The sequence below is a fragment of the Theobroma cacao genome, chromosome 1, assembly GCF_053813885.1.
Source record: "Theobroma cacao isolate CCN51 chromosome 1, ASM5381388v1, whole genome shotgun sequence".
Taxonomy (NCBI): Eukaryota; Viridiplantae; Streptophyta; class Magnoliopsida; order Malvales; family Malvaceae; genus Theobroma; species Theobroma cacao.
In genome coordinates this window covers 26,670,259-26,742,347 of record NC_142639.1, presented here as the reverse complement: position 1 = coordinate 26,742,347, position 72,089 = coordinate 26,670,259, and positions in this window count along the sequence as shown.

The following is a 72,089-nucleotide window of genomic DNA, read 5'->3' as shown; positions in this document are numbered from 1 at the left end:
TCCGTTGAAAGGAAAAGTCCTTTCATAGTCACCCATGCCTTCGAAAGCCTTATTACTCGATTTAAATAGTTCTATAGTCTCATTATTGATTTTAAGTTGAATTTTCTTATATTTTTGGTTTAAAAAGATTATAATTGAATGTTTACCTCGAGAAACGTGATGTTAAAACCCTCCGTGGAAAGGAAAAGTGCATTTATAGTCACCAATGCCTTCGAAAGCCTTATTACTCGATTTAAATAGTTTTATAGTCTCATTATTGATTTTAAGTTGAATTTTCTTATATTTTTGGTTAAAAAAGATTATAATTGAATGTTTACCTCGAGAAACGTGATGTTAAAACCCTCCGTGGAAAGGAAAAGTGCATTTATAGTCACCAATGCCTTCGAAAGCCTTATTACTCGATTTAAATAGTTTTATAGTCTCATTATTGATTTTAAGTTGAATTTTCTTACATGTTTGGTTAAAAAAGATTATAATTGAATGTTTACCTCGAGAAACGTGAGCTTAAAACCCTCCGTTGAAAGGAAAAGTCCATTTCTAGTCACCGATACCTTCGAAAGCCTTGTTACTCGATTTAAATAGTTTTATAGTCTTATTATTGATTTTAAGTTGAATTTTCTTACATGTGTGGTTAAAAAAGATTATAATTGAATGTTTACCTCGAGAAACCTGAGCTTAAAACCCTCCGTTGAAAGGAAAAGTCCATTTCTAGTCACCGATACCTTCGAAAGCCTTGTTACTCGATTTAAATAGTTTTATAGTCTTATTATTGATTTTAAGTTGAATTTTCTTACATTTTTGGTTAAAAAAGATTATAATTGAATGTTTACCTCGAGAAACGTGAGGTTAAAACCCTACGTGGAAAGAAAAAGTCCATTTTTAGTCACCAATGCCTTCGAAAGCCTTATTACTCGATTTTAATAGTTTTATAGTCTCATTATTGATTTTAAGTTGAATTTTGTTACATTTTTGGTTAAAAAAGATTATAATTGATTGTTTACCTCGAGAAACATGACCTTAAAACCCTCCGTTGAAAGGAAAAGTCCTTTTATAGTCACCCATGTCTTCGAAAGCCTTATTACTCGATTTAAATAGTTTTATAGTCTCATTATTGATTTTAAGTTGAATTTTCTTATATTTTTGGTTAAAAAAGATTATAATTGAATGTTTACCTCGAGAAACGTGAGGTTAAAACCCTCCGTGGAAAGAAAAAATCCATTTATGGTCACCAATGCCTTCGAAAGCCTTATTACTCGATTTAAATAGTTTTATAGTCTCATTATTGATTTTAAGTTGAATTTTCTTACATTTTTGGTTAAAAAAGATTATAATTGAATTTTTACCTCGAGAAACGTGACCTTAAAACCCTCCGTTGAAAGGAAAAGTCCTTTTATAGTCACCCATGCCTTCGAAAGCCTTATTACTCGATTTAAATAGTTTTATAGTCTCATTATTGATTTTAAGTTGAATTTTCTTACATTTTTGGTTAAAAAAGATTATAATTGAATGTTTACCTCGAGAAACGTGAGGTTAAAACCGTCCGTGGAAAGGAAAAATCCATTCATGGTCACCAATGCCTTCGAAAGCCTTATTACTCGATTTAAATAGTTTTATAGTCTCATTATTGCTTTTAAGTTGAATTTTCTTATATTTTTGGCTTAAAAAGATTATAATTGAATGTTTACCTCGAGAAACGTGAGGTTAGAAGCCTTCGTTGAAAGGAAAAGTCCTTTTATGGTCACCCATGCCTTCGAAAGCCTTATTACTCGATTTAAATTTTTTTATAGTCTCATTATTGATTTTAAGTTGAATTTTCTTACATTTTTGGTTAAAAAAGATTATAATTGAATGTTTACCCCAAGAAACGTGAGCTTAAAAGCCTCCGTTGAAAGGAAAAGTCTATTTCTAGTCACCGATACCTTCGAAAGCCTTGTTACTCGATTTAAATAGTTTTATAGTCTCATTATTGCTTTTAAGTTGAATTTTCTTATATTTTTGGTTTAAAAAGATTATAATTGAATGTTTACCTCGAGAAACGTGAGGTTAAAACCCTCCGTGGAAAGGAAAAGTCCATTTATAGTCGCCAATGCCTTCGAAAGCCTTATTACTCGATTTAAATAGTTTTATAGTCCCATTATTGATTTTAAGTTGAATTTTGTTACATTTTTTGTTAAAAAAGATTATAATTGAATGTTTACCTCGAGAAACGTGACCTTAAAACCCTCCGTTGAAAGCAAAAGTCCTTTCATACTCACCCATGCCTTCGAAAGCCTTATTACTCGATTTAAATAGTTTTATAGTCTCATTATTGATTTTAAGTTGAATTTTCTTATATTTTTGGTTAAAAAAGATTATAATTGAATGTTTACCTCAAGAAACGTGATGTTAAAACCCTCCGTGGAAAGGAAAAGTGCATTTATAGTCACCAATGCCTTCGAAAGCCTTATTATTCGATTTAAATAGTTTTATTGTCTCATTATTGATTTTAAGTTGAATTTTCTTACATGTTTGGTTAAAAAAGATTATAATTGAATGTTTACCTCGAGAAACGTGACCTTAAAACCCTCCGTGGAAAGAAAAAGTCCATTTATAGTCACCAATGCCTTCGAAAGCCTTATTACTCGATTTAAATAGTTTTATAGTCTCATTATTGATTTTAAGTTCAATTTTCTTACATTTTTGGTTAAAAAAGATTATAATTGAATGTTTGCCTCGAGAAACGTGAGGTTAAAACCCTCCGTTGAGAGGAAAAGTCCTTTTATAGTCACCCATGCCTTCGAAAGCCTTATTACTCGAATTATATAATTTTATAATCTCATTATTGATTTTAAGTTGAATTTTCTTATATTTTTTATGAAGAAAGATTATAATTGAATGTTTACCTCGAGAAACGTGACCTTAAAACCCTCCGTGAAAAGAAAAAGTCCATTTATAGTCACCAATGCCTTCGAAAGCCTTATTACTCGATTTAAATAGTTTTATAGTCTCATTATTGATTTTACGTTGAATTTTGTTACATTTTTGGTTAAAAAAGATTATAATTGAATATTTACCTCGAGAAACGTGACCTTAAAACCCTCCGTTGAAAGGAAATGTCCTTTTATAGTCACCCATGCCTTCGAAAGCCTTATTACTCGATTTAAATAATTTTATAGTCTCACTATTGATTTTAAGTTAAATTTTGTTACATTTTTGGTTAAAAAAGATTATAATTGAATTTTTACCTCGAGAAACGTGACCTTAAAACCCTCCGTTGAAAGGGAAAGTCCATTTTATAGTCACCAATGCCTTCGAAAGCCTTATTAGTCGATTTAAATAGTTTTATAGTCTCATTATTGATTTTAAGTTGAATTTTCTTATATTTTTGGTTAAAAAAGATTATAATTGAATGTTTACCTCGAGAAACGTGAGGTTAAAACCCTCCGTGGAAAGAAAAAATCCATTTACGGTCACCAATGCCTTCGAAAGCCTTATTACTCGATTTAAATAGTTTTATAGTCTCATTATTGATTTTAAGTTGAATTTTCTTACATTTTTGGTTAAAAAAGATTATAATTGAATTTTTACCTCGAGAAACGTGACCTTAAAACCCTCCGTTGAAAGGAAAAGTCCTTTCATAGTCACCCATGCCTTCGAAAGCCTTATTACTCGATTTAAATAGTTTTATAGTCTTATTATTGATTTTAAGTTGAATTTTCTTACATTTTTGGTTAAAAAAGATTATAATTGAATGTTTACCTCGAGAAACGTGAGGTTAAAACCCTCCGTGGAAAGGAAAAGTCCATTTATAGTCACCAATGCCTTCGAAAGCCTTATTACTCGATTTAAATAGTTTTATAGTCTCATTATTGATTTTAAGTTGAATTTTCTTACATTTTTGGTTAAAAAAGATTATAATTGAATGTTTACCTCGAGAAACGTGAGCTTAAAAGCCTCCGTTGAAAGGAAAAGTCCATTTCTAGTCACCGATACCTTCGAAAGCCTTGTTACTCGATTTAAATAGTTTTATAGTCTTATTATTGATTTTAAGTTGAATTTTCTTACATGTTTGGTTAAAAAAGGTTATAATTGAATGTTTACCTCGAGAAACCTGAGCTTAAAACCCTCCGTTGAAAGGAAAAGTCCATTTCTAGTCACCGATACCTTCGAAAGCCTTGTTACTCGATTTAAATAGTTTTATAGTCTTATTATTGATTTTAAGTTGAATTTTCTTACATTTTTGGTTAAAAAAGATTATAATTGAATGTTTACCTCGAGAAACGTGAGGTTAAAACCCTACGTGGAAAGAAAAAGTCCATTTTTAGTCACCAATGCCTTCGAAAGCCTTATTACTCGATTTAAATAGTTTTATAGTCTCATTATTGATTTTTAGTTGAATTTTGTTACATTTTTGGTTAAAAAAGATTATAATTGATTGTTTACCTCGAGAAACGTGACCTTAAAACCCTCCGTTGAAAGGAAAAGTCCTTTTATAGTCACCAATGCCTTCGAAAGCCTTATTACTCGATTTAAATAGTTTTATAGTCCCATTATTGATTTTAAGTTGAATTTTGTTACATTTTTTGATAAAAAATATTATAATTGAATGTTTACCTCGAGAAACGTGACCTTAAAACCCTCCGTTGAAAGGAAAAGTCCTTTCATAGTCACCCATGCCTTCGAAAGCCTTATTACTCGATTTAAATAGTTTTATAGTCTCATTATTGATTTTAAGTTGAATTTTCTTATATTTTTGGTTAAAAAAGATTATAATTGAATGTTTAACTCGAGAAACGTGATGTTAAAACCCTCCGTGGAAAGGAAAAGTGCATTTATAGTCACCAATGCCTTCGAAAGCCTTATTACTCGATTTAAATAGTTTTATAGTCTCATTATTGATTTTAAGTTGAATTTTCTTACATGTTTGGTTAAAAAAGATTATAATTGAATGTTTACCTCGAGAAACGTGAGCTTAAAACCCTCCGTTGAAAGGAAAAGTCCATTTCTAGTCACCGATACCTTCGAAAGCCTTGTTACTCGATTTAAATAGTTTTATAGTCTTATTATTGATTTTAAGTTGAATTTGCTTACATTTTTGGTTAAAAAAGATTATAATTGAATGTTTACCTCGAGAAACGTGAAGTTAAAACCCTCCGTGGAAAGAAAAAGTCCATTTTTAGTCACCAATGCCTTCGAAAGCCTTATTACTCGATTTAAATAGTTTTATAGTCTCATTATTACTTTTAAGTTGAATTTTCTTATATTTTTGGTTAAAAAAGATTATAATTGAATGTTTACCTCGAGAAACGTGAGGTTAAAACCCTTCGTTGAAAGGAAAAGTCCTTTTATGGTCACCCATGCCTTCGAAAGCCTTATTACTCGATTTAAATAGTTTTATAGTCTCATTATTGATTTTAAGTTGAATTTTCTTACATTTTTGGTTAAAAAAGATTATAATTGAATGTTTACCTCGAGAAACGTGAGGTTAAAACCCTCCGTGGAAAGAAAAAATCCATTTATGGTCACCAATGCCTTCGAAAGCCTTATTACTCGATTTAAATAGTTTTATAGTCTCATTATTGATTTTAAGTTGAATTTTCTTACATTTTTGGTTAAAAAAGATTATAATTGAATTTTTACCTCGAGAAACGTGACCTTAAAACCCTCCGTTGAAAGGAAAAGTCCTTTTATAGTCACCCATGCCTTCGAAAGCCTTATTACTCGATTTAAATAGTTTTATAGTCTCATTATTGATTTTAAGTTGAATTTTCTTACATTTTTGGTTAAAAAAGATTATAATTGAATGTTTACCTCGAGAAACGTGAGGTTAAAACCGTCCGTGGAAAGGAAAAATCCATTTATGGTCACCAATGCCTTCGAAAGCCTCATTACTCGATTTAAATAGTTTTATAGTCTCATTATTGCTTTTAAGTTGAATTTTCTTATATTTTTGGTTTAAAAAGATTATAATTGAATGTTTACCTCGAGAAACGTGAGGTTAGAAGCCTTCGTTGAAAGGAAAAGTCCTTTTATGGTCACCCATGCCTTCGAAAGCCTTATTACTCGATTTAAATTTTTTTATAGTCTCATTATTGATTTTAAGTTGAATTTTCTTACATTTTTGGTTAAAAAAGATTATAATTGAATGTTTACCCCGAGAAACGTGAGCTTAAAAGCCTCCGTTGAAAGGAAAAGTCCATTTCTAGTCACCGATACCTTCGAAAGCCTTGTTACTCGATTTAAATAGTTTTATAGTCTTATTATTGATTTTAAGTTGAATTTTCTTACATGTGTGGTTAAAAAAGATTATAATTGAATGTTTACCTCGAGAAACCTGAGCTTAAAACCCTCCGTTGAAAGGAAAAGTCCATTTCTAGTCACCGATACCTTCGAAAGCCTTGTTACTCGATTTAAATAGTTTTATAGTCTTATTATTGATTTTAAGTTGAATTTGCTTACATTTTTGGTTAAAAAAGATTATAATTGAATGTTTACCTCGAGAAACGTGAGGTTAAAACCCTCCGTGGCAAGAAAAAGTCCCTTTTTAGTCACCAATGCCTTCGAAAGCCTTATTACTCGATTTAAATAGTTTTATAGTCTCATTATTGCTTTTAAGTCGAATTTTCTTATATTTTTGGTTAAAAAAGATTATAATTGAATGTTTACCTCGAGAAACGTGAGGTTAAAACCCTTCGTTGAAAGGAAAAGTCCTTTTATGGTCACCCATGCCTTCGAAAGCCTTATTACTCGAATTAAATAGTTTTATAGTCTCATTATTGATTTTAAGTTGAATTTTCTTACATTTTTGGTTAAAAAAGATTATAATTGAATGTTTACCTCGAGAAACGTGAGCTTAAAAGCCTCCGTTGAAAGGATAAGTCCATTTCTAGTCACCGATACCTTCGAAAGCCTTGTTACTCGATTTAAATAGTTTTATAGTCTCATTATTGATTTTAAGTTGAATTTTGTTACATTTTTGGTTAAAAAAGATTATAATTGATTGTTTACCTCGAGAAACGTGACCTTAAAACCCTCCGTTGAAAGGAAAAGTCCTTTTATAGTCACCAATGCCTTCGAAAGCCTTATTACTCGATTTAAATAGTTTTATAGTCCCATTATTGATTTTAAGTTGAATTTTGTTACATTTTTTGTTAAAAAAGATTATAATTGAATGTTTACCTCGAGAAACGTGACCTTAAAACCCTCCGTTGAAAGGAAAAGTCCTTTCATAGTCACCCATGCCTTCGAAAGCCTTATTACTCGATTTAAATAGTTCTATAGTCTCATTATTGATTTTAAGTTGAATTTTCTTATATTTTTGGTTTAAAAAGATTATAATTGAATGTTTACCTCGAGAAACGTGATGTTAAAACCCTCCGTGGAAAGGAAAAGTGCATTTATAGTCACCAATGCCTTCGAAAGCCTTATTACTCGATTTAAATAGTTTTATAGTCTCATTATTGATTTTAAGTTGAATTTTCTTATATTTTTGGTTAAAAAAGATTATAATTGAATGTTTACCTCGAGAAACGTGATGTTAAAACCCTCCGTGGAAAGGAAAAGTGCATTTATAGTCACCAATGCCTTCGAAAGCCTTATTACTCGATTTAAATAGTTTTATAGTCTCATTATTGATTTTAAGTTGAATTTTCTTACATGTTTGGTTAAAAAAGATTATAATTGAATGTTTACCTCGAGAAACGTGAGCTTAAAACCCTCCGTTGAAAGGAAAAGTCCATTTCTAGTCACCGATACCTTCGAAAGCCTTGTTAGTCGATTTAAATAGTTTTATAGTCTTATTATTGATTTTAAGTTGAATTTTCTTACATGTGTGGTTAAAAAAGATTATAATTGAATGTTTACCTCGAGAAACCTGAGCTTAAAACCCTCCGTTGAAAGGAAAAGTCCATTTCTAGTCACCGATACCTTCGAAAGCCTTGTTACTCGATTTAAATAGTTTTATAGTCTTATTATTGATTTTAAGTTGAATTTTCTTACATTTTTGGTTAAAAAAGATTATAATTGAATGTTTACCTCGAGAAACGTGAGGTTAAAACCGTCCGTGGAAAGGAAAAATCCATTTATGGTCACCAATGCCTTCGAAAGCCTCATTACTCGATTTAAATAGTTTTATAGTCTCATTATTGCTTTTAAGTTGAATTTTCTTATATTTTTGGTTTAAAAAGATTATAATTGAATGTTTACCTCGAGAAACGTGAGGTTAGAAGCCTTCGTTGAAAGGAAAAGTCCTTTTATGGTCACCCATGCCTTCGAAAGCCTTATTACTCGATTTAAATTTTTTTATAGTCTCATTATTGATTTTAAGTTGAATTTTCTTACATTTTTGGTTAAAAAAGATTATAATTGAATGTTTACCCCGAGAAACGTGAGGTTAAAAGCCTCCGTTGAAAGGAAAAGTCTATTTCTAGTCACCGATACCTTCGAAAGCCTTGTTACTCGATTTAAATAGTTTTATAGTCTCATTATTGCTTTTAAGTTGAATTTTCTTATATTTTTGGTTTAAAAAGATTATAATTGAATGTTTACCTCGAGAAACGTGAGGTTAAAACCCTCCGTGGAAAGGAAAAGTCCATTTATAGTCGCCAATGCCTTCGAAAGCCTTATTACTCGATTTAAATAGTTTTATAGTCCCATTATTGATTTTAAGTTGAATTTTGTTACATTTTTTGTTAAAAAAGATTATAATTGAATGTTTACCTCGAGAAACGTGACCTTAAAACCCTCCGTTGAAAGCAAAAGTCCTTTCATACTCACCCATGCCTTCGAAAGCCTTATTACTCGATTTAAATAGTTTTATAGTCTCATTATTGATTTTAAGTTGAATTTTCTTATATTTTTGGTTAAAAAAGATTATAATTGAATGTTTACCTCAAGAAACGTGATGTTAAAACCCTCCGTGGAAAGGAAAAGTGCATTTATAGTCACCAATGCCTTCGAAAGCCTTATTATTCGATTTAAATAGTTTTATTGTCTCATTATTGATTTTAAGTTGAATTTTCTTACATGTTTGGTTAAAAAAGATTATAATTGAATGTTTACCTCGAGAAACGTGACCTTAAAACCCTCCGTGGAAAGAAAAAGTCCATTTATAGTCACCAATGCCTTCGAAAGCCTTATTACTCGATTTAAATAGTTTTATAGTCTCATTATTGATTTTAAGTTCAATTTTCTTACATTTTTGGTTAAAAAAGATTATAATTGAATGTTTGCCTCGAGAAACGTGAGGTTAAAACCCTCCGTTGAGAGGAAAAGTCCTTTTATAGTCACCCATGCCTTCGAAAGCCTTATTACTCGAATTATATAATTTTATAATCTCATTATTGATTTTAAGTTGAATTTTCTTATATTTTTTATGAAGAAAGATTATAATTGAATGTTTACCTCGAGAAACGTGACCTTAAAACCCTCCGTGAAAAGAAAAAGTCCATTTATAGTCACCAATGCCTTCGAAAGCCTTATTACTCGATTTAAATAGTTTTATAGTCTCATTATTGATTTTACGTTGAATTTTGTTACATTTTTGGTTAAAAAAGATTATAATTGAATATTTACCTCGAGAAACGTGACCTTAAAACCCTCCGTTGAAAGGAAATGTCCTTTTATAGTCACCCATGCCTTCGAAAGCCTTATTACTCGATTTAAATAATTTTATAGTCTCACTATTGATTTTAAGTTAAATTTTGTTACATTTTTGGTTAAAAAAGATTATAATTGAATTTTTACCTCGAGAAACGTGACCTTAAAACCCTCCGTTGAAAGGGAAAGTCCATTTTATAGTCACCAATGCCTTCGAAAGCCTTATTAGTCGATTTAAATAGTTTTATAGTCTCATTATTGATTTTAAGTTGAATTTTCTTATATTTTTGGTTAAAAAAGATTATAATTGAATGTTTACCTCGAGAAACGTGAGGTTAAAACCCTCCGTGGAAAGAAAAAATCCATTTACGGTCACCAATGCCTTCGAAAGCCTTATTACTCGATTTAAATAGTTTTATAGTCTCATTATTGATTTTAAGTTGAATTTTCTTACATTTTTGGTTAAAAAAGATTATAATTGAATTTTTACCTCGAGAAACGTGACCTTAAAACCCTCCGTTGAAAGGAAAAGTCCTTTCATAGTCACCCATGCCTTCGAAAGCCTTATTACTCGATTTAAATAGTTTTATAGTCTTATTATTGATTTTAAGTTGAATTTTCTTACATTTTTGGTTAAAAAAGATTATAATTGAATGTTTACCTCGAGAAACGTGAGGTTAAAACCCTCCGTGGAAAGGAAAAGTCCATTTATAGTCACCAATGCCTTCGAAAGCCTTATTACTCGATTTAAATAGTTTTATAGTCTCATTATTGATTTTAAGTTGAATTTTCTTACATTTTTGGTTAAAAAAGATTATAATTGAATGTTTACCTTGAGAAACGTGAGCTTAAAAGCCTCCGTTGAAAGGAAAAGTCCATTTCTAGTCACCGATACCTTCGAAAGCCTTGTTACTCGATTTAAATAGTTTTATAGTCTTATTATTGATTTTAAGTTGAATTTTCTTACATGTTTGGTTAAAAAAGATTATAATTGAATGTTTACCTCGAGAAACCTGAGCTTAAAACCCTCCGTTGAAAGGAAAAGTCCATTTCTAGTCACCGATACCTTCGAAAGCCTTGTTACTCGATTTAAATAGTTTTATAGTCTTATTATTGATTTTAAGTTGAATTTTCTTACATTTTTGGTTAAAAAAGATTATAATTGAATGTTTACCTCGAGAAACGTGAGGTTAAAACCCTACGTGGAAAGAAAAAGTCCATTTTTAGTCACCAATGCCTTCGAAAGCCTTATTACTCGATTTTAATAGTTTTATAGTCTCATTATTGATTTTAAGTTGAATTTTGTTACATTTTTGGTTAAAAAAGATTATAATTGATTGTTTACCTCGAGAAACATGACCTTAAAACCCTCCGTTGAAAGGAAAAGTCCTTTTATAGTCACCCATATCTTCGAAAGCCTTATTACTCGATTTAAATAGTTTTATAGTCTCATTATTGATTTTAAGTTGAATTTTCTTATATTTTTGGTTAAAAAAGATTATAATTGAATGTTTACCTCGAGAAACGTGAGGTTAAAACCCTCCGTGGAAAGAAAAAATCCATTTATGGTCACCAATGCCTTCGAAAGCCTTATTACTCGATTTAAATAGTTTTATAGTCTCATTATTGATTTTAAGTTGAATTTTCTTACATTTTTGGTTAAAAAAGATTATAATTGAATTTTTACCTCGAGAAACGTGACCTTAAAACCCTCCGTTGAAAGGAAAAGTCCTTTTATAGTCACCCATGCCTTCGAAAGCCTTATTACTCGATTTAAATAGTTTTATAGTCTCATTATTGATTTTAAGTTGAATTTTCTTACATTTTTGGTTAAAAAAGATTATAATTGAATGTTTACCTCGAGAAACGTGAGGTTAAAACCGTCCGTGGAAAGGAAAAATCCATTCATGGTCACCAATGCCTTCGAAAGCCTTATTACTCGATTTAAATAGTTTTATAGTCTCATTATTGCTTTTAAGTTGAATTTTCTTATATTTTTGGCTTAAAAAGATTATAATTGAATATTTACCTCGAGAAACGTGAGGTTAGAAGCCTTCGTTGAAAGGAAAAGTCCTTTTATGGTCACCCATGCCTTCGAAAGCCTTATTACTCGATTTAAATTTTTTTATAGTCTCATTATTGATTTTAAGTTGAATTTTCTTACATTTTTGGTTAAAAAAGATTATAATTGAATGTTTACCCCGAGAAACGTGAGCTTAAAAGCCTCCGTTGAAAGGAAAAGTCTATTTCTAGTCACCGATACCTTCAAAAGCCTTGTTACTCGATTTAAATAGTTTTATAGTCTCATTATTGCTTTTAAGTTGAATTTTCTTATATTTTTGGTTTAAAAAGATTATAATTGAATGTTTACCTCGAGAAACGTGAGGTTAAAACCCTCCGTGGAAAGGAAAAGTCCATTTATAGTCGCCAATGCCTTCGAAAGCCTTATTACTCGATTTAAATAGTTTTATAGTCCCATTATTGATTTTAAGTTGAATTTTGTTACATTTTTTGTTAAAAAAGATTATAATTAAATGTTTACCTCGAGAAACGTGACCTTAAAACCCTCCGTTGAAAGCAAAAGTCCTTTCATACTCACCCATGCCTTCGAAAGCCTTATTACTCGATTTAAATAGTTTTATAGTCTCATTATTGATTTTAAGTTGAATTTTCTTATATTTTTGGTTAAAAAAGATTATAATTGAATGTTTACCTCAAGAAACGTGATGTTAAAACCCTCCGTGGAAAGGAAAAGTGCATTTATAGTCACCAATGCCTTCGAAAGCCTTATTATTCGATTTAAATAGTTTTATTGTCTCATTATTGATTTTAAGTTGAATTTTCTTACATGTTTGGTTAAAAAAGATTATAATTGAATGTTTACCTCGAGAAACGTGACCTTAAAACCCTCCGTGGAAAGAAAAAGTCCATTTATAGTCACCAATGCCTTCGAAAGCCTTATTACTCGATTTAAATAGTTTTATAGTCTCATTATTGATTTTAAGTTCAATTTTCTTACATTTTTGGTTAAAAAAGATTATAATTGAATGTTTGCCTCGAGAAACGTGAGGTTAAAACCCTCCGTTGAGAGGAAAAGTCCTTTTATAGTCACCCATGCCTTCGAAAGCCTTATTACTCGAATTATATAATTTTATAATCTCATTATTGATTTTAAGTTGAATTTTCTTATATTTTTTATGAAGAAAGATTATAATTGAATGTTTACCTCGAGAAACGTGACCTTAAAACCCTCCGTGAAAAGAAAAAGTCCATTTATAGTCACCAATGCCTTCGAAAGCCTTATTACTCGATTTAAATAGTTTTATAGTCTCATTATTGATTTTACGTTGAATTTTGTTACATTTTTGGTTAAAAAAGATTATAATTGAATATTTACCTCGAGAAACGTGACCTTAAAACCCTCCGTTGAAAGGAAATGTCCTTTTATAGTCACCCATGCCTTCGAAAGCCTTATTACTCGATTTAAATAATTTTATAGTCTCACTATTGATTTTAAGTTAAATTTTGTTACATTTTTGGTTAAAAAAGATTATAATTGAATTTTTACCTCGAGAAACGTGACCTTAAAACCCTCCGTTGAAAGGGAAAGTCCATTTTATAGTCACCAATGCCTTCGAAAGCCTTATTACTCGATTTAAATAGTTTTATAGTCTCATTATTGATTTTAAGTTGAATTTTCTTATATTTTTGGTTAAAAAAGATTATAATTGAATGTTTACCTCGAGAAACGTGAGGTTAAAACCCTCCGTGGAAAGAAAAAATCCATTTATGGTCACCAATGCCTTCGAAAGCCTTATTACTCGATTTAAATAGTTTTATAGTCTCATTATTGATTTTAAGTTGAATTTTCTTACATTTTTGGTTAAAAAAGATTATAATTGAATTTTTACCTCGAGAAACGTGACCTTAAAACCCTCCGTTGAAAGGAAAAGTCCTTTCATAGTCACCCATGCCTTCGAAAGCCTTATTACTCGATTTAAATAGTTTTATAGTCTTATTATTGATTTTAAGTTGAATTTTCTTACATTTTTGGTTAAAAAAGATTATAATTGAATGTTTACCTCGAGAAACGTGAGGTTAAAACCCTCCGTGGAAAGGAAAAGTCCATTTATAGTCACCAATGCCTTCGAAAGCCTTATTACTCGATTTAAATAGTTTTATAGTCTCATTATTGATTTTAAGTTGAATTTTCTTACATTTTTGGTTAAAAAAGATTATAATTGAATGTTTACCTCGAGAAACGTGAGCTTAAAAGCCTCCGTTGAAAGGAAAAGTCCATTTCTAGTCACCGATACCTTCGAAAGCCTTGTTACTCGATTTAAATTGTTTTATAGTCTCATTATTAATTTTAAGTTGAATTTTCTTATATTTTTGGTTTAAAAAGATTATAATTGAATGTTTACCTCGAGAAACGTGAGGTTAAAACCCTCCGTGGAAAGGAAAAGTCCATTTATAGTCACCAATGCCTTCGAAAGCCTTATTACTCGATTTAAATAGTTTTATAGTCCCATTATTGATTTTAAGTTGAATTTTGTTACATTTTTTGTTAAAAAAGATTATAATTGAATGTTTACCTCGAGAAACGTGACCTTAAAACCCTCCGTTGAAAGGAAAAGTCCTTTTATAGTCACCCATGCCTTCGAAAGCCCTATTACTCGATTTAAATAATTTTATAGTACCATTATTGATTTTAAGTTGAATTTTGTTACATTTTTGGTTAAAAAAGATTATAATTGAATGTTTACCTCGAGAAACGTGACCTTAAAACCCTCCGTTGAAAGGAAAAGTCCTTTTACAGTCACCCATGCCTTCAAAAGCCTTATTACTCGATTTAAATAGTTTTATAGTCTCATTATTGATTTTAAGTTGAATTTTCTTACATTTTTGGTTAAAAAAGATTATAATCGAATGTTTACCTCGAGAAACGTGACCTTAAAACCCTCCGTTGAAAGGAAAAGTCCTTTTATAGTCATTCATGCCTTCGAAAGCCTTATTACTCGATTTAAATAATTTTATAGTCTCATTATTGATTTTAAGTTGAATTTTCTTATATTTTTGGTTAAAAAAGATTATAATTGAATTTTTACCTCGAGAAACGTGACCTTAAAACCCTCCGTTGAAAGGAAAAGTCCTTTTATAGTCACCCATGCCTTCGAAAGCCTTATTACTCGATTTAAATAGTTTTATAGTCTTATTATTGATTTTAAGTTGAATTTTCTTACATTTTTGGTTAAAAAAGATTATAATTGAATGTTTACCTCGAGAAACGTGAGGTTAAAACCCTCCGTGGAAAGGAAAAGTCCATTTATAGTCACCAATGCCTTCGAAAGCCTTATTACTCGATTTAAATAGTTTTATAGTCCCATTTTTGATTTTAAGTTGAATTTGCTTACATTTTTGGTTAAAAAAGATTATAATTGAATGTTTACCTCGAGAAACGTGAGCTTAAAAGCCTCCGTTGAAAGGAAAAGTCCTTTTATAGTCACCCATGCCTTCGAAAGCCCTATTACTCGATTTAAATAATTTTATAGTACCATTATTGATTTTAAGTTGAATTTTGTTACATTTTTGGTTAAAAAAGATTATAATTGAATGTTTACCTCGAGAAACGTGACCTTAAAACCCTCCGTTGAAAGGAAAAGTCCTTTTATAGTCACCCATGCCTTCAAAAGCCTTATTACTCGATTTAAATAGTTTTATAGTCTCATTATTGATTTTAAGTTGAATTTTCTTACATTTTTGGTTAAAAAAGATTATAATCGAATGTTTACCTCGAGAAACGTGACCTTAAAACCCTCCGTTGAAAGGAAAAGTCCTTTCATAGTCACCCATGCCTTTGAAAGCCTTATTACTCGATTTAAATAGTTTTATAGTCTCATTATTGATTTTAAGTTGAATTTTCTTATATTTTTGGTTCAAAAAGATTATAATTAAATGTTGACCTCGAGAAACGTGATGTTAAAACCCTCCGTGGAAAGGAAAAGTGCATTTATAGTCACCAATGCCTTCGAAAGCCTTATTACTCGATTTAAATAGTTTTATAGTCTCATTATTGATTTTAAGTTGAATTTTCTTGCATGTTTGGTTAAAAAAGATTATAATTGAATGTTTACCTCGAGAAACGTGAGCTTAAAACCCTCCGTTGAAAGAAAAAGTCCATTTCTAGTCACCGATACCTTCGAAAGCCTTGTTACTCGATTTAAATAGTTTTATAGTCTTATTATTGATTTTAAGTTGAATTTTCTTACATGTTTGGTTAAAAAAGATTATAATTGAATGTTTACCTCGAGAAACCTGAGCTTAAAACCCTCCGTTGAAAGGAAAAGTCCATTTCTAGTCACCGATACCTTCGAAAGCCTTGTTACTCGATTTAAATAGTTTTATAGTCTTATTATTGATTTTAAGTTCAATTTTCTTACATTTTTGGTTAAAAAAGATTATAATTGAATGTTTACCTCGAGAAACGTGAGGTTAAAACCCTCCGTGGAAAGAAAAAGTCCTTTTATGGTCACCCATGCCTTCGAAAGCCTTATTACTCGATTTAAATAGTTTTATAGTCTCATTATTGATTTTAAGTTGAATTTTCTTACATTTTTGGTTAAAAAAGATTATAATTGAATGTTTACCTCGAGAAACGTGAGGTTAAAACCCTCCGTGGAAAGGAAAAGTCCATTTATAGTCACCAATGCCTTCGAAAGCCTTATTACTCGAGTTAAATAGTTTTATAGTCTCATTATTGATTTTAAGTTGAATTTTGTTACATTTTTTGTTAAAAAAGATTATAATTGAATGTTTACCTCGAGAAACGTGAGCTTAAAACCCTCCGTTGAAAGGAAAAGTCCATTTCTAGTCACCAATGCCTTCGAAAGCCTTATTACTCGATTTAAATAGTTTTATAGTCTCATTATTGATTTTAAGTTGAATTTTCTTGCATGTTTGGTTAAAAAAGATTATAATTGAATGTTTACCTCGAGAAACGTGAGCTTAAAACCCTCCGTTGAAAGGAAAAGTCCTTTTATAGTCACCGATACCTTCGAAAGCCTTGTTACTCGATTTAAATAGTTTTATAGTCTTATTATTGATTTTAAGTTGAATTTTCTTACATGTTTGGTTAAAAAAGATTATAATTGAATGTTTACCTCGAGAAACGTGAGCTTAAAACCCTCCGTTGAAAGGAAAAGTCCATTTCTAGTCACCGATACCTTCGAAAGCCTTGTTACTCGATTTAAATAGTTTTATAGTCTTATTATTGATTTTAAGTTGAATTTTCTTACATTTTTGGTTAAAAAAGATTATAATTGAATGTTTACCTCTAGAAACGTGAGGTTAAAACCGTCCGTGGAAAGAAAAAATCCATTTATGGTCACCAATGCCTTCGAAAGCCTTATTACTCGATTTAAATAGTTTTATAGTCTCATTATTGCTTTTAAGTTGAATTTTCTTATATTTTTCGTTAAAAAAGATTATAATTGAATGTTTACCTCGAGAAACGTGAGGTTAAAACCCTTCGTTGAAAGGAAAAGTCCTTTTATGGTCACCCATGCCTTCGAAAGCCTTATTACTCGATTTAAATAGTTTTATAGTCTCATTATTGATTTTAAGTTGAATTTTCTTACATTTTTGGTTAAAAAAGATTATAATTGAATGTTTACCTCGAGAAACGTGAGGTTAAAACCGTCCGTGGAAAGAAAAAATTCATTTATGGTCACCAATGCCTTCGAAAGCCTTATTACTCGATTTAAATAGTTTTATAGTCTCATTATTGCTTTTAAGTTGAATTTTCTTATATTTTTCGTTAAAAAAGATTATAATTGAATGTTTACCTCGAGAAACGTGAGGTTAAAACCCTTCGTTGAAAGGAAAAGTCCTTTTATGATCACCCATGCCTTCAAAAGCCTTATTACTCGATTTAAATAGTTTTATAGTCTCATTATTGATTTTAAGTTGAATTTTCTTACATTTTTGGTTAAAAAAGATTATAATTAAATTTTTACCTCGAGAAACGTGACCTTAAAACCCTCCGTTGAAAGGAAAAGTCCTTTTATAGTCACCCATGCCTTCGAAAGCCTTATTACTCGATTTAAATAGTTTTATAGTCTCATTATTGATTTTAAGTTGAATTTTCTTACATTTTTGGTTAAAAAAGATTATAATTGAATGTTCACCTCGAGAAACGTGAGGTTAAAACCGTCCGTGGAAAGAAAAAATCCTTTTATGGTCACCAATGCCTTCGAAAGCCTTATTACTCGATTTAAATAGTTTTATAGTCTCATTATTGCTTTTAAGTTGAATTTTCTTATATTTTTTGTTAAAAAAGATTATAATTGAATGTTTACCTCGAGAAACGTGAGGTTAAAACCCTTCGTTCAAAGGAAAACTCCTTTTATGGTCACCCATGCCTTCAAAAGCCTTATTACTCGATTTAAATAGTTTGATAGTCTCATTATTGATTTTAAGTTGAATTTCCTTACATTTTTGGTTAAAAAAGATTATAATTGAATGTTTACCTCGAGAAACCTGAGCTTAAAACCCTCCGTTGAAAGGAAAAGTCCATTTCTAGTCACCGATACCTTCGAAAGCCTCGTTACTCGATTTAAATAGTTTTATAGTCTTATTATTGATTTTAAGTTGAATTTTCTTACATTTTTCGTTAAAAAAGATTATAATTGAATGTTTACCTCGAGAAACGTGAGGTTAAAACCCTCCGTGGAAAGAAAAAGTCCATTTATAGTCACCAATGCCTTCGAAAGCCTTATTACTCGATTTAAATAGTTTTATAGTCTCATTATTGATTTTAAGTTGAATTTTGTTACATTTTTGGTTAAAAAAGATTATAATTGAATGTTTACCTCGAGAAACGTGACCTTAAAACCCTCCGTTGAAAGGAAAAGTCCTTTTATAGTCACCCATGCCTTCGAAAGCCTTATTACTCGATTTAAATAGTTTTATAGTCTCATTATTGATTTTAAGTTGAATTTCCTTACATTTTTGGTTAAAAAAGATTATAATTGAATGTTTACCTCGAGAAACGTGAGGTTAAAACCCTTCGTTGAAAGGAAAAGTCCTTTTATGGTCACCCATGCCTTCGAAAGCCTTATTACTCGATTTAAATAGTTTTATAGTCTCATTATTGATTTTAAGTTGAATTTTCTTACATTTTTGGTTAAAAAAGATTATAATTGAATGTTTACCTCGAGAAACGTGAGCTTAAAAGCCTCCGTTGAAAGGAAAAGTCCATTTCTAGTCACCGATACCTTCAAAGCCTTGTTACTCGATTTAAATAATTTTATAGTCTCATTATTAATTTTAAGTTGAATTTTCTTATATTTATGGTTTAAAAAGGTTATAATTGAATGTTTACCTCGAGAAACGTGAGGTTAAAACCCTCCATGGAAAGGAAAAGTTCATTTATAGTGACCAATGCCTTCGAAAGCCTTATTACTCGATTTAAATAGTTTTATAGTCCCATTATTGATTTTAAGTTGAATTTTGTTACATTTTTGGTTAAAAAAGATTATAATTGAATGTTTACCTCGAGAAACGTGAGGTTAAAACCCTCCGTGGAAAGGAAAAGTCCTTTTATAGTCACCCATGCCTTCGAAAGCCTTATTACTCGATTTAAATAGTTTTATAGTCTCATTATTGATTTTAAGTTGAAGTTCCTTACATTTTTGGTTAAAAAAGATTATAATTGAATGTTTACCTCGAGAAACGTGAGCTTAAAAGCCTCCGTTGAAAGGAAAAGTCCATTTCTAGTCACCGATACCTTCGAAAGCCTTGTTACTCAATTTAAATAGTTTTATAGTCTCATTATTAATTTTAAGTTGAATTTTCTTATATTTTTGGTTTAAAAAGATTATAATTGAATGTTTACCTCCATAAACGTGATGTTAAAACCCTCCGTGGAAAGGAAAAGTGCATTTATAGTCACAAATGCCTTTGAAAGCCTTATTACTCGATTTAAATAGTTTTATAGTCTCATTATTGATTTTAAGTTGAATTTTCTTACAGGTTTGGTTAAAAAAGATTATAATTGAATGTTTACCTCGAGAAACGTGAGCTTAAAACCCTCCGTTGAAAGGAAAAGTCCATTTCTAGTCACCGATACCTTCGAAAGCCTTGTTACTCGATTTAAATAGTTTTATAGTCTTATTATTGATTTTAAGTTGAATTTTCTTACATTTTTGGTTAAAAAAGATTATAATTGAATGTTTACCTCGAGAAACGTGAGGTTAAAACCCTCCATGGAAAGGAAAAGTCCATTTATAGTCACCAATGCCTTCGAAAGCCTTATTACTCGATTTAAATAGTTTTATAGTCTCATTATTGATTTTAAGTTGAATTTTGTTACATTTTTTGTTAAAAAAGATTATAATTGAATGTTTACCTCGAGAAACGTGAGCATAAAACCCTCCGTTGAAAGGAAAAGTCCTTTTATAGTCACCCATGCCTTCGAAAGCCCTATTACTCGATTTAAATAGTTTATAGTCTCATTATTGATTTTAAGTTAAATTTTGATACATTTTTGGTTAAAAAAGATTATATTTGAATTTTTACCTCGAGAAACGTGACCTTAAAACCCTCCGTTGAAAGGGAAAGTCCATTTTATAGTCACCAATGCCTTCGAAAGCCTTATTACTCGATTTAAATAGTTTTATAGTCTCATTATTGATTTTAAGTTGAATTTTGTTACATTTTTTCTTAAAAAAGATTATAATTGAATGTTTACCTCGAGAAACGTGAGCTTAAAACCCTCCGTTGAAAGGAAAAGTCCATTTCTAGTCACCGATACCTTCGAAAGCCTTGTTACTCGATTTAAATAGTTTTATAGTCTTATTATTGATTTTAAGTTGAATTTTCTTACATTTTTGGTTAAAAAAGATTATAATTGAATGTTTACCTCGAGAAACGTGAGGTTCAAATCCTCCGTGGAAAGGAAAAGTCCATTTATAGTCAACAATGCCTTCGAAAGCCTTATTACTCGATTTAAATAGTTTTATAGTCTCATTATTGATTTTAAGTTGAATTTTGTTACATTTTTTGTTAAAAAAGATTATAATTGAATGTTTACCTCGAGAAACGTGACCTTAAAACCCTCCGTTGAAAGGAAAAGTCCTTTTATAGTCACCCATGCCTTCGAAAGCCCTATTACTCGATTTAAATAGTTTTATAGTCTCATTATTGATTTTAAGTTGAGTTTTCTTACATTTTTGGATAAAAAAGATTATAATTGAATGTTTACCTCGAGAAACGTGAGGTTAAAACCTTCGTTGAAAGGAAAAGTCCATTTATAGTCACCAATGCCTTCGAAAGCCTTATTACTCGATTTAAATAGTTTTATAGTCCCATTATTGATTTTAAGTTGAATTTTGTTACCTTTTTTGTTAAAAAAGATTATAATTGAATGTTTACCTCGAGAAACGTGACCTTAAAACCCTCCGTTGAAAGGAAAAGTCCTTTTATAGTCACCCATGCCTTCGAAAGCCTTATTACTCGATTTAAATAGTTTTATAGTCTCATTATTGATTTTAAGTTGAATTTTCTTACATTTTTTGATAAAAAAGATTATAATTAAAAGTTTACCTTGAGAAACGTGAGGTTAAAACCCTCCGTTGAAAGGAAAAGTCCATTTCTAGTCACCGATACCTTCGAAAGCCTTGTTACTCGATTTAAATAGTTTTATAGTCTTATTATTGATTTTAAGTTGAATTTTCTTACATGTTTGGTTAAAAAAGATTATAATTGAATGTTTACCTCCATAAACGTGATGTTAAAACCCTCCGTGGAAAGGAAAAGTGCATTTATAGTCACAAATGCCTTCGAAAGCCTTATTACTCGATTTAAATAGTTTTATAGTCTCATTATTGATTTTAAGTTGAATTTTCTTACAGGTTTGGTTAAAAAAGATTATAATTGAATGTTTACCTCAAGAAACGTGAGCTTAAAACCCTCCGTTGAAAGGAAAAGTCCATTTCTAGTCACCGATACCTTCGAAAGCCTTGTTACTCGATTTAAATAGTTTTATAGTCTTATTATTGATTTTAAGTTGAATTTTCTTACATTTTTGGTTAAAAAAGATTATAATTGAATGTTTACCTCGAGAAACGTGAGGTTAAAACCCTCCATGGAAAGGAAAAGTCCATTTATAGTCACCAATGCCTTCGAAAGCCTTATTACTCGATTTAAATAGTTTTATAGTCTCATTATTGATTTTAAGTTGAATTTTGTTACATTTTTTGTTAAAAAAGATTATAATTGAATGTTTACCTCGAGAAACGTGAGCATAAAACCCTCCGTTGAAAGGAAAAGTCCTTTTATAGTCACCCATGCCTTCGAAAGCCCTATTACTCGATTTAAATAGTTTATAGTCTCATTATTGATTTTAAGTTAAATTTTGATACATTTTTGGTTAAAAAAGATTATATTTGAATTTTTACCTCGAGAAACGTGACCTTAAAACCCTCCGTTGAAAGGGAAAGTCCATTTTATAGTCACCAATGCCTTCGAAAGCCTTATTACTCGATTTAAATAGTTTTATAGTCTCATTATTGATTTTAAGTTGAATTTTGTTACATTTTTTCTTAAAAAAGATTATAATTGAATGTTTACCTCGAGAAACGTGAGCTTAAAACCCTCCGTTGAAAGGAAAAGTCCATTTCTAGTCACCGATACCTTCGAAAGCCTTGTTACTCGATTTAAATAGTTTTATAGTCTTATTATTGATTTTAAGTTGAATTTTCTTACATTTTTGGTTAAAAAAGATTATAATTGAATGTTTACCTCGAGAAACGTGAGGTTCAAACCCTCCGTCGAAAGGAAAAGTCCATTTATAGTCAACAATGCCTTCGAAAGCCTTATTACTCGATTTAAATAGTTTTATAGTCTCATTATTGATTTTAAGTTGAATTTTGTTACATTTTTTGTTAAAAAAGATTATAATTGAATGTTTACCTCGAGAAACGTGACCTTAAAACCCTCCGTTGAAAGGAAAAGTCCTTTTATAGTCACCCATGCCTTCGAAAGCCCTATTACTCGATTTAAATAGTTTTATAGTCTCATTATTGATTTTAAGTTGAGTTTTCTTACATTTTTGGATAAAAAAGATTATAATTGAATGTTTACCTCGAGAAACGTGAGGTTAAAACCTTCGTTGAAAGGAAAAGTCCATTTATAGTCACCAATGCCTTCGAAAGCCTTATTACTCGATTTAAATAGTTTTATAGTCCCATTATTGATTTTAAGTTGAATTTTGTTACCTTTTTTGTTAAAAAAGATTATAATTGAATGTTTACCTCGAGAAACGTGACCTTAAAACCCTCCGTTGAAAGGAAAAGTCCTTTTATAGTCACCCATGCCTTCGAAAGCCTTATTACTCGATTTAAATAGTTTTATAGTCTCATTATTGATTTTAAGTTGAATTTTCTTACATTTTTTGATAAAAAAGATTATAATTAAAAGTTTACCTTGAGAAACGTGAGGTTAAAACCCTCCGTTGAAAGGAAAAGTCCATTTCTAGTCACCGATACCTTCGAAAGCCTTGTTACTCGATTTAAATAGTTTTATAGTCTTATTATTGATTTTAAGTTGAATTTTCTTACATGTTTGGTTAAAAAAGATTATAATTGAATGTTTACCTCGAGAAACCTGAGCTTAAAACCCTCCGTTGAAAGGAAAAGTCCATTTCTAGTCACCGATACCTTCGAAAGCCTCGTTACTCGATTTAAATAGTTTTATAGTCTTATTATTGATTTTAAGTTGAATTTTCTTACATTTTTCGTTAAAAAAGATTATAATTGAATGTTTACCTCGAGAAACGTGAGGTTAAAACCCTCCGTGGAAAGAAAAAGTCCATTTATAGTCACCAATGCCTTCGAAAGCCTTATTACTCGATTTAAATAGTTTTATAGTCTCATTATTGATTTTAAGTTGAATTTTGTTACATTTTTGGTTAAAAAAGATTATAATTGAATGTTTACCTCGAGAAACGTGACCTTAAAACCCTCCGTTGAAAGGAAAAGTCCTTTTATAGTCACCCATGCCTTCGAAAGCCTTATTACTCGATTTAAATAGTTTTATAGTCTCATTATTGACTTTAAGTTGAATTTTCTTATATTTTTGGTTAAAAAAGATTATAATCGAATGTTTACCTCGAGAAACGTGAGGTTAAAACCCTCCGTGGAAAGAAAAAATCCATTTATGGTCACCAATGCCTTCGAAAGCCTTATTACTCGATTTAAATAGTTTTATAGTCTCACTATTGATTTTAAGTTGAATTTTCTTACATTTTTGGTTAAAAAAGATTATAATTGAATTTTTACCTCGAGAAACGTGACCTTAAAACCCTCCGTTGAAAGGAAAAGTCCTTTTATAGTCACCCATGCCTTCGAAAGCCTTATTATTCGATTTAAATAGTTTTATAGTCTCATTATTGATTTTAAGTTGAATTTTCTTACATTTTTGGTTAAAAAAAATTATAATTGAATATTTACCTCGAGAAACGTGAGGTTAAAACCGTCCGTGGAAAGAAAAAATCCATTTATGGTCACCAATGCCTTCGAAAGCCTTATTACTCGATTTAAATAGTTTTATAGTCTCATTATTGATTTTAAGTTGAATTTTCTTACATTTTTGGTTAAAAAAGATTATAATTGAATGTTTACCTCGAGAAACCTGAGCTTAAAACCCTCCGTTGAAAGGAAAAGTCCATTTCTAATCACCGATACTTTCGAAAGCCTTGTTACTCGATTTAAATAGTTTTATAGTCTTATTATTGATTTTAAGTTGAATTTTCTTACATTTTTGGTTAAAAAAGATTATAATTGAATGTTGACCTCGAGAACCGTGAGGTTAAAACCCTCCGTGGAAAGGAAAAGTCCATTTATAATCACCAATGCCTTCGAAAGCCTTATTACTCGATTTAAATAGTTTTATAGTCTCATTATTGATTTTAAGTTGAATTTTGTTACATTTTTGGTTAAAAAAGATTATAATTGAATTTTTACCTCGAGAAACGTGACCTTAAAACCCTCCGTTCAAAGGGAAAGTCCATTTTATAGTCACCAATGCCTTCGAAAGCCTTATTACTCGATTTAAATAGTTATATAGTCTCATTATTGATTTTAAGTTGATTTTTCTTATATTTTTGGTTAAAAAAGATTATAATTGAATGTTTACCTCGAGAAACGTGAGGTTAAAACCCTCCGTGGAAAGAAAAAATCCATTTATGGTCACCAATGCCTTCGAAAGCCTTATTACTCGATTTAAATAGTTTTATAGTCTCATTATTGATTTTAAGTTGAATTTTCTTACATTTTTGGTTAAAAAAGATTATAATTGAATTTTTACCTCGAGAAACGTGAGGTTAAAACCCTTCGTTGAAAGGAAAAGTCCTTTTATGGTCACCCATGCCTTCGGAAGCCTTATTACTCGATTTAAATAGTTTTATAGTCTCATTATTGATTTTAAGTCGAATTTTCTTACATTTTTGGTTAAGAAAGATTATAATTGAATGTTTACCTCGAGAAACGTGAGCTTAAAAGCCTCCGTTGAAAGGAAAAGTCCATTTCTAGTCACTGATACCTTCGTAAGCCTTGCTACTCGATTTAAATAGTTTTATAGTCTCATTATTAATTTTACGTTGAATTTTCTTATATTTTTGGTTTAAAAAGATTATAATTGAATGTTTACCTCGAGAAACGTGAGGTTAAAACCCTCCGTGGAAGGGAAAAGTCCATTTATAGTCACCAATGCCTTCGAAAGCCTTATTACTCGATTTAAATAGTTTTATAGTCCCATTATTGATTTTAAGTTGAATTTTGTTACATTTTTTGTTAAAAAAGATTATAATTGAATGTTTACCTCGAGAAACGTGACCTTAAAACCCTCCGTTGAAAGGAAAAGTCCTTTCACAGTCACCCATGCCTTCGAAAGCCTTATTACTCGATTTAAATAGTTTTATAGTCTCATTATTGATTTTAAGTTGAATTTTCTTATATTTTTGGTTAAAAAAGATTATAATTGAATGTTTACCTCGAGAAACGAGATGTTAAAACCCTCCGTGGAAAGGAAAAGTGCATTTATAGTCACCAATGCCTTCGCAAGCCTTATTACTTGATTTAAATAGTTTTATAGTCTCATTATTGATTTTAAGTTGAATTTGCTTACATGTTTGGTTAAAAAATATTATAATTGAATGTTTACCTCGAGAAACGTGAGCTTAAAACCCTCCGTTGAAAGGAAAAGTCCATTTCTAGTCACCGATACCTTCGAAAGCCTTGTTACTCGATTTAAATAGTTTTATAGTCTTATTATTGATTTTAAGTTGAATTTTCTTACATGTTTGGTTAAAAAAGATTATAATTGAATGTTTACCTCGAGAAACCTGAGCTTAAAACCCTCCGTTGAAAGGAAAAGTCCATTTCTAGTCACCGATACCTTCGAAAGCCTTGTTACTCGATTTAAATAGTTTTATAGTCTTATTATTGATTTTAAGTTGAATTTTCTTACATTTTTGGTTAAAAAAGATTATAATTGAATGTTTACCTCGAGAAACGTGAGGTTAAAACCCTCCGTGGAAAGAAAAAGTCCATTTATAGTCACCAATGCCTTCGAAAGCCTTATTACTCGATTTAAATAGTTTTATAGTCTCATTATTGATTTTAAGTTGAATTTTGTTACATTTTTGGTTAAAAAAGATTATAATTGAATGTTTACCTCGAGAAACGTGACCTTAAAACCCTCCGTTGAAACGAAAAGTCCTTTTATAGTCACCCATGCCTTCGAAAGCCTTATTACTCGATTTAAATAGTTTTATAGTCTCATTATTGACTTTAAGATGAATTTTCTTACATTTTTGGTTCAAAAAGATTATAATTGAATGTTTACCTCGAGAAACGTGAGGTTAAAACCGTCCGTGGAAAGAAAAAATCCATTTATGGTCACCAATGCCTTCGAAAGCCTTATTACTCGATTTAAATAGTTTTATAGTCTCATTATTGCTTTTAAGTTGAATTTTCTTATATTTTTCGTTATAAAAGATTATAATTGAATGTTTAGCTCGAGAAACGTGAGGTTAAAACCCTTCGTTGAAAGGAAAAGTCCTTTTATGATCACCCATGCCTTCAAAAGCCTTATTACTCGATTTAAATAGTTTTATAGTCTCATTATTGATTTTAAGTTGAATTTTCTTACATTTTTGGTTAAAAAAGATTATAATTGAATTTTTACCTCGAGAAACGTGACCTTAAAACCCTTCGTTGAAAGGAAAAGTCCTTTTATAGTCACGCATGCCTTCGAAAGCCTTATTACTCGATTTAAAAAGTTTTATAGTCTCATTATTGATTTTAAGTTGAATTTTCTTACATTTTTGGTTAAAAAAGATTATAATTGAATGTTTACCTCGAGAAACGTGAGGTTAAAACCGTCCGTGGAAAGAAAAAATCCATTTATGGTCACCAATGCCTTCGAAAGCCTTATTACTCGATTTAAATAGTTTTATAGTCTCATTATTGCTTTTAAGTTGAATTTTCTTATATTTTTGGTTAAAAAAGATTATAATTGAATGTTTACCTCGAGAAACGTGAGGTTAAAACCCTTCGTTGAAAGGAAAAGTCCTTTTATGGTCACCCATGCCTTCAAAAGCCTTATTACTCGATTTAAATAGTTTTATAGTCTCATTATTGATTTTAAGTTGAATTTCCTTACATTTTTGGTTAAAAAAGATTATAATTGAATGTTTACCTCGAGAAACCTGAGCTTAAAACCCTCCGTTGAAAGGAAAAGTCCATTTCTAGTCACCGATACCTTCGAAAGCCTCGTTACTCGATTTAAATAGTTTTATAGTCTTATTATTGATTTTAAGTTGAATTTTCTTACATTTTTGGTTAAAAAAGATTATAATTGATTGTTTACCTCGAGAAATGTGAGGTTAAAACCCTCCGTGGAAAGAAAAAGTCCATTTATAGTCACCAATGCCTTCGAAAGCCTTATTACTAGATTTAAATAGTTTTATAGTCTCATTATTGATTTTAAGTTGAATTTTGTTACCTTTTTGGTTAAAAAAGATTATAATTGAATGTTTACCTCGAGAAACGTGACCTTAAAACCCTCCGTTGAAAGGAAAAGTCCTTTTATAGTCACCCATGCCTTCAAAAGCCTTATTACTCGATTTAAATAGTTTTATAGTCTCATTATTGATTTTAAGTTGAATTTTCTTACATTTTAGGTTCAAAAAGATTATAATTGAATGTTTACCTCGAGAAACGTGAGGTTAAAACCCTCCGTGGAAAGGAAAAGTCCATTTATAGTCACCAATGCCTTCGAAAGCCTTATTACTCGATTTAAATAGTTTTATAGTCTCATTATTGATTTTAAGTTGAATTTCCTTACATTTTTTGTTAAAAAAGATTATAATTGAATGTTTACCTCGAGAAACGTGAGCTTAAAAGCCTCCGTTGAAAGGAAAAGTCCATTTCTAGTCACCGATACCTTCGAAAGCCTTGTTACTCGATTTAAATAGTTTTATAGTCTCATTATTAATTTTAAGTTGAATTTTCTTATATTTTTGGTTTAAAAAGATTATAATTGAATGATTACCTCGAGAAACGTGATGTTAAAACCCTCCGTGGAAAGGAAAAGTGCATTTATAGTCACCAATGCCTTCGAAAGCCTTATTACTCGATTTAAATAGTTTTATAGTCTCATTATTGATTTTAAGTTGAATTTTCTTACATGTTTGGTTAAAAAAGATTATAATTGAATGTTTACCTCGAGAAACATGAGCTTAAAACCCTCCGTTGAAAGGAAAAGTCCATTTCTAGTCACCGATACCTTCGAAAGCCTTGTTACTCGATTTAAATAGTTTTATAGTCTTATTATTGATTTTAAGTTGAATTTTCTTACATTTTTGGTTAAAAAAGATTATAATTGAATGTTTACCTCGAGAAACGTGAGGTTAAAACCCTCCGTGGAAAGGAAAAGTCCATTTATAGTCACCAATGCCTTCGAAAGCCTTATTACTCGATTTAAATAGTTTTGTAGTCTCATTATTGATTTTAAGTTGAATTTTGTTACATTTTTTGTTAAAAAAGATTATAATTGATTGTTTACCTCGAGAAACGTGACCTTAAAACCCTCCGTTGAAAGGAAAAGTCCTTTTATAGTCACCCATGCCTTTGAAAGCCCTATTACTCGATTTAAATAGTTTATAGTCTCATTATTGATTTTAAGTTAAATTTTGATACATTTTTGGTTAAAAAAGATTATAATTGAATTTTTACCTCGAGAAACGTGACCTGAAAACCCTCCGTTGAAAGGGAAAGTCCATTTTATAGTCACCAATGCCTTCGAAAGCCTTATTACTTGATTTAAATAGTTTTATAGTCTCATTATTGATTTTAAGTTGAATTCTGTTACATTTTTTGTTAAAAAAGATTATAATTGAATGTTTACCTCGAGAAACGTGAGCTTAAAAGCCTCCGTTGAAAGGAAAAGTCCTTTTATAGTCACCGATACCTTCGAAAGCCTTGTTACTCGATTTAAATAGTTTTATAGTCTTATTATTGATTTTAAGTTGAATTTTCTTACATTTTTGGTTAAAAAAGATTATAAATGAATGTTTACCTCGAGAAACGTGAGGTTCAAACCCTCCGTGGAAAGGAAAAGTCCACTTATAGTCACCAATGCCTTCGAAAGCCTTATTACTCGATTTAAATAGTTTTATAGTCTCATTATTGATTTTAAGTTGAATTTTGTTACATTTTTTGTTAAAAAAGATTATAATTGAATGTTTACCTCGAGAAACGTGACCTTAAAACCCTCCGTTGAAAGGAAAAGTCCTTTTATAGTCACCCATGCCTTCGAAAGCCTTATTACTCGATTTAAATAGTTTTATAGTCTCATTATTGATTTTAAGTTGAATTTTCTTGCATGTTTGGTTAAAAAAGATTATAATTGAATGTTTACCTCGAGAAACGTGAGCTTAAAACCCTCCGTTGAAAGGAAAAGTCCATTTCTAGTCACCGATACCTTCGAAAGCCTTGCTACTCGATTTGAATAGTTTTATAGTCTTATTATTGATTTTAAGTTGAATTTTCTTACATTTTTGGTTAAAAAAGATTATAATTGAATGTTTACCTCGAGAAACGTGAGGTTAAAACCCTCCGTGGAAAGGAAAAGTCCATTTATAGTCACCAATGCCTTCGAAAGCCTTATTACTCGATTTCAATAGTTTTATAGTCCCATTATTGATTTTAAGTTGACTTTTTTTACATTTTTTGTTAAAAAAGATTATAATTGAATGTTTACCTCGAGAAACGTGACCTTAAAACCCTCCGTTGAAAGGAAAAGTCCTTTTATAGTCACCCATGCCTTCGAAAGCCCTATTACTCGATTTAAATAGTTTTATAGTCTCATTATTGATTTTAAGTTGAATTTCCTTACATTTTTTGTTAAAAAAGATTATAATTGAACGTTTACCTCGAGAAACGTTAGCTTAAAAGCCTCCGTTGACAGGAAAAGTCCATTTCTAGTCACCGATACCTTCGAAAGCCTTGTTACTCGATTTAAATAGTTTTATAGTCTCATTATTAATTTTAAGTTGAATTTTCTTATATTTGTGGTTTAAAAAGATTATAATTGAATGTTTACCTCGAGAAACGTGAGGTTAAAACCTTCCGTGGAAGGGAAAAGTCCATTTATAGTCACCAATGCCTTCGAAAGCCTTATTACTCTATTTAAATAGTTTTATAGTCTCATTATTGATTTTAAGTTGAATTTTGTTACATTTTTTGTTAAAAAAGATTATAATTGAATGTTTACCTCGAGAAACGTGACCTTAAAACCCTCCGTTGAAAGGAAAAGTCCTTTTATAGTCACCCATGCCTTCGAAAGCCCTATTACTCGATTTAAATAGTTTATAGTCTCATTATTGATTTTAAGTTAAATTTTGATACATTTTTGGTTAAAAAAGATTATAATTGAATTTTTACCTCGAGAAACGTGACCTTAAAACCCTCCGTTGAAAGGGAAAGTCCATTTTATAGTCACCAATGCCTTCGAAAGCCTTATTACTCGATTTAAATAGTTTTATAGTCTCATTATTGATTTTAAGTTGAATTTTGTTACATTTTTTGTTAAAAAAGATTATAATTGAATGTTTACCTCGAGAAACGTGAGCTTAAAAGCCTCCGTTGAAAGGAAAAGTCCTTTTATAGTCACCGATACCTTCGAAAGCCTTGTTACTCGATTTAAATAGTTTTATAGTCTTATTATTGATTTTAAGTTGAATTTTCTTACATTTTTGGTTAAAAAAGATTATAAATGAATGTTTACCTCGAGAAACGTGAGGTTGAAACCCTCCGTGGAAAGGAAAAGCCCACTTATAGTCACCAATGCCTTCGAAAGCCTTATTACTCGATTTAAATAGTTTTATAGTCTCATTATTGATTTTAAGTTGAATTTTGTTACATTTTTTGTTAAAAAAGATTATAATTGAATGTTTACCAAGAGAAACGTGACCTTAAAACCCTCCGTTGAAAGGAAAAGTCCTTTTATAGTCACCCATGCCTTCGAAAGCCTTATTACTCGATTTAAATAGTTTTATAGTCTCATTATTGATTTTAAGTTGAATTTTCTTGCATGTTTGGTTAGAAAAGATTATAATTGAATGTTTACCTCGAGAAACATGAGCTTAAAACCCTCCGTTGAAAGGAAAAGTCCATTTCTAGTCACCGATACCTTCGAAAGCTTTGTTACTCGATTTAAATAGTTTTATAGTCTTATTATTGATTTTAAGTTGAATTTTCTTACATTTTTGGTTAAAAAAGATTATAATTGAATGTTTACCTCGAGAAACGTGAGGTTCAAACCCTCCGTGGAAAGGAAAAGTCCTTTTATAGTCACCAATGCCTTCGAAAGCCTTATTACTTGATTTAAATAGTTTTATAGTCCCATTATTGATTTTAAGTTGAATTTTGTTACATTTTTTGTTAAAAAAGATTATAATTGAATGTTTACCTCGAGAAACGTGACCTTAAAACCCTCCGTTGAAAGGAAAAGTCCTTTCACAGTCACCCATGCCTTCGAAAGCCTTATTACTCGATTTAAATAGTTTTATAGTCTCATTATTGATTTTAAGTTGAATTTTCTTATATTTTTGGTTAAAAAAGATTATAATTGAATGTTTACCTCGAGAAACGAGATGTTAAAACCCTCCGTGGAAAGGAAAAGTGCATTTATAGTCACCAATGCCTTCGCAAGCCTTATTACTCGATTTAAATAGTTTTATAGTCTCATTATTGATTTTAAGTTGAATTTGCTTACATGTTTGGTTAAAAAATATTATAATTGAATGTTTACCTCGAGAAACGTGAGCTTAAAACCCTCCGTTGAAAGGAAAAGTCCATTTCTAGTCACCGATACCTTCGAAAGCCTTGTTACTCGATTTAAATAGTTTTATAGTCTTATTATTGATTTTAAGTTGAATTTTCTTACATGTTTGGTTAAAAAAGATTATAATTGAATGTTTACCTCGAGAAACCTGAGCTTAAAACCCTCCGTTGAAAGGAAAAGTCCATTTCTAGTCACCGATACCTTCGAAAGCCTTGTTACTCGATTTAAATAGTTTTATAGTCTTATTATTGATTTTAAGTTGAATTTTCTTACATTTTTGGTTAAAAAAGATTATAATTGAATGTTTACCTCGAGAAACGTGAGGTTAAAACCCTCCGTAGAAAGAAAAAGTCCATTTATAGTCACCAATGCCTTCGAAAGCCTTATTACTCGATTTAAATAGTTTTATAGTCTCATTATTGATTTTAAGTTGAATTTTGTTACATTTTTGGTTAAAAAAGATTATAATTGAATGTTTACCTCGAGAAACGTGACCTTAAAACCCTCCGTTGAAAGGAAAAGTCCTTTTATAGTCACCCATGCCTTCGAAAGCCTTATTACTCGATTTAAATAGTTTTATAGTCTCATTATTGACTTTAAGTTGAATTTTCTTACATTTTTGGTTCAAAAAGATTATAATTGAATGTTTACCTCGAGAAACGTGAGGTTAAAACCGTCCGTGGAAAGAAAAAATCCATTTATGGTCACCAATGCCTTCGAAAGCCTTATTACTCGATTTAAATAGTTTTATAGTCTCATTATTGCTTTTAAGTTGAATTTTCTTATATTTTTCGTTATAAAAGATTATAATTGAATGTTTAGCTCGAGAAACGTGAGGTTAAAACCCTTCGTTGAAAGGAAAAGTCCTTTTATGATCACCCATGCCTTCAAAAGCCTTATTACTCGATTTAAATAGTTTTATAGTCTCATTATTGATTTTAAGTTGAATTTTCTTACATTTTTGGTTAAAAAAGATTATAATTGAATTTTTACCTCGAGAAACGTGACCTTAAAACCCTCCGTTGAAAGGAAAAGTCCTTTTATAGTCACGCATGCCTTCGAAAGCCTTATTACTCGATTTAAAAAGTTTTATAGTCTCATTATTGATTTTAAGTTGAATTTTCTTACATTTTTGGTTAAAAAAGATTATAATTGAATGTTTACCTCGAGAAACGTGAGGTTAAAACCGTCCGTGGAAAGAAAAAATCCATTTATGGTCACCAATGCCTTCGAAAGCCTTATTACTCGATTTAAATAGTTTTATAGTCTCATTATTGCTTTTAAGTTGAATTTTCTTATATTTTTGGTTAAAAAAGATTATAATTGAATGTTTACCTCGAGAAACGTGAGGTTAAAACCCTTCGTTGAAAGGAAAAGTCCTTTTATGGTCACCCATGCCTTCAAAAGCCTTATTACTCGATTTAAATAGTTTTATAGTCTCATTATTGATTTTAAGTTGAATTTCCTTACATTTTTGGTTAAAAAAGATTATAATTGAATGTTTACCTCGAGAAACCTGAGCTTAAAACCCTCCGTTGAAAGGAAAAGTCCATTTCTAGTCACCGATACCTTCGAAAGCCTCGTTACTCGATTTAAATAGTTTTATAGTCTTATTATTGATTTTAAGTTGAATTTTCTTACATTTTTGGTTAAAAATGATTATAATTGATTGTTTACCTCGAGAAACGTGAGGTTAAAACCCTCCGTGGAAAGAAAAAGTCCATTTATAGTCACCAATGCCTTCGAAAGCCTTATTACTAGATTTAAATAGTTTTATAGTCTCATTATTGATTTTAAGTTGAATTTTGTTACCTTTTTGGTTAAAAAAGATTATAATTGAATGTTTACCTCGAGAAACGTGACCTTAAAACCCTCCGTTGAAAGGAAAAGTCCTTTTATAGTCACCCATGCCTTCAAAAGCCTTATTACTCGATTTAAATAGTTTTATAGTCTCATTATTGATTTTAAGTTGAATTTTCTTACATTTTTGGTTCAAAAAGATTATAATTGAATGTTTACCTCGAGAAACGTGAGGTTAAAACCCTCCGTGGAAAGGAAAAGTCCATTTATAGTCACCAATGCCTTCGAAAGCCTTATTACTCGATTTAAATAGTTTTATAGTCTCATTATTGATTTTAAGTTGAATTTCCTTACATTTTTTGTTAAAAAAGATTATAATTGAATGTTTACCTCGAGAAACGTGAGCTTAAAAGCCTCCGTTGAAAGGAAAAGTCCATTTCTAGTCACCGATACCTTCGAAAGCCTTGTTACTCGATTTAAATAGTTTTATAGTCTCATTATTAATTTTAAGTTGAATTTTCTTATATTTTTGGTTTAAAAAGATTATAATTGAATGATTACCTCGAGAAACGTGATGTTAAAACCCTCCGTGGAAAGGAAAAGTGCATTTATAGTCACCAATGCCTTCGAAAGCCTTATTACTCGATTTAAATAGTTTTATAGTCTCATTATTGATTTTAAGTTGAATTTTCTTACATGTTTGGTTAAAAAAGATTATAATTGAATGTTTACCTCGAGAAACATGAGCTTAAAACCCTCCGTTGAAAGGAAAAGTCCATTTCTAGTCACCGATACCTTCGAAAGCCTTGTTACTCGATTTAAATAGTTTTATAGTCTTATTATTGATTTTAAGTTGAATTTTCTTACATTTTTGGTTAAAAAAGATTATAATTGAATGTTTACCTCGAGAAACGTGAGGTTAAAACCCTCCGTGGAAAGGAAAAGTCCATTTATAGCCACCAATGCCTTCGAAAGCCTTATTACTCGATTTAAATAGTTTTGTAGTCTCATTATTGATTTTAAGTTGAATTTTGTTACATTTTTTGTTAAAAAAGATTATAATTGATTGTTTACCTCGAGAAACGTGACCTTAAAACCCTCCGTTGAAAGGAAAAGTCCTTTTATAGTCACCCATGCCTTTGAAAGCCCTATTACTCGATTTAAATAGTTTATAGTCTCATTATTGATTTTAAGTTAAATTTTGATACATTTTTGGTTAAAAAAGATTATAATTGAATTTTTACCTCGAGAAACGTGACCTGAAAACCCTCCGTTGAAAGGGAAAGTCCATTTTATAGTCACCAATGCCTTCGAAAGCCTTATTACTTGATTTAAATAGTTTTATAGTCTCATTATTGATTTTAAGTTGAATTCTGTTACATTTTTTGTTAAAAAAGATTATAATTGAATGTTTACCTCGAGAAACGTGAGCTTAAAAGCCTCCGTTGAAAGGAAAAGTCCTTTTATAGTCACCGATACCTTCGAAAGCCTTGTTACTCGATTTAAATAGTTTTATAGTCTTATTATTGATTTTAAGTTGAATTTTCTTACATTTTTGGTTAAAAAAGATTATAAATGAATGTTTACCTCGAGAAACGTGAGGTTCAAACCCTCCGTGGAAAGGAAAAGTCCACTTATAGTCACCAATGCCTTCGAAAGCCTTATTACTCGATTTAAATAGTTTTATAGTCTCATTATTGATTTTAAGTTGAATTTTGTTACATTTTTTGTTAAAAAAGATTATAATTGAATGTTTACCTCGAGAAACGTGACCTTAAAACCCTCCGTTGAAAGGAAAAGTCCTTTTATAGTCACCCATGCCTTCGAAAGCCTTATTACTCGATTTAAATAGTTTTATAGTCTCATTATTGATTTTAAGTTGAATTTTCTTGCATGTTTGGTTAAAAAAGATTATAATTGAATGTTTACCTCGAGAAACGTGAGCTTAAAACCCTCCGTTGAAAGGAAAAGTCCATTTCTAGTCACCGATACCTTCGAAAGCCTTGTTACTCGATTTGAATAGTTTTATAGTCTTATTATTGATTTTAAGTTGAATTTTCTTACATTTTTGGTTAAAAAAGATTATAATTGAATGTTTACCTCGAGAAACGTGAGGTTAAAACCCTCCGTGGAAAGGAAAAGTCCATTTATAGTCACCAATGCCTTCGAAAGCCTTATTACTCGATTTCAATAGTTTTATAGTCCCATTATTGATTTTAAGTTGACTTTTTTTACATTTTTTGTTAAAAAAGATTATAATTGAATGTTTACCTCGAGAAACGTGACCTTAAAACCCTCCGTTGAAAGGAAAAGTCCTTTTATAGTCACCCATGCCTTCGAAAGCCCTATTACTCGATTTAAATAGTTTTATAGTCTCATTATTGATTTTAAGTTGAATTTCCTTACATTTTTTGTTAAAAAAGATTATAATTGAACGTTTACCTCGAGAAACGTTAGCTTAAAAGCCTCCGTTGACAGGAAAAGTCCATTTCTAGTCACCGATACCTTCGAAAGCCTTGTTACTCGATTTAAATAGTTTTATAGTCTCATTATTAATTTTAAGTTGAATTTTCTTATATTTGTGGTTTAAAAAGATTATAATTGAATGTTTACCTCGAGAAACGTGAGGTTAAAACCTTCCGTGGAAGGGAAAAGTCCATTTATAGTCACCAATGCCTTCGAAAGCCTTATTACTCTATTTAAATAGTTTTATAGTCTCATTATTGATTTTAAGTTGAATTTTGTTACATTTTTGGTTAAAAAAGATTATAATTGAATGTTTACCTCGAGAAACGTGACCTTAAAACCCTCCGTTGAAAGGAAAAGTCCTTTTATAGTCACCCATGCCTTCGAAAGCCTTATTACTCGATTTAAATAGTTTTATAGTCTCATTATTGACTTTAAGTTGAATTTTCTTACATTTTTGGTTCAAAAAGATTATAATTGAATGTTTACCTCGAGAAACGTGAGGTTAAAACCGTCCGTGGAAAGAAAAAATCCATTTATGGTCACCAATGCCTTCGAAAGCCTTATTACTCGATTTAAATAGTTTTATAGTCTCATTATTGCTTTTAAGTTGAATTTTCTTATATTTTTCGTTATAAAAGATTATAATTGAATGTTTAGCTCGAGAAACGTGAGGTTAAAACCCTTCGTTGAAAGGAAAAGTCCTTTTATGATCACCCATGCCTTCAAAAGCCTTATTACTCGATTTAAATAGTTTTATAGTCTCATTATTGATTTTAAGTTGAATTTTCTTACATTTTTGGTTAAAAAAGATTATAATTGAATTTTTACCTCGAGAAACGTGACCTGAAAACCCTCCGTTGAAAGGGAAAGTCCATTTTATAGTCACCAATGCCTTCGAAAGCCTTATTACTTGATTTAAATAGTTTTATAGTCTCATTATTGATTTTAAGTTGAATTCTGTTACATTTTTTGTTAAAAAAGATTATAATTGAATGTTTACCTCGAGAAACGTGAGCTTAAAAGCCTCCGTTGAAAGGAAAAGTCCTTTTATAGTCACCGATACCTTCGAAAGCCTTGTTACTCGATTTAAATAGTTTTATAGTCTTATTATTGATTTTAAGTTGAATTTTCTTACATTTTTGGTTAAAAAAGATTATAAATGAATGTTTACCTCGAGAAACGTGAGGTTCAAACCCTCCGTGGAAAGGAAAAGTCCACTTATAGTCACCAATGCCTTCGAAAGCCTTATTACTCGATTTAAATAGTTTTATAGTCTCATTATTGATTTTAAGTTGAATTTTGTTACATTTTTTGTTAAAAAAGATTATAATTGAATGTTTACCTCGAGAAACGTGACCTTAAAACCCTCCGTTGAAAGGAAAAGTCCTTTTATAGTCACCCATGCCTTCGAAAGCCTTATTACTCGATTTAAATAGTTTTATAGTCTCATTATTGATTTTAAGTTGAATTTTCTTGCATGTTTGGTTAAAAAAGATTATAATTGAATGTTTACCTCGAGAAACGTGAGCTTAAAACCCTCCGTTGAAAGGAAAAGTCCATTTCTAGTCACCGATACCTTCGAAAGCCTTGTTACTCGATTTGAATAGTTTTATAGTCTTATTATTGATTTTAAGTTGAATTTTCTTACATTTTTGGTTAAAAAAGATTATAATTGAATGTTTACCTCGAGAAACGTGAGGTTAAAACCCTCCGTGGAAAGGAAAAGTCCATTTATAGTCACCAATGCCTTCGAAAGCCTTATTACTCGATTTCAATAGTTTTATAGTCCCATTATTGATTTTAAGTTGACTTTTTTTACATTTTTTGTTAAAAAAGATTATAATTGAATGTTTACCTCGAGAAACGTGACCTTAAAACCCTCCGTTGAAAGGAAAAGTCCTTTTATAGTCACCCATGCCTTCGAAAGCCCTATTACTCGATTTAAATAGTTTTATAGTCTCATTATTGATTTTAAGTTGAATTTCCTTACATTTTTTGTTAAAAAAGATTATAATTGAACGTTTACCTCGAGAAACGTTAGCTTAAAAGCCTCCGTTGACAGGAAAAGTCCATTTCTAGTCACCGATACCTTCGAAAGCCTTGTTACTCGATTTAAATAGTTTTATAGTCTCATTATTAATTTTAAGTTGAATTTTCTTATATTTGTGGTTTAAAAAGATTATAATTGAATGTTTACCTCGAGAAACGTGAGGTTAAAACCTTCCGTGGAAGGGAAAAGTCCATTTATAGTCACCAATGCCTTCGAAAGCCTTATTACTCTATTTAAATAGTTTTATAGTCTCATTATTGATTTTAAGTTGAATTTTGTTACATTTTTTGTTAAAAAAGATTATAATTGAATGTTTACCTCGAGAAACGTGACCTTAAAACCCTCCGTTGAAAGGAAAAGTCCTTTTATAGTCACCCATGCCTTTGAAAGCCCTATTACTCGATTTAAATAGTTTATAGTCTCATTATTGATTTTAAGTTAAATTTTGATACATTTTTGGTTAAAAAAGATTATAATTGAATTTTTACCTCGAGAAACGTGACCTTAAAACCCTCCGTTGAAAGGGAAAGTCCATTTTATAGTCACCAATGCCTTCGAAAGCCTTATTACTCGATTTAAATAGTTTTATAGTCTCATTATTGATTTTAAGTTGAATTTTGTTACATTTTTTGTTAAAAAAGATTATAATTGAATGTTTACCTCGAGAAACGTGAGCTTAAAAGCCTCCGTTGAAAGGAAAAGTCCTTTTATAGTCACCGATACCTTCGAAAGCCTTGTTACTCGATTTAAATAGTTTTATAGTCTTATTATTGATTTTAAGTTGAATTTTCTTACATTTTTGGTTAAAAAAGATTATAAATGAATGTTTACCTCGAGAAACGTGAGGTTGAAACCCTCCGTGGAAAGGAAAAGCCCACTTATAGTCACCAATGCCTTCGAAAGCCTTATTACTCGATTTAAATAGTTTTATAGTCTCATTATTGATTTTAAGTTGAATTTTGTTACATTTTTTGTTAAAAAAGATTATAATTGAATGTTTACCAAGAGAAACGTGACCTTAAAACCCTCCGTTGAAAGGAAAAGTCCTTTTATAGTCACCCATGCCTTCGAAAGCCTTATTACTCGATTTAAATAGTTTTATAGTCTCATTATTGATTTTAAGTTGAATTTTCTTGCATGTTTGGTTAGAAAAGATTATAATTGAATGTTTACCTCGAGAAACATGAGCTTAAAACCCTCCGTTGAAAGGAAAAGTCCATTTCTAGTCACCGATACCTTCGAAAGCTTTGTTACTCGATTTAAATAGTTTTATAGTCTTATTATTGATTTTAAGTTGAATTTTCTTACATTTTTGGTTAAAAAAGATTATAATTGAATGTTTACCTCGAGAAACGTGAGGTTCAAACCCTCCGTGGAAAGGAAAAGTCCTTTTATAGTCACCAATGCCTTCGAAAGCCTTATTACTTGATTTAAATAGTTTTATAGTCCCATTATTGATTTTAAGTTGAATTTTGTTACATTTTTTGTTAAAAAAGATTATAATTGAATGTTTACCTCGAGAAACGTGACCTTAAAACCCTCCGTTGAATGGAAAAGTCCTTTCACAGTCACCCATGCCTTCGAAAGCCTTATTACTCGATTTAAATAGTTTTATAGTCTCATTATTGATTTTAAGTTGAATTTTCTTATATTTTTGGTTAAAAAAGATTATAATTGAATGTTTACCTCGAGAAACGAGATGTTAAAACCCTCCGTGGAAAGGAAAAGTGCATTTATAGTCACCAATGCCTTCGCAAGCCTTATTACTCGATTTAAATAGTTTTATAGTCTCATTATTGATTTTAAGTTGAATTTGCTTACATGTTTGGTTAAAAAATATTATAATTGAATGTTTACCTCGAGAAACGTGAGCTTAAAACCCTCCGTTGAAAGGAAAAGTCCATTTCTAGTCACCGATACCTTCGAAAGCCTTGTTACTCGATTTAAATAGTTTTATAGTCTTATTATTGATTTTAAGTTGAATTTTCTTACATGTTTGGTTAAAAAAGATTATAATTGAATGTTTACCTCGAGAAACCTGAGCTTAAAACCCTCCGTTGAAAGGAAAAGTCCATTTCTAGTCACCGATACCTTCGAAAGCCTTGTTACTCGATTTAAATAGTTTTATAGTCTTATTATTGATTTTAAGTTGAATTTTCTTACATTTTTGGTTAAAAAAGATTATAATTGAATGTTTACCTCGAGAAACGTGAGGTTAAAACCCTCCGTAGAAAGAAAAAGTCCATTTATAGTCACCAATGCCTTCGAAAGCCTTATTACTCGATTTAAATAGTTTTATAGTCTCATTATTGATTTTAAGTTGAATTTTGTTACATTTTTGGTTAAAAAAGATTATAATTGAATGTTTACCTCGAGAAACGTGACCTTAAAACCCTCCGTTGAAAGGAAAAGTCCTTTTATAGTCACCCATGCCTTCGAAAGCCTTATTACTCGATTTAAATAGTTTTATAGTCTCATTATTGACTTTAAGTTGAATTTTCTTACATTTTTGGTTCAAAAAGATTATAATTGAATGTTTACCTCGAGAAACGTGAGGTTAAAACCGTCCGTGGAAAGAAAAAATCCATTTATGGTCACCAATGCCTTCGAAAGCCTTATTACTCGATTTAAATAGTTTTATAGTCTCATTATTGCTTTTAAGTTGAATTTTCTTATATTTTTCGTTATAAAAGATTATAATTGAATGTTTAGCTCGAGAAACGTGAGGTTAAAACCCTTCGTTGAAAGGAAAAGTCCTTTTATGATCACCCATGCCTTCAAAAGCCTTATTACTCGATTTAAATAGTTTTATAGTCTCATTATTGATTTTAAGTTGAATTTTCTTACATTTTTGGTTAAAAAAGATTATAATTGAATTTTTACCTCGAGAAACGTGACCTTAAAACCCTCCGTTGAAAGGAAAAGTCCTTTTATAGTCACGCATGCCTTCGAAAGCCTTATTACTCGATTTAAAAAGTTTTATAGTCTCATTATTGATTTTAAGTTGAATTTTCTTACATTTTTGGTTAAAAAAGATTATAATTGAATGTTTACCTCGAGAAACGTGAGGTTAAAACCGTCCGTGGAAAGAAAAAATCCATTTATGGTCACCAATGCCTTCGAAAGCCTTATTACTCGATTTAAATAGTTTTATAGTCTCATTATTGCTTTTAAGTTGAATTTTCTTATATTTTTGGTTAAAAAAGATTATAATTGAATGTTTACCTCGAGAAACGTGAGGTTAAAACCCTTCGTTGAAAGGAAAAGTCCTTTTATGGTCACCCATGCCTTCAAAAGCCTTATTACTCGATTTAAATAGTTTTATAGTCTCATTATTGATTTTAAGTTGAATTTCCTTACATTTTTGGTTAAAAAAGATTATAATTGAATGTTTACCTCGAGAAACCTGAGCTTAAAACCCTCCGTTGAAAGGAAAAGTCCATTTCTAGTCACCGATACCTTCGAAAGCCTCGTTACTCGATTTAAATAGTTTTATAGTCTTATTATTGATTTTAAGTTGAATTTTCTTACATTTTTGGTTAAAAATGATTATAATTGATTGTTTACCTCGAGAAACGTGAGGTTAAAACCCTCCGTGGAAAGAAAAAGTCCATTTATAGTCACCAATGCCTTCGAAAGCCTTATTACTAGATTTAAATAGTTTTATAGTCTCATTATTGATTTTAAGTTGAATTTTGTTACCTTTTTGGTTAAAAAAGATTATAATTGAATGTTTACCTCGAGAAACGTGACCTTAAAACCCTCCGTTGAAAGGAAAAGTCCTTTTATAGTCACCCATGCCTTCAAAAGCCTTATTACTCGATTTAAATAGTTTTATAGTCTCATTATTGATTTTAAGTTGAATTTTCTTACATTTTTGGTTCAAAAAGATTATAATTGAATGTTTACCTCGAGAAACGTGAGGTTAAAACCCTCCGTGGAAAGGAAAAGTCCATTTATAGTCACCAATGCCTTCGAAAGCCTTATTACTCGATTTAAATAGTTTTATAGTCTCATTATTGATTTTAAGTTGAATTTCCTTACATTTTTTGTTAAAAAAGATTATAATTGAATGTTTACCTCGAGAAACGTGAGCTTAAAAGCCTCCGTTGAAAGGAAAAGTCCTTTTATAGTCACCGATACCTTCGAAAGCCTTGTTACTCGATTTAAATAGTTTTATAGTCTTATTATTGATTTTAAGTTGAATTTTCTTACATTTTTGGTTAAAAAAGATTATAAATGAATGTTTACCTCGAGAAACGTGAGGTTCAAACCCTCCGTGGAAAGGAAAAGTCCACTTATAGTCACCAATGCCTTCGAAAGCCTTATTACTCGATTTAAATAGTTTTATAGTCTCATTATTGATTTTAAGTTGAATTTTGTTACATTTTTTGTTAAAAAAGATTATAATTGAATGTTTACCTCGAGAAACGTGACCTTAAAACCCTCCGTTGAAAGGAAAAGTCCTTTTATAGTCACCCATGCCTTCGAAAGCCTTATTACTCGATTTAAATAGTTTTATAGTCTCGTTATTGATTTTAAGTTGAATTTTCTTGCATGTTTGGTTAAAAAAGATTATAATTGAATGTTTACCTCGAGAAACGTGAGCTTAAAACCCTCCGTTGAAAGGAAAAGTCCATTTCTAGTCACCGATACCTTCGAAAGCCTTGTTACTCGATTTGAATAGTTTTATAGTCTTATTATTGATTTTAAGTTGAATTTTCTTACATTTTTGGTTAAAAAAGATTATAATTGAATGTTTACCTCGAGAAACGTGAGGTTAAAACCCTCCGTGGAAAGGAAAAGTCCATTTATAGTCACCAATGCCTTCGAAAGCCTTATTACTCGATTTCAATAGTTTTATAGTCCCATTATTGATTTTAAGTTGACTTTTTTTACATTTTTTGTTAAAAAAGATTATAATTGAATGTTTACCTCGAGAAACGTGACCTTAAAACCCTCCGTTGAAAGGAAAAGTCCTTTTATAGTCACCCATGCCTTCGAAAGCCCTATTACTCGATTTAAATAGTTTTATAGTCTCATTATTGATTTTAAGTTGAATTTCCTTACATTTTTTGTTAAAAAAGATTATAATTGAACGTTTACCTCGAGAAACGTTAGCTTAAAAGCCTCCGTTGACAGGAAAAGTCCATTTCTAGTCACCGATACCTTCGAAAGCCTTGTTACTCGATTTAAATAGTTTTATAGTCTCATTATTAATTTTAAGTTGAATTTTCTTATATTTGTGGTTTAAAAAGATTATAATTGAATGTTTACCTCGAGAAACGTGAGGTTAAAACCTTCCGTGGAAGGGAAAAGTCCATTTATAGTCACCAATGCCTTCGAAAGCCTTATTACTCTATTTAAATAGTTTTATAGTCTCATTATTGATTTTAAGTTGAATTTTGTTACATTTTTTGTTAAAAAAGATTATAATTGAATGTTTACCTCGAGAAACGTGACCTTAAAACCCTCCGTTGAAAGGAAAAGTCCTTTTATAGTCACCCATGCCTTTGAAAGCCCTATTACTCGATTTAAATAGTTTATAGTCTCATTATTGATTTTAAGTTAAATTTTGATACATTTTTGGTTAAAAAAGATTATAATTGAATTTTTACCTCGAGAAACGTGACCTTAAAACCCTCCGTTGAAAGGGAAAGTCCATTTTATAGTCACCAATGCCTTCGAAAGCCTTATTACTCGATTTAAATAGTTTTATAGTCTCATTATTGATTTTAAGTTGAATTTTGTTACATTTTTTGTTAAAAAAGATTATAATTGAATGTTTACCTCGAGAAACGTGAGCTTAAAAGCCTCCGTTGAAAGGAAAAGTCCTTTTATAGTCACCGATACCTTCGAAAGCCTTGTTACTCGATTTAAATAGTTTTATAGTCTTATTATTGATTTTAAGTTGAATTTTCTTACATTTTTGGTTAAAAAAGATTATAAATGAATGTTTACCTCGAGAAACGTGAGGTTGAAACCCTCCGTGGAAAGGAAAAGCCCACTTATAGTCACCAATGCCTTCGAAAGCCTTATTACTCGATTTAAATAGTTTTATAGTCTCATTATTGATTTTAAGTTGAATTTTGTTACATTTTTTGTTAAAAAAGATTATAATTGAATGTTTACCAAGAGAAACGTGACCTTAAAACCCTCCGTTGAAAGGAAAAGTCCTTTTATAGTCACCCATGCCTTCGAAAGCCTTATTACTCGATTTAAATAGTTTTATAGTCTCATTATTGATTTTAAGTTGAATTTTCTTGCATGTTTGGTTAGAAAAGATTATAATTGAATGTTTACCTCGAGAAACATGAGCTTAAAACCCTCCGTTGAAAGGAAAAGTCCATTTCTAGTCACCGATACCTTCGAAAGCTTTGTTACTCGATTTAAATAGTTTTATAGTCTTATTATTGATTTTAAGTTGAATTTTCTTACATTTTTGGTTAAAAAAGATTATAATTGAATGTTTACCTCGAGAAACGTGAGGTTCAAACCCTCCGTGGAAAGGAAAAGTCCTTTTATAGTCACCAATGCCTTCGAAAGCCTTATTACTTGATTTAAATAGTTTTATAGTCCCATTATTGATTTTAAGTTGAATTTTGTTACATTTTTTGTTAAAAAAGATTATAATTGAATGTTTACCTCGAGAAACGTGACCTTAAAACCCTCCGTTGAAAGGAAAAGTCCTTTCACAGTCACCCATGCCTTCGAAAGCCTTATTACTCGATTTAAATAGTTTTATAGTCTCATTATTGATTTTAAGTTGAATTTTCTTATATTTTTGGTTAAAAAAGATTATAATTGAATGTTTACCTCGAGAAACGAGATGTTAAAACCCTCCGTGGAAAGGAAAAGTGCATTTATAGTCACCAATGCCTTCGCAAGCCTTATTACTCGATTTAAATAGTTTTATAGTCTCATTATTGATTTTAAGTTGAATTTGCTTACATGTTTGGTTAAAAAATATTATAATTGAATGTTTACCTCGAGAAACGTGAGCTTAAAACCCTCCGTTGAAAGGAAAAGTCCATTTCTAGTCACCGATACCTTCGAAAGCCTTGTTACTCGATTTAAATAGTTTTATAGTCTTATTATTGATTTTAAGTTGAATTTTCTTACATGTTTGGTTAAAAAAGATTATAATTGAATGTTTACCTCGAGAAACCTGAGCTTAAAACCCTCCGTTGAAAGGAAAAGTCCATTTCTAGTCACCGATACCTTCGAAAGCCTTGTTACTCGATTTAAATAGTTTTATAGTCTTATTATTGATTTTAAGTTGAATTTTCTTACATTTTTGGTTAAAAAAGATTATAATTGAATGTTTACCTCGAGAAACGTGAGGTTAAAACCCTCCGTAGAAAGAAAAAGTCCATTTATAGTCACCAATGCCTTCGAAAGCCTTATTACTCGATTTAAATAGTTTTATAGTCTCATTATTGATTTTAAGTTGAATTTTGTTACATTTTTGGTTAAAAAAGATTATAATTGAATGTTTACCTCGAGAAACGTGACCTTAAAACCCTCCGTTGAAAGGAAAAGTCCTTTTATAGTCACCCATGCCTTCGAAAGCCTTATTACTCGATTTAAATAGTTTTATAGTCTCATTATTGACTTTAAGTTGAATTTTCTTACATTTTTGGTTCAAAAAGATTATAATTGAATGTTTACCTCGAGAAACGTGAGGTTAAAACCGTCCGTGGAAAGAAAAAATCCATTTATGGTCACCAATGCCTTCGAAAGCCTTATTACTCGATTTAAATAGTTTTATAGTCTCATTATTGCTTTTAAGTTGAATTTTCTTATATTTTTCGTTATAAAAGATTATAATTGAATGTTTAGCTCGAGAAACGTGAGGTTAAAACCCTTCGTTGAAAGGAAAAGTCCTTTTATGATCACCCATGCCTTCAAAAGCCTTATTACTCGATTTAAATAGTTTTATAGTCTCATTATTGATTTTAAGTTGAATTTTCTTACATTTTTGGTTAAAAAAGATTATAATTGAATTTTTACCTCGAGAAACGTGACCTTAAAACCCTCCGTTGAAAGGAAAAGTCCTTTTATAGTCACGCATGCCTTCGAAAGCCTTATTACTCGATTTAAAAAGTTTTATAGTCTCATTATTGATTTTAAGTTGAATTTTCTTACATTTTTGGTTAAAAAAGATTATAATTGAATGTTTACCTCGAGAAACGTGAGGTTAAAACCGTCCGTGGAAAGAAAAAATCCATTTATGGTCACCAATGCCTTCGAAAGCCTTATTACTCGATTTAAATAGTTTTATAGTCTCATTATTGCTTTTAAGTTGAATTTTCTTATATTTTTGGTTAAAAAAGATTATAATTGAATGTTTACCTCGAGAAACGTGAGGTTAAAACCCTTCGTTGAAAGGAAAAGTCCTTTTATGGTCACCCATGCCTTCAAAAGCCTTATTACTCGATTTAAATAGTTTTATAGTCTCATTATTGATTTTAAGTTGAATTTCCTTACATTTTTGGTTAAAAAAGATTATAATTGAATGTTTACCTCGAGAAACCTGAGCTTAAAACCCTCCGTTGAAAGGAAAAGTCCATTTCTAGTCACCGATACCTTCGAAAGCCTCGTTACTCGATTTAAATAGTTTTATAGTCTTATTATTGATTTTAAGTTGAATTTTCTTACATTTTTGGTTAAAAATGATTATAATTGATTGTTTACCTCGAGAAACGTGAGGTTAAAACCCTCCGTGGAAAGAAAAAGTCCATTTATAGTCACCAATGCCTTCGAAAGCCTTATTACTAGATTTAAATAGTTTTATAGTCTCATTATTGATTTTAAGTTGAATTTTGTTACCTTTTTGGTTAAAAAAGATTATAATTGAATGTTTACCTCGAGAAACGTGACCTTAAAACCCTCCGTTGAAAGGAAAAGTCCTTTTATAGTCACCCATGCCTTCAAAAGCCTTATTACTCGATTTAAATAGTTTTATAGTCTCATTATTGATTTTAAGTTGAATTTTCTTACATTTTTGGTTCAAAAAGATTATAATTGAATGTTTACCTCGAGAAACGTGAGGTTAAAACCCTCCGTGGAAAGGAAAAGTCCATTTATAGTCACCAATGCCTTCGAAAGCCTTATTACTCGATTTAAATAGTTTTATAGTCTCATTATTGATTTTAAGTTGAATTTCCTTACATTTTTTGTTAAAAAAGATTATAATTGAATGTTTACCTCGAGAAACGTGAGCTTAAAAGCCTCCGTTGAAAGGAAAAGTCCATTTCTAGTCACCGATACCTTCGAAAGCCTTGTTACTCGATTTAAATAGTTTTATAGTCTCATTATTAATTTTAAGTTGAATTTTCTTATATTTTTGGTTTAAAAAGATTATAATTGAATGATTACCTCGAGAAACGTGATGTTAAAACCCTCCGTGGAAAGGAAAAGTGCATTTATAGTCACCAATGCCTTCGAAAGCCTTATTACTCGATTTAAATAGTTTTATAGTCTCATTATTGATTTTAAGTTGAATTTTCTTACATGTTTGGTTAAAAAAGATTATAATTGAATGTTTACCTCGAGAAACATGAGCTTAAAACCCTCCGTTGAAAGGAAAAGTCCATTTCTAGTCACCGATACCTTCGAAAGCCTTGTTACTCGATTTAAATAGTTTTATAGTCTTATTATTGATTTTAAGTTGAATTTTCTTACATTTTTGGTTAAAAAAGATTATAATTGAATGTTTACCTCGAGAAACGTGAGGTTAAAACCCTCCGTGGAAAGGAAAAGTCCATTTATAGTCACCAATGCCTTCGAAAGCCTTATTACTCGATTTAAATAGTTTTGTAGTCTCATTATTGATTTTAAGTTGAATTTTGTTACATTTTTTGTTAAAAAAGATTATAATTGATTGTTTACCTCGAGAAACGTGACCTTAAAACCCTCCGTTGAAAGGAAAAGTCCTTTTATAGTCACCCATGCCTTTGAAAGCCCTATTACTCGATTTAAATAGTTTATAGTCTCATTATTGATTTTAAGTTAAATTTTGATACATTTTTGGTTAAAAAAGATTATAATTGAATTTTTACCTCGAGAAACGTGACCTGAAAACCCTCCGTTGAAAGGGAAAGTCCATTTTATAGTCACCAATGCCTTCGAAAGCCTTATTACTTGATTTAAATAGTTTTATAGTCTCATTATTGATTTTAAGTTGAATTTTGTTACATTTTTTGTTAAAAAAGATTATAATTGAATGTTTACCTCGAGAAACGTGAGCTTAAAAGCCTCCGTTGAAAGGAAAAGTCCTTTTATAGTCACCGATACCTTCGAAAGCCTTGTTACTCGATTTAAATAGTTTTATAGTCTTATTATTGATTTTAAGTTGAATTTTGTTACATTTTTTGTTAAAAAAGATTATAATTGAATGTTTACTTCGAGAAACGTGACCTTAAAACCCTCCGTTGAAAGGAAAAGTCCTTTTATAGTCACCCATGCCTTCGAAAGCCTTATTACTCGATTTAAATAGTTTTATAGTCTCATTATTGATTTTAAGTTGAATTTTGTTACATTTTTTGTTAAAAAAGATTATAATTGAATGTTTACCTCGAGAAACGTGACCTTAAAACCCTCCGTTGAAAGGAAAAGTCCTTTTATAGTCACCCATGCCTTCGAAAGCCTTATTACTCGATTTAAATAGTTTTATAGTCTCATTATTGATTTTAAGTTGAATTTTCTTGCATGTTTGGTTAAAAAAGATTATAATTGAATGTTTACCTCGAGAAACGTGAGCTTAAAACCCTCCGTTGAAAGGAAAAGTCCATTTCTAGTCACCGATACCTTCGAAAGCCTTGTTACTCGATTTGAATAGTTTTATAGTCTTATTATTGATTTTAAGTTGAATTTTCTTACATTTTTGGTTAAAAAAGATTATAATTGAATGTTTATGTCACGACCCGAAACCTCCCTCAGGCCCATGACAATCGCCGCGACGTCCCGATTGACACTCATTATCCGGAATGCCAACCGGAACCCCGCAAGGCTTACATATCAGTTTCTTTCCTTTCTTGTGAGCAATCATTGTTAGATATCGAGTCTTTAGAGAATATATACTATTTTAGATCAAAAACAATCAAAATAAAATTTTCGCCACATAGGGGTATTTTGGTCATTTTTTTCTCAAAAATTTCAAAACTGGCTAAAACGTAATATACAAGTACAAAATACATAATTCATATTCAAAATGAGTTTAAAAGTCTAAAATCTTCATTTAAAACGAAATTACGATTATTTGAATAAAAAAAAAAATAAAAGAAATATTAAGGGAAATATTCTATTTTCTTATAAAACAATATTTATAAAGTTATACGTGAATAATTTTTATAGCGTAAAAGCTAAATAAATTTATACATACTGAAATACAGTAAGCCAAAATATTTAATTTAATTTACAATAACCAGAGGGCCCCCGAATAAACAAAAGTAAAGAGGACTGTGAACCTACGATTTGGAAAATGCAGATCCAATAGTAGTCCTCGATGAGATCAGCTATTTACAGTCTATACTGAACCTGAAATGGGTGGAAAGGAGTTGGGTGAGATTTTGCAATCCCAATGAGTAATCAGACATTATCATAAATATCTAAAGGCGAGTAAAATGGAGGCAAGTTTAAACAATAAATTTCAACCCATTTCATAATGTTTTCAATTTATTTCTTAAACCATAAAATATTTGTAATTTACCAAAACAATTGTTAAGGCTTATGTCTTTTATAAAAACAAGGCTCAAGCCAAAACTAATCCTCGGGGATACCTTGGCCGAGGCATCTAACCGAGTCCGCCAAGGGTGTTAAAATATTCACACGTGAAACACATTTTTATTTTTAAAACCAGCCGTTCCTTGGCGTTGGCCGAGTTACACATTCACGTGGGGGTTCGACGTGAAGTGAACTCTAATACTACCCCAGGAGTTACCCTCCTCACCTCTACAACCGGAGTAACTATATAACTGGGTTTACCGTGCCCCTCTAATAGGCAGTCCACGGAAACCCGTCACTGCAGTGACTAACCCACCAATTTTAATAAAATTTCGACAGTATAACGTGGCTTTTATTTATTTATCCAGCCTGCATAGTAAAACAACTTACATAAATTTCCCAATGCATTCACAAAATATAGCCACATATACTCATTTCGCATAAGCCATTCCTAGGAAAATATATATTTTTCAAGTCAATTTGTAGCCTCCAATTACTCAATTTCATAATCAATACAATATATTTTTATTTGTCACATTTATTCCTAAAACATCAAAAATCCCGTTTTAATCTCGTTCTCATTTCATAAAATACATAAAGGGCATTTAAAATAAACTCTAGATAATTTACAATAATAATAAGTTTACTCACCGTTTGTACAAACTAAAAGCTTTCTAAGCACCCCGATCACTACTTGTCGGGTACGACTTCTTTGCCTTTTCTGGAAGGCTCTTCTCCTAGACACATTACAAAAATTTACACAATTCATCACATTGATGCTAAATCACTATATAATTAACTTAAATCCTATACTAATGCATGGTATGAAATGCAATAGCCTAAAACGACTTAAATGCGGTATTAACCTATTTTTGGCACTTTGCCCGATAAATTGCTAACGCGCTCCATTTTAGCTCTAAATCATCCCATTCTCTCTCCAACATTTCTAACCATTAAATATCAGCCAATAACCTTCTAAAAACAACAAAATCAGCTCACTCCCTTCCTTGGAAAATTCGACCAAAAATGGGACATTAACTCGGTAAATTTTCTACTTTGTTTTTCTATCACGTTTAATCGTTTTTCATCATTTCTCTTCATTTTCCTTAGAATAAAATCAATTCATCATCATTGTACAGCATTGAGCATTCAGCCAAGAGTGGGTATTGTGAAAATTTACTGATTTCTTGCCCAATTTAATTTCTAAACACATTTAACTAACTAAAACTATCAATTTAACTAAAAATCAAAACCTAAAAATTTCAATTTCTCTCTCCTAGAATTTCGTCCAGCCCTTGATATCACTTTTTGATCTCTCTCCTCAAGCATGCTAAATGGAAATAAAGGCATAGGAAAGGTAGAAATCAAGCTAAAATCGAAAAACTTACCGTTAGACGCGTAAACGGTCGAAAACCGTGAATTTCTCTTTGAATTTTCTTGTTTCTCTTTGGTTTTTCTTTTCTTCTTCCTTTCCTCTCTATTTCCTCTGTTTTTCTTCCTTATGGCCGGCCAGCACTCAAAATTTGGGTTTAAATGGCTGACTTTTCATTAAAATAATATTATTTCATTAAAAAATGCCATGTGTCACTTTCCCATTGGCCCATTTTTAAAATTTCATCCATTTGTTTCCAAATTTTCACCATACACTTGTCTCATATATTCATAGCTTAGATAAAATTCTCAGACTCATCCAAAGTCTCGGTGGAGTAATTTTTGCAATTTACACTTTTGCCCCCGTAAAAGTCAAAAATTACATTTTTGCCCCAAAAATTGAAAAATTGTCCATAGACATATTTTTCACCCCTTATACTCATAACATTCTCCAATTTGTCAAATTTGATCTAAATTCTCTCAAAATCTCAAATTTTGTCCGTGGGTGGCAAAAATACGATTTTGCCCCTACACTCCAAAAATCACCAGAATTAAACTTTTTCACTTCCTATCATTAAATTATACTCCAAATAGTTAATCTTGGTCAAAAATTTCACTCCATGATCAAATTATTATCTTAGGTGGCAAAATGACGATTTTGCCCTTGAATATCAAAATTTTTAATTTTACCCCAAATGAACCCTCGAACTCCGAACAATCATTTTTAGTCATTCCTGAACTATAAAATATTAAATTTCATCCTACAATTCCTATTTGAACTAATTCGAGGTTAAATCAACTCAAGTGTACCGTTAGGTACGATATCGGGTTTCGTCTTTTCTTATGTGCTTTCCTAGCATAATAACATGCTACTCAGTGCATGTATGTCATGACATGTATTTATAGGGTTGGGTTTTACAATTCTACCCCCCTTAAAATAAAATTTTGACCTCAAAATTTCACTTACCAGATTCAACAAATAGATGCGGGTATTGGTTCCTCATCTGATGCTCTACTTCCCATGTCATTTCCTCCATTCGAGCATTTTTCCACAATACTTTGACCATTGAAATACTCTTGTTTCTCAGTACTCGATCCTTTCGATCCAAGATACTCACAGGTTGTACCTCGAACTTCAAATCGTCATGCAACTCGATCGGAGGTGCTTCGAGGACGTGAGAGGGATCTGGTACATATTTCTTAAGCATGGAGACATGGAAAACGTTGTGGATCCGATCTAACTCCGGAGGTAATTCTAACCGATAAGCCACTGGTCCAATCCTTTCAATGATTCGGAATGGTCCAATATATCTCGGGTTAAGCTTTCCCCTCTTCGCAAATCGAATCACACCTTTTATTATCCAATAAAACACCATAATTTATCATGATAGTATAATCAATAAGATTTAATACTTCAAAGTATTCAAATTATTACCTTTCCAAGGAGAAACCTTAAGAAAAACTTTATCATCGATCTCAAACTCCAAGTCTTTTCTCCGTTTATCTGCATAGCTCTTCTGCCTATCCTGGGCTACCTTTAGCCTCTCTCGTATAACCTTGATCTTGTCATTAGTTAGCTCGATCAATTCCACACTCACTAACTTTCTTTCACCCACTTCATCCCAACAAAGTGGAGTACGACATTTCCTTCCATATAAAGCTTCGTATGGTGCCATACCAATGCTAGACTGAAAGCTATTGTTGTAAGCAAATTCCACCAATGGCAAATGTCTGTCCCAACTCCCAATAAAGTCAATGACACAAGCCCGTAACATATCCTCCAAGGTCTGGATAGTCCTTTCTGACTGACCATCCGTCTGTGGGTGAAAAGCAGTGCTAAATTTCAATTTGGTTCCAAGAGCTTCTTGAAATTTCGGCCAGAATCGAGAAGTGAATCGAGGATCTCGGTCTGACACTATAGAAACGGGAACTCCATGTAGCCTCACAATCTCATCTATATAGAGCTGAGCCAGCTTCTCAATAGAGTATGTACTATGGACAGCTAAAAAGTGAGCGGACTTAGTCAACCGATCTACGATCACCCAAATCGCATCCTTTCCCCTCTGTGTCCGCGGCAATCCCAAAACAAAATCCATAGTTACATGCTCCCATTTCCACTCGGGAACAGGTAAAGACTGAAGTGTACCTGCTGGCCTCTGATGCTCCGCCTTAACTTGCTGACATACGAGACACTTTGCTACGAATTCTGCTACGTCTCGCTTCATACCCGGCCACCAATAATTCTCCCTGATAGTCTTATACATCTTGGTGCTTCCGGGATGTAATGCATAAGCAGATGAATGAGCTTCTTCCATGATCGCCTGTCTCAACTGGTTTCCCTCAGGAACACAAACTCGATCTTTAAACATCAAGACGTTATCCTCTCCAAATCTGAACTCACTGACTCCCCCATCGGTCAGTTTTTGAATTTCTTTTCTTAACTCATCATCAGACCTCTGAATGTCCTTGATCTGATTAAGTAACGAAGGTCGCACAATGAAGTTTGCCAATAAGGATCCATCCTCACCATTTCTCAACTGGACCCCAAGAGATTTCATCTCTATTAATGCTGGAAAATAACAACTCTGAAGCGCTGCTAAAGACGATGAAGACTTACGACTTAAGGCATCAGCTACAACGTTCGCCTTTCCCGGATGATAGTCTATCACCAAGTCATAATCTTTTATCAACTCCAACCATCGCCTTTGCCTCAAATTAAGCTCCTTTTGGGTGAGCAAATATTTTAAACTCTTATGATCCGTAAATATCCGACAATGCTCACCATACAAGTAATGCCTCCAGATTTTTAAAGCAAACACCACTGCTGCTAACTCTAAATCATGGGTAGGGTAATTTGCTTCATGCCTCTTTAGCTGTCTAGAAGCATAAGCCACAACTTTTTCATCCTGCATCAATACGCACCCTAACCCCAACTTTGAGGCATCACTATATACTACAAATCCCTTACCATTAACAGGAAGTGTTAAAACGGGAGCGGAGGTTAACCGGTTCTTTAGCTCCTGAAATCGATTCTCACAAACATCATCCCACACAAACTTAACTCCCTTACGAGTTAGACGGGTCAAAGGAGCTGCTATTAAGGAAAACCCCTGAACAAACCTCCGATAATAACCGGCTAATCCGAGGAAACTATGAATCTCCGTCACTGTCTTAGGTTGCTCCCATTGTAAAATTGCCTCTACTTTCTTAGGATCAACATATATTCCAGTTCTCGATACTACGTGTCCCAAGAATACCACTTCCTGTAACCAAAACTCACACTTCGAAAACTTTGCATACAACTGTCTTTCCCTCAAAGTTTGTAATACTATACGCAAGTGGGCAGCGTGCTCATCATTATCTCTCGAGTAAACCAGTATGTCATCAATGAACACAATAACAAACTTGTCCAGGTAAGGGTGGAACACCCTATTCATGAGATCCATAAAAGCTGCCGGTGCGTTAGTTAACCCGAAAGGCATGACCAAGAACTCATAATGATCGTACCGAGTCCTAAATGCTGTCTTGGGTACATCCTGTTCTTTAATCCTCAACTGATGATACCCAGACCTTAGATCAAACTTGGAAAACACTGTAGCTCCCTGTAATTGATCGAAAAGATCATCAATCCTCGGTAACGGATACTTGTTCTTAATGGTCATTCTGTTAAGCTGTCGGTAATCGATACATAACCGAAGTGTACTGTCTTTCTTTTTCACAAATAAAACCGGTGCTCCCCACGGAGATATACTAGGGCGTATAAAACCCTTGTCCACCAACTCTTGCAATTGTACTTTCAACTCCTTCAACTCTGCCGGAGCCATTCTATTTGGAGGGATAGAAATAGGTGCGGTACCCGAAAGTAAATCAATAGGGAACTCAAGCTCTCGATCAGGAGGCAGTCCCGGTAAATCATCAGGAAATACATCAGGAAACTCACTTACTATCGGGACATCCTCTAACTTAGGTTCCCTCTTTGAAGTATCAATCACGTATGCCAAATAAGTCGAATACCCTTTCTGCACTAATTTCGAAGCTTTGATGGCCTAGATTACACAGGACGGTAATACTCGACGTTTCCCTACAAACACAATCTCTGCTCCCTCCGAATTTTGGAGAATAACTTCCTTTCGGAAACAATCCACGTTCGCCCGATGTGCAGTTAACCAGTCCATACCCAATATTAGATCAAAATCCAAGATCTCTAGAGGAATTAAGTCACCCCTAAATTCTTCCTCGCCTACCCTTACCCCACAGTCTCTATAACAACTATTTCTAACTAGCTTTTCTCCTAAAGGGGTGTGAATTACAATTTCTTCCTCTAATGGTGACAAGTTTCTATCAGCAATTGATGCAAATGTGGTGCTCACATAAGACCTATCTGAGCCAGAATCTATCAAAACATAAGCATCTTTATCAAATAAAGACATAGTACCTGTCACTGCTCCAGGTCGGACTTGTGCCTCATCTTCCGTCACAGCGAAAACTCTTGTCGAGGTACGAGTCTGTGGTCTCGAAGGTGGATGTGCCGGGGTATTACTCTCCACACCGGACCGTATGGCCACTCCCTGTCTCGGTGGCAACCCAGAAGAATCTCTCCTCTGTATATCAGTGCGAGCTGGTGAAGATGATGCAACTACCGTGGCTCGTCCTAACCGTGGGCAATTACTCCTAATATGACCCGTTTGTCCACATTGGAAACATCTTGTTGGCTCTCTACATAGCCCACTATGATAATTCCCACAATTTCTGCATCTGTCAGAACCTCCGAAACTCTTCCCAGAACCAGTCATAGCAGATCTGCTAAACCTCGAAGGTCTCTGTTGTGATGGTGGAAATGGAGGTCGAGGAGATGTCACGGAAACAGAAGTAGTACTCCCTGAAATCGCTGAGTCCTTGCCTCTTTTTACTGACTGACTATAAGACATACCAGGATTCCTCCTTTTTGCAAACTCAGTCCGAATCCTCCTATTCTCAGTCGCGAGCTTCTCAGCTCGTAAAGCCATCTGTACCACCTCCTTATGCGGCTCCCTACCAGTCACTGTCATCCGCTCTCTAATCTCATTACGGAGCCCTTCCTCGAAATAACTGGCCTGATCCTGCTCAGATTTCACCAGATCTGGCACATATAACATTAACTCGTTAAAACGAGTCTCGTACTCCTCTACAGTTAGATTTCCCTGTTTCAAACTCAGAAATTCTCTCTTCTTTTCTTTCTGATGGAAATAAGTGAAATACTGATCATCGAATTCCCTGAGAAAATCAGACCATGTCTGAGGAGTAGCGGAACGGGACTTCACCGAATTCCACCAAGTACGAGCCCTCTTCTCTAATAATCTCGTAGCCACCATCAGCTTCATGTCGTCGTCTAATCTCATATCAGAGAGAGTCTCTAAAACCTGATTAATCCAATCCTTTGCCACCGTGGCATCCAACTCACCCGTGAAAGATACACAACCCAATTGCCTAGCCTCCTTCAACTTCTTGGAAATGGATACATCCTGTACTGGTGGTGGAACTAAAGGAGTAGTTGGAGGCACTACAGGTGGAACTTGACCAGTCTGAGCTTGACCAGCCATTGCTGCAAAGAAAGCTGCCAATGCTTGTGCTGCTTCAGTAGGCATGGCGGGAATACCCGTAGGTGGCTGAGGAGATGGAGGATGTGGAGGACTATCGGCCTGCTCAGCAGCAGGTGCTGCCCGAATGGTAGATGCAGCTGATTCCTCCTCTACTGTATTTGGCTGATGACGTTGGGAACGACCTTTTCCCCTCCCAACCGATCTAGTGAGAGGTGGACGTCCGCGTCGAGGAGGCATAATAATCTATAAAAATACGAGCAAGTTTAGATAACCTTAGGCTCTATATGCAGATGCATGCATTCTATTCAACCTAACTTAACTTAATCCGGGGCCACACTGATATTGTAAATTTTTAAAACCACTTTAAAACCAAAAACTCTTATCTTTAAAACCAAAAGCTCTGATACCAATCGAATTGTCACGACCCGAAACCTCCCTCAGGCCCATGACAATCGCCGCGACGTCCCGATTGACACTCATTATCCGGAATGCCAACCGGAACCCCGCAAGGCTTACATATCAGTTTCTTTCCTTTCTTGTGAGCAATCATTGTTAGATATCGAGTCTTTAGAGAATATATACTATTTTAGATCAAAAACAATCAAAATAAAATTTTCGCCACATAGGGGTATTTTGGTCATTTTTTTCTCAAAAATTTCAAAACTGGCTAAAACGTAATATACAAGTACAAAATACATAATTCATATTCAAAATGAGTTTAAAAGTCTAAAATCTTCATTTAAAACGAAATTACGATTATTTGAATAAAAAAAAAAATAAAAGAAATATTAAGGGAAATATTCTATTTTCTTATAAAACAATATTTATAAAGTTATACGTGAATAATTTTTATAGCGTAAAAGCTAAATAAATTTATACATACTGAAATACAGTAAGCCAAAATATTTAATTTAATTTACAATAACCAGAGGGCCCCCGAATAAACAAAAGTAAAGAGGACTGTGAACCTACGATTTGGAAAATGCAGATCCAATAGTAGTCCTCGATGAGATCAGCTATTTACAGTCTATACTGAACCTGAAATGGGTGGAAAGGAGTTGGGTGAGATTTTGCAATCCCAATGAGTAATCAGACATTATCATAAATATCTAAAGGCGAGTAAAATGGAGGCAAGTTTAAACAATAAATTTCAACCCATTTCATAATGTTTTCAATTTATTTCTTAAACCATAAAATATTTGTAATTTACCAAAACAATTGTTAAGGCTTATGTCTTTTATAAAAACAAGGCTCAAGCCAAAACTAATCCTCGGGGATACCTTGGCCGAGGCATCTAACCGAGTCCGCCAAGGGTGTTAAAATATTCACACGTGAAACACATTTTTATTTTTAAAACCAGCCGTTCCTTGGCGTTGGCCGAGTTACACATTCACGTGGGGGTTCGACGTGAAGTGAACTCTAATACTACCCCAGGAGTTACCCTCCTCGCCTCTACAACCGGAGTAACTATATAACTGGGTTTACCGTGCCCCTCTAATAGGCAGTCCACGGAAACCCGTCACTGCAGTGACTAACCCACCAATTTTAATAAAATTTCGACAGTATAACGTGGCTTTTATTTATTTATCCAGCCTGCATAGTAAAACAACTTACATAAATTTCCCAATGCATTCACAAAATATAGCCACATATACTCATTTCGCATAAGCCATTCCTAGGAAAATATATATTTTTCAAGTCAATTTGTAGCCTCCAATTACTCAATTTCATAATCAATACAATATATTTTTATTTGTCACATTTATTCCTAAAACATCAAAAATCCCGTTTTAATCTCGTTCTCATTTCATAAAATACATAAAGGGCATTTAAAATAAACTCTAGATAATTTACAATAATAATAAGTTTACTCACCGTTTGTACAAACTAAAAGCTTTCTAAGCACCCCGATCACTACTTGTCGGGTACGACTTCTTTGCCTTTTCCGGAAGGCTCTTCTCCTAGACACATTACAAAAATTTACACAATTCATCACATTGATGCTAAATCACTATATAATTAACTTAAATCCTATACTAATGCATGGTATGAAATGCAATAGCCTAAAACGACTTAAATGCGGTATTAACCTATTTTTGGCACTTTGCCCGATAAATTGCTAACGCGCTCCATTTTAGCTCTAAATCATCCCATTCTCTCTCCAACATTTCTAACCATTAAATATCAGCCAATAACCTTCTAAAAACAACAAAATCAGCTCACTCCCTTCCTTGGAAAATTCGACCAAAAATGGGACATTAACTCGGTAAATTTTCTACTTTGTTTTTCTATCACGTTTAATCGTTTTTCATCATTTCTCTTCATTTTCCTTAGAATAAAATCAATTCATCATCATTGTACAGCATTGAGCATTCAGCCAAGAGTGGGTATTGTGAAAATTTACTGATTTCTTGCCCAATTTAATTTCTAAACACATTTAACTAACTAAAACTATCAATTTAACTAAAAATCAAAACCTAAAAATTTCAATTTCTCTCTCCTAGAATTTCGTCCAGCCCTTGATATCACTTTTTGATCTCTCTCCTCAAGCATGCTAAATGGAAATAAAGGCATAGGAAAGGTAGAAATCAAGCTAAAATCGAAAAACTTACCGTTAGACGCGTAAACGGTCGAAAACCGTGAATTTCTCTTTGAATTTTCTTGTTTCTCTTTGGTTTTTCTTTTCTTCTTCCTTTCCTCTCTATTTCCTCTGTTTTTCTTCCTTATGGCCGGCCAGCACTCAAAATTTGGGTTTAAATGGCTGACTTTTCATTAAAATAATATTATTTCATTAAAAAAATGCCATGTGTCACTTTCCCATTGGCCCATTTTTAAAATTTCATCCATTTGTTTCCAAATTTTCACCATACACTTGTCTCATATATTCATAGCTTAGATAAAATTCTCAGACTCATCCAAAGTCTCGGTGGAGTAATTTTTGCAATTTACACTTTTGCCCCCGTAAAAGTCAAAAATTACATTTTTGCCCCAAAAATTGAAAAATTGTCCATAGACATATTTTTCACCCCTTATACTCATAACATTCTCCAATTTGTCAAATTTGATCTAAATTCTCTCAAAATCTCAAATTTTGTCCGTGGGTGGCAAAAATACGATTTTGCCCCTACACTCCAAAAATCACCAGAATTAAACTTTTTCACTTCCTATCATTAAATTATACTCCAAATAGTTAATCTTGGTCAAAAATTTCACTCCATGATCAAATTATTATCTTAGGTGGCAAAATGACGATTTTGCCCTTGAATATCAAAATTTTTAATTTTACCCCAAATGAACCCTCGAACTCCGAACAATCATTTTTAGTCATTCCTGAACTATAAAATATTAAATTTCATCCTACAATTCCTATTTGAACTAATTCGAGGTTAAATCAACTCAAGTGTACCGTTAGGTACGATATCGGGTTTCGTCTTTTCTTATGTGCTTTCCTAGCATAATAACATGCTACTCAGTGCATGTATGTCATGACATGTATTTATAGGGTTGGGTTTTACAGTTTACCTCGAGAAACGTGAGGTTAAAACCCTCCGTGGAAAGGAAAAGTCCATTTATAGTCACCAATGCCTTCGAAAGCCTTATTACTCGATTTCAATAGTTTTATAGTCCCATTATTGATTTTAAGTTGAATTTTTTTACATTTTTTGTTAAAAAAGATTATAATTGAATGTTTACCTCGAGAAACGTGACCTTAAAACCCTCCGTTGAAAGGAAAAGTCCTTTTATAGTCACTCATGCCTTCGAAAGCCCTATTACTCGATTTAAATAGTTTTATAGTCTCATTATTGATTTTAAGTTGAATTTCCTTACATTTTTTGTTAAAAAAGATTATAATTGAACGTTTACCTCGAGAAACGTTAGCTTAAAAGCCTCCGTTGACAGGAAAAGTCCATTTCTAGTCACCGATACCTTCGAAAGCCTTGTTACTCGATTTAAATAGTTTTATAGTCTCATTATTAATTTTAAGTTGAATTTTCTTATATTTGTGGTTTAAAAAGATTATAATTGAATGTTTACCTCGAGAAACGTGAGGTTAAAACCTTCCGTGGAAGGGAAAAGTCCATTTATAGTCACCAATGCCTTCGAAAGCCTTATTACTCTATTTAAATAGTTTTATAGTCTCATTATTGATTTTAAGTTGAATTTTGTTACATTTTTTGTTAAAAAAGATTATAATTGAATGTTTACCTCGAGAAACGTGACCTTAAAACCCTCCGTTGAAAGGAAAAGTCCTTTTATAGTCACCCATGCCTTTGAAAGCCCTATTACTCGATTTAAATAGTTTATAGTCTCATTATTGATTTTAAGTTAAATTTTGATACATTTTTGGTTAAAAAAGATTATAATTGAATTTTTACCTCGAGAAACGTGACCTTAAAACCCTCCGTTGAAAGGGAAAGTCCATTTTATAGTCACCAATGCCTTCGAAAGCCTTATTACTTGATTTAAATAGTTTTATAGTCTCATTATTGATTTTAAGTTGAATTTTGTTACATTTTTTGTTAAAAAAGATTATAATTGAATGTTTACCTCGAGAAACGTGAGCTTAAAAGCCTCCGTTGAAAGGAAAAGTCCTTTTATAGTCACCGATACCTTCGAAAGCCTTGTTACTCGATTTAAATAGTTTTATAGTCTTATTATTGATTTTAAGTTGAATTTTCTTACTTTTTTTGTTAAAAAAGATTATAAATGAATGTTTACCTCGAGAAACGTGAGGTTGAAACCCTCCGTGGAAAGGAAAAGCCCACTTATAGTCACCAATGCCTTCGAAAGCCTTATTACTCGATTTAAATAGTTTTATAGTCTCATTATTGATTTTAAGTTGAATTTTGTTACATTTTTTGTTAAAAAAGATTATAATTGAATGTTTACCTCGAGAAACGTGACCTTAAAACCCTCCGTTGAAAGGAAAAGTCCTTTTATAGTCACCCATGCCTTCGAAAGCCTTATTACTCGATTTAAATAGTTTTATAGTCTCATTATTGATTTTAAGTTGAATTTTCTTGCAAGTTTGGTTAAAAAAGATTATAATTGAATGTTTACCTCGAGAAACATGAGCTTAAAACCCTCCGTTGAAAGGAAAAGTCCATTTCTAGTCACCGATACCTTCGAAAGCTTTGTTACTCGATTTAAATAATTTTATAGTCTTATTATTGATTTTAAGTTGAATTTTCTTACATTTTTGGTTAAAAAAGATTATAATTGAATGTTTACCTCGAGAAACGTGAGGTTCAAACCCTCCGTGGAAAGGAAAAGTCCTTTTATAGTCACCAATGCCTTCGAAAGCCTTATTACTTGATTTAAATAGTTTTATAGTCCCATTATTGATTTTAAGTTGAATTTTGTTACATTTTTTGTTAAAAAAGATTATAATTGAATGTTTACCTCGAGAAACGTGACCTTAAAACCCTCCGTTGAAAGGAAAAGTCCTTTTATAGTCACCCATGCCTTCGAAAGCCCTATTACTCGATTTAAATAGTTTTATAGTCTCATTATTGATTTTAAGTTAAATTTTGTTATATTTTTGGTTAAAAAAGATTATAATTGAATTTTTACCTCGAGAAACGTGACCTTAAAACCCTCCGTTGAAAGGGAAAGTCCATTTTATAGTCACCGATGCCTTCGAAAGCCTTATTACTTGATTTAAATAGTTTTATAGTCTCATTATTGATTTTAACTTGAATTTTGTTACATTTTTTGTTACAAAAGATTATAATTGAAGGTTTACCTCGAGAAACGTGACCTTAAAACCCTCCGTTGAAAGGAAAAGTCTTTTTATAGTCACCAATGCCTTCGAAAGCCTTATTACTCGATTTAAATAGTTTTATAGTCTCATTATTGATTTTAAGTAGAATTTTCTTACATGTTTGGTTAAAAAAGATTATAATTGAATGTTTACCTCGAGAAACGTGAGCTTAAAACCCTCCATTGAAAGGAAAAGTCCATTTCTAGTCACCGATACCTTCGAAAGCCTTGTTACTCGATTTAAATAGTTTTATAGTCTTAATATTGATTTTAAGTTGAATTTTCTTACATTTTTGGTTAAAAAAGATTATAATTGAATGTTTACCTCGAGAAACGTGAGGTGAAAACCCTCCGTGGAAAGGAAAAGTCCATTTATAGTCACCAATGCCTTCGAAAGCCTTATTACTCGATTTAAATAGTTTTATAGTCTCATTATTGATTTTAAGTTGAATTTTGTTACATTTTTTGTTAAAAAAGATTATAATTGAATGTTTACTTCGAGAAACGTGACCTTAAAACCCTCCGTTGAAAGGAAAAGTCCTTTTATAGTCACCCATGCCTTCGAAAGCCTTATTACTCGATTTAAATAGTTTTATAGTCTCATTATTGATTTTAAGTTGAATTTTGTTACATTTTTTGTTAAAAAAGATTATAATTGAATGTTTACCTCGAGAAACGTGACCTTAAAACCCTCCGTTGAAAGGAAAAGTCCTTTTATAGTCACCCATGCCTTCGAAAGCCTTATTACTCGATTTAAATAGTTTTATAGTCTCATTATTGATTTTAAGTTGAATTTTCTTGCATGTTTGGTTAAAAAAGATTATAATTGAATGTTTACCTCGAGAAACGTGAGCTTAAAACCCTCCGTTGAAAGGAAAAGTCCATTTCTAGTCACCGATACCTTCGAAAGCCTTGTTACTCGATTTGAATAGTTTTATAGTCTTATTATTGATTTTAAGTTGAATTTTCTTACATTTTTGGTTAAAAAAGATTATAATTGAATGTTTACCTCGAGAAACGTGAGGTTAAAACCCTCCGTGGAAAGGAAAAGTCCATTTATAGTCACCAATGCCTTCGAAAGCCTTATTACTCGATTTCAATAGTTTTATAGTCCCATTATTGATTTTAAGTTGAATTTTTTTACATTTTTTGTTAAAAAAGATTATAATTGAATGTTTACCTCGAGAAACGTGACCTTAAAACCCTCCGTTGAAAGGAAAAGTCCTTTTATAGTCACCCATGCCTTCGAAAGCCCTATTACTCGATTTAAATAGTTTTATAGTCTCATTATTGATTTTAAGTTGAATTTCCTTACATTTTTTGTTAAAAAAGATTATAATTGAACGTTTACCTCGAGAAACGTTAGCTTAAAAGCCTCCGTTGACAGGAAAAGTCCATTTCTAGTCACCGATACCTTCGAAAGCCTTGTTACTCGATTTAAATAGTTTTATAGTCTCATTATTAATTTTAAGTTGAATTTTCTTATATTTGTGGTTTAAAAAGATTATAATTGAATGTTTACCTCGAGAAACGTGAGGTTAAAACCTTCCGTGGAAGGGAAAAGTCCATTTATAGTCACCAATGCCTTCGAAAGCCTTATTACTCTATTTAAATAGTTTTATAGTCTCATTATTGATTTTAAGTTGAATTTTGTTACATTTTTTGTTAAAAAAGATTATAATTGAATGTTTACCTCGAGAAACGTGACCTTAAAACCCTCCGTTGAAAGGAAAAGTCCTTTTATAGTCACCCATGCCTTTGAAAGCCCTATTACTCGATTTAAATAGTTTATAGTCTCATTATTGATTTTAAGTTAAATTTTGATACATTTTTGGTTAAAAAAGATTATAATTGAATTTTTACCTCGAGAAACGTGACCTTAAAACCCTCCGTTGAAAGGGAAAGTCCATTTTATAGTCACCAATGCCTTCGAAAGCCTTATTACTTGATTTAAATAGTTTTATAGTCTCATTATTGATTTTAAGTTGAATTTTGTTACATTTTTTGTTAAAAAAGATTATAATTGAATGTTTACCTCGAGAAACGTGAGCTTAAAAGCCTCCGTTGAAAGGAAAAGTCCTTTTATAGTCACCGATACCTTCGAAAGCCTTGTTACTCGATTTAAATAGTTTTATAGTCTTATTATTGATTTTAAGTTGAATTTTCTTACATTTTTTGTTAAAAAAGATTATAAATGAATGTTTACCTCGAGAAACGTGAGGTTGAAACCCTCCGTGGAAAGGAAAAGCCCACTTATAGTCACCAATGCCTTCGAAAGCCTTATTACTCGATTTAAATAGTTTTATAGTCTCATTATTGATTTTAAGTTGAATTTTGTTACATTTTTTGTTAAAAAAGATTATAATTGAATGTTTACCTCGAGAAACGTGACCTTAAAACCCTCCGTTGAAAGGAAAAGTCCTTTTATAGTCACCCATGCCTTCGAAAGCCTTATTACTCGATTTAAATAGTTTTATAGTCTCATTATTGATTTTAAGTTGAATTTTCTTGCAAGTTTGGTTAAAAAAGATTATAATTGAATGTTTACCTCGAGAAACATGAGCTTAAAACCCTCCGTTGAAAGGAAAAGTCCATTTCTAGTCACCGATACCTTCGAAAGCTTTGTTACTCGATTTAAATAATTTTATAGTCTTATTATTGATTTTAAGTTGAATTTTCTTACATTTTTGGTTAAAAAAGATTATAATTGAATGTTTACCTCGAGAAACGTGAGGTTCAAACCCTCCGTGGAAAGGAAAAGTCCTTTTATAGTCACCAATGCCTTCGAAAGCCTTATTACTTGATTTAAATAGTTTTATAGTCCCATTATTGATTTTAAGTTGAATTTTGTTACATTTTTTGTTAAAAAAGATTATAATTGAATGTTTACCTCGAGAAACGTGACCTTAAAACCCTCCGTTGAAAGGAAAAGTCCTTTTATAGTCACCCATGCCTTCGAAAGCCCTATTACTCGATTTAAATAGTTTTATAGTCTCATTATTGATTTTAAGTTAAATTTTGTTATATTTTTGGTTAAAAAAGATTATAATTGAATTTTTACCTCGAGAAACGTGACCTTAAAACCCTCCGTTGAAAGGGAAAGTCCATTTTATAGTCACCGATGCCTTCGAAAGCCTTATTACTTGATTTAAATAGTTTTATAGTCTCATTATTGATTTTAACTTGAATTTTGTTACATTTTTTGTTACAAAAGATTATAATTGAAGGTTTACCTCGAGAAACGTGACCTTAAAACCCTCCGTTGAAAGGAAAAGTCTTTTTATAGTCACCAATGCCTTCGAAAGCCTTATTACTCGATTTAAATAGTTTTATAGTCTCATTATTGATTTTAAGTAGAATTTTCTTACATGTTTGGTTAAAAAAGATTATAATTGAATGTTTACCTCGAGAAACGTGAGCTTAAAACCCTCCATTGAAAGGAAAAGTCCATTTCTAGTCACCGATACCTTCGAAAGCCTTGTTACTCGATTTAAATAGTTTTATAGTCTTAATATTGATTTTAAGTTGAATTTTCTTACATTTTTGGTTAAAAAAGATTATAATTGAATGTTTACCTCGAGAAACGTGAGGTGAAAACCCTCCGTGGAAAGGAAAAGTCCATTTATAGTCACCAATGCCTTCGAAAGCCTTATTACTCGATTTAAATAGTTTTATAGTCTCATTATTGATTTTAAGTTGAATTTTGTTACATTTTTTGTTAAAAAAGATTATAATTGAATGTTTACTTCGAGAAACGTGACCTTAAAACCCTCCGTTGAAAGGAAAAGTCCTTTTATAGTCACCCATGCCTTCGAAAGCCTTATTACTCGATTTAAATAGTTTTATAGTCTCATTATTGATTTTAAGTTGAATTTTGTTACATTTTTTGTTAAAAAAGATTATAATTGAATGTTTACCTCGAGAAACGTGACCTTAAAACCCTCCGTTGAAAGGAAAAGTCCTTTTATAGTCACCCATGCCTTCGAAAGCCTTATTACTCGATTTAAATAGTTTTATAGTCTCATTATTGATTTTAAGTTGAATTTTCTTGCATGTTTGGTTAAAAAAGATTATAATTGAATGTTTACCTCGAGAAACGTGAGCTTAAAACCCTCCGTTGAAAGGAAAAGTCCATTTCTAGTCACCGATACCTTCGAAAGCCTTGTTACTCGATTTGAATAGTTTTATAGTCTTATTATTGATTTTAAGTTGAATTTTCTTACATTTTTGGTTAAAAAAGATTATAATTGAATGTTTACCTCGAGAAACGTGAGGTTAAAACCCTCCGTGGAAAGGAAAAGTCCATTTATAGTCACCAATGCCTTCGAAAGCCTTATTACTCGATTTCAATAGTTTTATAGTCCCATTATTGATTTTAAGTTGAATTTTTTTACATTTTTTGTTAAAAAAGATTATAATTGAATGTTTACCTCGAGAAACGTGACCTTAAAACCCTCCGTTGAAAGGAAAAGTCCTTTTATAGTCACCCATGCCTTCGAAAGCCCTATTACTCGATTTAAATAGTTTTATAGTCTCATTATTGATTTTAAGTTGAATTTCCTTACATTTTTTGTTAAAAAAGATTATAATTGAACGTTTACCTCGAGAAACGTTAGCTTAAAAGCCTCCGTTGACAGGAAAAGTCCATTTCTAGTCACCGATACCTTCGAAAGCCTTGTTACTCGATTTAAATAGTTTTATAGTCTCATTATTAATTTTAAGTTGAATTTTCTTATATTTGTGGTTTAAAAAGATTATAATTGAATGTTTACCTCGAGAAACGTGAGGTTAAAACCTTCCGTGGAAGGGAAAAGTCCATTTATAGTCACCAATGCCTTCGAAAGCCTTATTACTCTATTTAAATAGTTTTATAGTCTCATTATTGATTTTAAGTTGAATTTTGTTACATTTTTTGTTAAAAAAGATTATAATTGAATGTTTACCTCGAGAAACGTGACCTTAAAACCCTCCGTTGAAAGGAAAAGTCCTTTTATAGTCACCCATGCCTTTGAAAGCCCTATTACTCGATTTAAATAGTTTATAGTCTCATTATTGATTTTAAGTTAAATTTTGATACATTTTTGGTTAAAAAAGATTATAATTGAATTTTTACCTCGAGAAACGTGACCTTAAAACCCTCCGTTGAAAGGGAAAGTCCATTTTATAGTCACCAATGCCTTCGAAAGCCTTATTACTTGATTTAAATAGTTTTATAGTCTCATTATTGATTTTAAGTTGAATTTTGTTACATTTTTTGTTAAAAAAGATTATAATTGAATGTTTACCTCGAGAAACGTGAGCTTAAAAGCCTCCGTTGAAAGGAAAAGTCCTTTTATAGTCACCGATACCTTCGAAAGCCTTGTTACTCGATTTAAATAGTTTTATAGTCTTATTATTGATTTTAAGTTGAATTTTCTTACATTTTTTGTTAAAAAAGATTATAAATGAATGTTTACCTCGAGAAACGTGAGGTTGAAACCCTCCGTGGAAAGGAAAAGCCCACTTATAGTCACCAATGCCTTCGAAAGCCTTATTACTCGATTTAAATAGTTTTATAGTCTCATTATTGATTTTAAGTTGAATTTTGTTACATTTTTTGTTAAAAAAGATTATAATTGAATGTTTACCTCGAGAAACGTGACCTTAAAACCCTCCGTTGAAAGGAAAAGTCCTTTTATAGTCACCCATGCCTTCGAAAGCCTTATTACTCGATTTAAATAGTTTTATAGTCTCATTATTGATTTTAAGTTGAATTTTCTTGCAAGTTTGGTTAAAAAAGATTATAATTGAATGTTTACCTCGAGAAACATGAGCTTAAAACCCTCCGTTGAAAGGAAAAGTCCATTTCTAGTCACCGATACCTTCGAAAGCTTTGTTACTCGATTTAAATAATTTTATAGTCTTATTATTGATTTTAAGTTGAATTTTCTTACATTTTTGGTTAAAAAAGATTATAATTGAATGTTTACCTCGAGAAACGTGAGGTTCAAACCCTCCGTGGAAAGGAAAAGTCCTTTTATAGTCACCAATGCCTTCGAAAGCCTTATTACTTGATTTAAATAGTTTTATAGTCCCATTATTGATTTTAAGTTGAATTTTGTTACATTTTTTGTTAAAAAAGATTATAATTGAATGTTTACCTCGAGAAACGTGACCTTAAAACCCTCCGTTGAAAGGAAAAGTCCTTTTATAGTCACCCATGCCTTCGAAAGCCCTATTACTCGATTTAAATAGTTTTATAGTCTCATTATTGATTTTAAGTTAAATTTTGTTATATTTTTGGTTAAAAAAGATTATAATTGAATTTTTACCTCGAGAAACGTGACCTTAAAACCCTCCGTTGAAAGGGAAAGTCCATTTTATAGTCACCGATGCCTTCGAAAGCCTTATTACTTGATTTAAATAGTTTTATAGTCTCATTATTGATTTTAACTTGAATTTTGTTACATTTTTTGTTACAAAAGATTATAATTGAAGGTTTACCTCGAGAAACGTGACCTTAAAACCCTCCGTTGAAAGGAAAAGTCTTTTTATAGTCACCAATGCCTTCGAAAGCCTTATTACTCGATTTAAATAGTTTTATAGTCTCATTATTGATTTTAAGTAGAATTTTCTTACATGTTTGGTTAAAAAAGATTATAATTGAATGTTTACCTCGAGAAACGTGAGCTTAAAACCCTCCATTGAAAGGAAAAGTCCATTTCTAGTCACCGATACCTTCGAAAGCCTTGTTACTCGATTTAAATAGTTTTATAGTCTTAATATTGATTTTAAGTTGAATTTTCTTACATTTTTGGTTAAAAAAGATTATAATTGAATGTTTACCTCGAGAAACGTGAGGTGAAAACCCTCCGTGGAAAGGAAAAGTCCATTTATAGTCACCAATGCCTTCGAAAGCCTTATTACTCGATTTAAATAGTTTTATAGTCTCATTATTGATTTTAAGTTGAATTTTGTTACATTTTTTGTTAAAAAAGATTATAATTGAATGTTTACTTCGAGAAACGTGACCTTAAAACCCTCCGTTGAAAGGAAAAGTCCTTTTATAGTCACCCATGCCTTCGAAAGCCTTATTACTCGATTTAAATAGTTTTATAGTCTCATTATTGATTTTAAGTTGAATTTTGTTACATTTTTTGTTAAAAAAGATTATAATTGAATGTTTACCTCGAGAAACGTGACCTTAAAACCCTCCGTTGAAAGGAAAAGTCCTTTTATAGTCACCCATGCCTTCGAAAGCCTTATTACTCGATTTAAATAGTTTTATAGTCTCATTATTGATTTTAAGTTGAATTTTCTTGCATGTTTGGTTAAAAAAGATTATAATTGAATGTTTACCTCGAGAAACGTGAGCTTAAAACCCTCCGTTGAAAGGAAAAGTCCATTTCTAGTCACCGATACCTTCGAAAGCCTTGTTACTCGATTTGAATAGTTTTATAGTCTTATTATTGATTTTAAGTTGAATTTTCTTACATTTTTGGTTAAAAAAGATTATAATTGAATGTTTACCTCGAGAAACGTGAGGTTAAAACCCTCCGTGGAAAGGAAAAGTCCATTTATAGTCACCAATGCCTTCGAAAGCCTTATTACTCGATTTCAATAGTTTTATAGTCCCATTATTGATTTTAAGTTGAATTTTTTTACATTTTTTGTTAAAAAAGATTATAATTGAATGTTTACCTCGAGAAACGTGACCTTAAAACCCTCCGTTGAAAGGAAAAGTCCTTTTATAGTCACCCATGCCTTCGAAAGCCCTATTACTCGATTTAAATAGTTTTATAGTCTCATTATTGATTTTAAGTTGAATTTCCTTACATTTTTTGTTAAAAAAGATTATAATTGAACGTTTACCTCGAGAAACGTTAGCTTAAAAGCCTCCGTTGACAGGAAAAGTCCATTTCTAGTCACCGATACCTTCGAAAGCCTTGTTACTCGATTTAAATAGTTTTATAGTCTCATTATTAATTTTAAGTTGAATTTTCTTATATTTGTGGTTTAAAAAGATTATAATTGAATGTTTACCTCGAGAAACGTGAGGTTAAAACCTTCCGTGGAAGGGAAAAGTCCATTTATAGTCACCAATGCCTTCGAAAGCCTTATTACTCTATTTAAATAGTTTTATAGTCTCATTATTGATTTTAAGTTGAATTTTGTTACATTTTTTGTTAAAAAAGATTATAATTGAATGTTTACCTCGAGAAACGTGACCTTAAAACCCTCCGTTGAAAGGAAAAGTCCTTTTATAGTCACCCATGCCTTTGAAAGCCCTATTACTCGATTTAAATAGTTTATAGTCTCATTATTGATTTTAAGTTAAATTTTGATACATTTTTGGTTAAAAAAGATTATAATTGAATTTTTACCTCGAGAAACGTGACCTTAAAACCCTCCGTTGAAAGGGAAAGTCCATTTTATAGTCACCAATGCCTTCGAAAGCCTTATTACTTGATTTAAATAGTTTTATAGTCTCATTATTGATTTTAAGTTGAATTTTGTTACATTTTTTGTTAAAAAAGATTATAATTGAATGTTTACCTCGAGAAACGTGAGCTTAAAAGCCTCCGTTGAAAGGAAAAGTCCTTTTATAGTCACCGATACCTTCGAAAGCCTTGTTACTCGATTTAAATAGTTTTATAGTCTTATTATTGATTTTAAGTTGAATTTTCTTACATTTTTTGTTAAAAAAGATTATAAATGAATGTTTACCTCGAGAAACGTGAGGTTGAAACCCTCCGTGGAAAGGAAAAGCCCACTTATAGTCACCAATGCCTTCGAAAGCCTTATTACTCGATTTAAATAGTTTTATAGTCTCATTATTGATTTTAAGTTGAATTTTGTTACATTTTTTGTTAAAAAAGATTATAATTGAATGTTTACCTCGAGAAACGTGACCTTAAAACCCTCCGTTGAAAGGAAAAGTCTTTTTATAGTCACCCATGCCTTCGAAAGCCTTATTACTCGATTTAAATAGTTTTATAGTCTCATTATTGATTTTAAGTTGAATTTTCTTGCAAGTTTGGTTAAAAAAGATTATAATTGAATGTTTACCTCGAGAAACATGAGCTTAAAACCCTCCGTTGAAAGGAAAAGTCCATTTCTAGTCACCGATACCTTCGAAAGCTTTGTTACTCGATTTAAATAATTTTATAGTCTTATTATTGATTTTAAGTTGAATTTTCTTACATTTTTGGTTAAAAAAGATTATAATTGAATGTTTACCTCGAGAAACGTGAGGTTCAAACCCTCCGTGGAAAGGAAAAGTCCTTTTATAGTCACCAATGCCTTCGAAAGCCTTATTACTTGATTTAAATAGTTTTATAGTCCCATTATTGATTTTAAGTTGA